Below are 72,089 nucleotides of genomic sequence, written 5' to 3' on the forward strand. Positions count from 1 at the left end.
ATGAATTTGGCAAATGGCTTCTTTCTAACTAAATTCCCTACCAGTAAATGCAAATGCAAGTTCATTGCCAAAATTCCATACCTGGCAAATGGAAGCAAGGTCCACATTAGGCACTAGTGCCCAAATTTTGATCCTTGGAAATGCAAGGTTAGCAAAAGTTTTGTCGGGATACATTTATACAACCTCTCGACAAAATAGTGGTCAAAAGAGACTCGTAGAAACTAATAATAGTCTAGGATCCTTTGTAATGACCAAAGAAATTGAGGAACATAGCTTTTGGGGGGATGTATGCTCGAATTTGTATTAGTCTCAAGGAAGAAATTTCAATCCCAAAAGACATTGATATCCAGATGGAAGGGAACAATTGGATGAAATTTGTGGAATGAGAAGATTCCTTAACTTTATGTCAAGGGTACAGATCCAAATGTTAGGCGAACTCGGATTGTAAAAAAATAGCACTATGTTCCAACCTATCAATAGATTGGAGATATTATTAGTTAAGGCAACACCACAGGTGGAGGGTAAAACGCAGATGCAAATAACAATTTGGAGAATCACTTGAATGGAGAATTGGAAACTAATGAATACAAAACTTGGATTTGAATCTAATATTCAGGCTTTTCGGGCAGATCAACAATATCTCAATTAAGAGGAAAAATATTTTGTATGATTCGGTCAACAAGGAAGAAAAAAAAAAGTAGAATATTGTTATAGACAAAACAACAAAAACTTTAGTAGCAGTGGTGCAAATCTCAAATTTGAATCAGGCATTTGATACCTTTACCACCCCCCTGAAGAAGTTGTCTAAAGAAGCGGTAGGTGAGGAGGTAGGGATACTGGACTCAGATTCTGATCAAGAGGAGAGTTTTGAGAAAGCTCAAATAGATATTTAGTTAGAATGTGTTATAGAGAAAATACAGTCCAAATTGAAGAAACCAAACCTAAAACACAAACAAAAGAGGGGTGCTAAAACAAACAAAGAAAAGCTAGAAATGGCTACTAGCGCCAAAGGGCAAATGAAGTATAAAAGCAGGAAGGGGATCCCCCTTCCTGTGGAGAAATAAGGATCCTAACATGGAATGCTAGGGGCATTAAAGCCCCTAGAAAGTGGCTCCTTGTGAGGCATCAAATAGACCAAAGCAAAGCAGATTTAGTATTATTGCAAGAAACAAAATGGAGCAAAGAAGAGTATCAAGTTAGAATGAGAGGTTGGAGGTAGTGGGATGGTTTTTTTGTGGAATTGGTAGGTGTGTCTGGTGGCATACGTATGGTTTGGAATCCATTAACCACTGCATGTACATTAATATCGGACAATCAAAATTGGTTAGTTATTAATTGTAAATGTTTCTATAAAAATTTTAATTTCTTGGTCATCAACGTCTATGGACCAACATTTACAATAGCAAAAAGGAATTTATAGGAAGATATTACTCAATGGTTGTCCCATAGGAATTGTGAGTTTGGGGTGAATGGGGGAGATTTCAATGCAACTCTAGACAATTCACAAAAGCAAGGGGGTTTGCATAATATCTCTAAAATTCAACAAGATTTCCATGCCTTTGTTAATACTGTGATGGTGAAAAATGGGATCGGGTGGTTTAGGACCTAACCCCACTTTCCTTCACATATTGGAATACGGAAGATCCTAAGGAAGTGATTCACTTTGACTACTTGTGAAAGAGAGTCGAAGAATACTTTAGGGTTCCTATTCCTTCGCTACTCTGAAAGGGAAGTGAACTAAATGTGCAATAATGATGAACTAAGCTAGGGAGATGAATGAAAATGATTCAATATAAACTGAAATAACAGTTTAATACAAAACTGAAACTGCAGTACAAACTGTAAGGAAAGCAGAGTGCAGAAACGCCTTCTTGAATGTTAATTTCTTAGAGGAGATAAGCATGGATAACTTTTAATTCAAATTATAGTCAATAAGATGCACAATGAAGTAACGGAGTAAACAACAAAGATACACAAGCACACGGAACATGAATTTTTCACGTGGGAAAATCCTTACGGGTGAAAAACCCACACACCAAGTAGTGCCTTCTTTCCTTACAGTTTGTACCCTAGTTTTAGTTCTGTATTAAGCTGTTATTTCAGTTTATATTGAATCATTTTCATTCATCTCCTTAGCTTAGTTCATCATTATTGCACATTTAGCTCACTTCCGTTTCAAAGCAGCGAAGGAATAGAAACCCTAAAAGTATTCCTCGACTCTGTTTCACAAGAAGTAGTCAAAGTGAATCACTTCCTTAGGATCTTTTGTATTCCAATGTGTGGAGGAAAGTGGGGTTAGGTCCTAAAATTCAATAAGATTTCCATGCCTTTGTTGATACTGTGATGGCAAAAAATGGGATCAGGTGGTTTAGGACCTGTTGGTGTACTTTTTATCATATACTAAACATCAGAATAAAATACCACAAGGATACTCTATCCTCTCCTGAACAAAACCACTACTTGTGCCAAGATTGTGAGAAAGACCACAAGGTAACTCCAAGGTCTATATGTACGAACAAGTGACTTTAATGGGATAGCTTCTTGTGTAGTGTATGCTGAAAATATCAAGGGGGACTTACGCTTATCAACTGGTATCATTCACAAGATGGACTTAGGCGAATTTATCAATTAATGCTCTTTGTTTTTGGATTTTCTGGTTTAGAACTTCAAAAAAAAAGATAAAGAAGATAAGGGTTTAGGAATTATAACTACTTCTAAGCTATTCCTATGAACTCAAGAGACAATAAAGATTGGGTGAAACTGGTAACTATACTCCATTTCACCACACTCGGGACAACTACACAAAGTATGTGCAATCTTCTAGTATTGTGCTTATAATTTTCATACTTATGAATAATACCAAAAATTGAACAATATTACTCAAAATAGAAACTAAGCATCCACATCAAAAGCTCAGGCTAAATTTACACATTGAATGAAAATCATCCATCCAACAAAAGTATGAGCAAAATTTCACTAATCTAAACTTATCAATCCTTCATTCATCTAACAACATCAAAGCAAATAACTTAAAGCAAATCTATTTTAAGTGTTGAAGGGAATATGCAACCATGTAACCATTTAGCAATAAAAAGATTTCAAGACAATACTGATAATGAACTTTTATTACTCAAATATCTCTAAGCAACAATTTTATAAATCTCTCCACACTGAAATGAGATGATAGAATGAGTTTATATAGAGTTTCTAAAAACAAATGAATGGCCAAGATCAATCTAAGATCAACGGTCCAGATCAAGACAACCTAACCCTAATCAAAGTTTCCCAAAATAAGATCTAAGATCAATTGCAAATGAGACAAGTGGCACAAGATGCTATCTTTTAGGATTGCAGCCCCTTCTTCTGATATTCAATGAACTTGGACACAATCTGGTCAACTTCCTCCATTGTGACATGTGGCAGCATGTTGATCCTGAATTCTAATCCTTCCAAGTCATCTACACTTAGAGCAAAAGTGATTTCCCAATCCAATTCCTGTTTTTGTAAAGCATCTCTGATGGACAGGAGGTTTGATGCCTTAGCCAAATTATTCTTCGAGACTGGTCCTATGATGGCAAAGAAGATGTCTTGTGTTCTAATCTTTAGATTCTCCAACTTCATATCCCATTCTCAGATAGTTTCTTTCCCAAGTATCTCTGCAACTCTAAGGAAAATATTGTCCTAAATTGCCTTTATTTGTCCTTCTATCCTATCAGCATCAACCTTTCCTTTTTCCAAGACTTCATTTCGTGCAACCAACGTCCAATGCCAACTGTTGAAGTCATAGGCAACCCCTGCTTCAATTATTTTTCTATTAACCAATTCTTGTGGTGGGATTCCTTTAGCTCTCTAAGGCATGGGACAACTCTATCTTGGATGTCCTAGAAGTCAGCCCACACTTCTTCCATGTTCTCAATCCTAGAAAGTAGAGAAGAGGTTTGTTCATATGCTAATGATATTCCTTCCATAAACGTGGCTTCTTCTTTCCTTATACTTTCCATCCAATCTTTAGTCTCTCTGGTCGTTATCTTTTCTTCCTTAATATTTTCAATGACTTCTTGTGGATTCAAGTGTAGAAGAGCTTCTTGATCAAGTGGCTTAGTAGTCAAATGCTAAATATGTTCTTTTAAGCGCTCAACTTCTCTCTTATATTCTTTTTTCTTTTTTGTCTCTTCATCCAACTTTGCCTTCATCGAAGCAACTAAATTGTCTAAGTCCTCTTTTACTTGGGTCTTTGTGCTTGGCCCTAAGTCAAAAGTAGTAATCTCATATTCATGTGGACCAATATCTCCTTTTGCCTTGTCTACCTTTGGCATTACAATCTGTAATGTCCTGATGCAGGAGTATCCCCAGTTCATAGCAATTTTGCATCAACCAAAAATATTTTCCTTTTTGTTTTTCTTTTTGTTTGTAGTTTCAGCATTTCTTTCTGTGTGTCTTGGTTTTGGCTCATCAGATCTTGTGGAGTTAGATTCTACTTGAAGACTTGATCATCTTTCTTATTTCCAAATCGCATCGCATTTGGATCATTTTCTGGTAAGATATCGCTCTCGGTTTCCTTGACAATTTTGTGTTACCGATTGCTTGAACCTATTTTGGTGATCTATCGGAACCCCTTCCGAAGCTTGTGAAGCCTTGGGCGTTGATTTTGATGTTCCTTGGCATGTGGCTGACCTTTTCCCGCGATCTATACTTCATGCTTTGGATTTTTTGAAGGAATCTCTTGGCAGAGGCCGACCTTGTTGGTTTTACACGTTTGGTCTTTTTCTTCGGGTTTTGATCCCTTTTTGGGTCGACCGGATCGCCTTGGATCATATATATAATTATAATTGTGTATTATAATAGATCAATAGAATAATCAAGTAGCTAGACTGAGCGTAGAAGATAGATCTTAAGATTGAAGGTCCCGGTTGTGACCTATTTTGTACTTTGAACATAATTTAGCAGGCCTGTGAGCCGGTTTCTGTAACCCGATTGTTACTGGTTGGTTGTAATCAGTTTTCATGAAATAAAACAATCTATTCTACATTGCCTCCATCATATCTTTGTGTTTCCATTGTGTTTACTCTTGCTGACCAGTCCGGATTGATCTGTCTGAGGTCCCTCCTCACTTATGACTGCTTCAAGTGGTAGCAAAGCAAGTTTTCATTCCAGAGGTTGCATATCCTGAGATTTTTGTTGTAGGATGGTGGACTATAGATCCGAATTGCACCTGTAGAGGACTAGTGTAAACGATGCCGCAAAGAGGAAGCTAGGAATGGTGGAGCGCGTGGAAATGCAAACCCTGGTGTGATGGAAATGTTGTGAGGGATAGCAGCCCAGTTGGAAGCCGTGGAGACAGCCCAAAGAAGAGGTCGACATATTGAAGATGTAAGTGAAGATGAAGGAGAAGAAGCCCTGACAGAACAAGTAAGCCCACCGGCAGTTGATCCGTATGAAGAAAGGTTTTTGAGGGTTTTGAGTAGTGCGAATACTAAACCTCATTTTACCCCACTGAAATATGATGCAAAATTGGCTTCGGATGAATTGATAGATTGGATCTCGGAGATGGAGAAATATTTTGATTTTGAAAACACTGCAAAAGAGATGAAGGTGAAATATGTCTGTACTCGGTTGAAAGGTCATGCATCTCTTTGGTGGGAGCATTTGCAAATTGATAGACAAAGAAGAGGTAAAAAGAAAATCAAGACATGGGATCGGATGATTGCTAAGTTGAAGTCAAAATTTATGCCAGTTGATTATCAATGGAAGTTCTCTTGTTCTGATCTGTACAGGTTCCTCTATTCCGAAAGTTAAAAAATTTGACACATAAGGAATCTAGTGTAATGGAATACACCAAAGTATTTTACAAGTTGAATATCAGATCCGGACATGTTGATGATGAAGTTGAACAAGTTGCAAGACATTTGAATGGATTGCAAGTGTCTATACAAGATAAACTTAGTTTGATCAAATTAGAGAGTGTTGAAGAGGCTTACCAATATGCCCTAAAGGCAGAAGAGAAGCTAAACAAAAGACATAAGCTGAGGCAGAGAGGCAGAGGTGGAAGGTTTACCGCAGGAATCTTTCAAGGAGGAAGAGGATATACCGGAGGTAGAGGAACCTGTACAGATCAGAACAAGGAAAAGGAAGTGAACAAAGAAGGTAATTCATATCAGAACGATGATAGAAATTTCTACCGGAGGAGAGAACCGGATGCCTACCGGAATGAGAATTTTGGAAGACCAGACAAGAGAACATTTAGAGGAACTTGCTATAAGTGTGGAGAAGGACATCATGCTTTCGAGTGTAAGACAAAAAATACCAGAAGAGCAGTAGTGGTGGAAGAAAACCCCACTTGATCAGATAATAAACCATAAGATGGAGAACTGTTGATGACGAGATCTGTGCGTCATACCAAGAGAGATGAAGAGCTCTTGCAAAGGAAGAATTTGTTCAAGACCAGATATAAAGTATCCAATAAGTGTTGTAAAGTTATTATTGATAGTGGTAGTTCAGATAATCTTGTTTCAGAAGAGATGGCGAATAAATTGAATTTGGAGAGGTTGAAACATAATATGCCTTATCAGATAGCATGGATTCAGGATGAACATAAGTTGTTAGTAAGTAAGCAATGTTTGGTGAAATTGAAAATTGGGAATTATCATGATGAAGTCTTGTGTGATATTATGCCTATGGATATTTGTCATCTTTTGTTGGGTAGAACTTGACAATTTGATAGACAGGCAGTACATGATGGGAGGAAGAATACATACACTATTGTGGCTAATAGGATGAACCAAACCATGTTTCCTTTCGAGGAACCTTTGAAGAATGAAGTTTATACGAATGATAGAATCTATTTGGTAGATGGAAGGAATTTCCTAGATGGATTGAGACATGAGAATGTGTGTTTTGCCTTAATTCCTAGGAAAACAGAGAATCTGAAGCATGAAGAGGAACAACCAGAAGAGATAAAAGATTTGCTGACAGAATATGAAGACATCATTTCAGATAATGTACCTGATGGATTGCCATCTATGAGAAGTATCAGTTATTACATGGACCTAGTTCCTAGAGATAGTTTGCCTAACAAAGCTGCACACTGGATGACACCGGCAGAGAATGAAGAACTGAATAGACAAGTGAAGGAGTTGTTGAAGAAAGATTTGATCAGGGAAAGTCTGAAACTTGTGCAATACCAGCAGTATTAGCACCTAAGAAGAATGGAGAGTGGAGAATTTGTACTAATTCCAGAGTAATAAACAAGATCATAGTGAAATACCAGTTTCCTTTTCCTAGGATGGATGACATAATGGACTGTTTGAGTGGAGCCAAATACTTTACAAAGATAGTTTTGAAGAGTAGATATCATCATATCAAGATCAGAGAGGGAGATGAGTGGAAGACAACATTCAAGACAAATGAAGGACTGTATGAATGGTTGGTGATGCCTTTTGGGTTAACTAATACACCGAGTACTTTCATGAGGCTGATGAATGAGGTATTGAAGAAATTCTTAGGTAAGTTTGTTATTGTATATTTGGATGACATTCTGATTTTCAGTAAGACAAAAGAGGAGCATTTGTTGCATTTGAGACAAGTTTTGCAGAGGTTGAGAGAAGAAAAGTTGTTGATAAATATTAAGAAGTGTACCTTCATGAAGGATGAGTTAGTCTATTTGGGATTTGTGATATCTGAGGATGGTTTGAAGATGGACCTTGAAAAAGTAAAAGCAATTGTTGAGTGGCCTACACCAGAAAGCATTGGAGAGGTAAGATCATTTCATGGATTGGCTAGTTTTTACCGAAAGTTCATCAAAAATTTCAGTTCAGTTTGTAACCCTATCTCTGAGACCATGAGGGGAGATCGGAAGGAATTCAAATGGACCACCGGAGCAAACAAAAGTTTTGAACTATTAATGCAGAAAGTGACTAAGCAGCTTGTATTAGCTTTATCAGATTTCAATAGTATTTTAAGTGGATTATGATGCAAGTGGAACAATAATAGAAGCAGTCTTGAGTTAGGAAGGGAGAATAGTAGCTTATTTCAGTGAGAAATTGAATGATGCCCAGAGGAGATATTCAGTGTATGATCAGGAGTTTTATGCCATAGTTCAATCCTTGAAGAAGTGGAGACATTACCTATTACCTAAGGAATTTGTGTTGTATGTAGATCATCAAGCTTTGCAGTACTTGAACAATCAGAGTAAGTTGAATCAAAAACATATGAGATGGGTAGAATTCTTGCAGAGTTACGCCTTTGTATTGAAGCATAGAAGTGGAAAATATAACAAAGTTGTTGATGCATTGAGTATGACAAGGAATCTGCTGATAGAGATGACAGTGACAATATTAGGATTTGAAGAATTGAAGAGCTTGTATGATGATGACCCGGATTTTGCAGAACCTTGGAAAGCATTTAGAAAACTGATTATGGTAGATAGAAGCAAGTGGTTGGATTACTTCATTCGAGATGGGATGTTATTCAAAGGAGTTCAGTTGTGCATACCTAAGAGTTCTATGAGGGAGAATCTGATAAAGGAGAAACATAGTGGAGGATTAGCTGGACATTTTGGTATTGCTAAAACAGTAGCATTGGTGAGTGAGCAGTACTTTTGGCCCCAGATTCATAAGGATTTTAAGAAATATGTGCAAAGTTGTAGAGTTTATCAAGTTGCGAAGGGTGGTAGTAAGAATGTGGGATTGTATAAACCTTTGATAGTACCGGTAAGACTTTGGGAGGAAATAAGCATGGATTTCATACTTGGATTACCTAAAACACCGAGAGGGAAGGATTCTATATTTGTGGTAGTGGATATATTCTTGAAGATGGCTCATTTCATACCTTGTAAGAAGATATCAAATGCAATACATGTAGCAGGCCTATTTTTTCAAAGAAGTGGTGAGATTGCATGGATTACCTAAAAGCATAGTTTCAAACAGAGACACTAAGTTTGTTGGCTATTTTTTGAGAACACTTTGAAAGAAGATGAAGACAGATCTGAAGTTCAGTTCTACTTTTCACCCATAGACTGATGGACAGGCAAAAGTAGTAAACCAGAGCTTGGGAAATTTGTTGAGATGTTTAGTTGGAGATAAAACCGGAAGTTGGGATTTGATTCTTGCACAAGCAGAGTTTGCCTACAACAATTCAATAAATAGGAGTGCAAAAAGAACATCTTTTGGGATTGTTACTGGAGTGTATTCTAGAGGTATATCAGAATTAAGAGACATTAGCAGTGAAGACCGAAGAAGTTCAGAAGCAAAAGACTTTGCAGATCATATGGCAGCCTTGCATATTCAGGTTAAGCAGCATTTGGAGGACATGAACAACATGTATAAGGAGAAGGCAAATGAGAAGACGAGACATAAGGAATTTAAAGTTGGAAATGAAGTGATGGTATATCTGAGAAAAGAAAGATTCCCGATTGGAACTTATAACAAATTGCAGATGAAAAAGTTTGGACCTTGCAGGATTTTGAGGAAGTTCAGTTCTGGAAATGCATATGAAGTGGAGTTACCGGATAGTCTGAGTATTTCACCTGTATTTAATATTGCAGATCTTCATGAATATCATGAACCAGAATTCAATGAGGACAGTATTATAGACTTGGAGAAACAACTGCCCCGAAAGGAACCGAATTAGATTGAAGATATTTTGGACAGTAGGATTAGGCGAAGTACTCGGAGTAGTCAGTATAAGGAGTATCTTGTGAAGTGGAAGGACAGACCAGTTGAAGATTCATCTTAGATTTCTCAGGCAGAGGTAGACCGCCTTGGTTTCCCTCTGACCCAAGCAAAGTGAGAGGCTCACTTTTTCAATAACCCCGGATGTCTGATGCAAGAGCATCCCCAGTTCATAGCAATCTTGCATCAACCAAAAATATTTTCCTTTATGTTTTGCTTTCTATTTGCAGTTTCAACATTTCTTTCTATGTGTCCCAATTTTGGCTCACTGGATCCTATGGAGTTGGATTCTACTTGAAGACTTGATCATCTTTCTTATTTCCAGACTGCATCGCATTTGGATCATTTTCCGGCAAGATATCGCTCTCCGTTTCCTTGACAGTTTCTTCTTACCGGTTGATGGTTTCCTGTTACCGGTTGACAATACCTATTTTGGTGATCTACCGGAATGCCTTTCAAAGCTTGCAGAGCCTTGGGTGTTGATTCTGATGTTCTTTGGCATGTGGCCGACCTTTTCCCACCATCTACACTTCATCCTTTGGATTTTCTGGAGGAATCTCTTGGCGGAGGCCGACCTTGTTGGTTTTACACATTAGGTCTTATTCTTCAGGTTTTGATCCCTTTTTGGGTCGACCGGATCCCCTTGGATCATATATAATTATAATTACACATTAGAATAGATCAATGGATTAATCAAGTAGCTAGACTGAGCGTAGAAGATAGAGCTTAAGATTGAAGGCCCCGGTTGTGACCTATTTTCTACTTTGAGCATGTTTTAGCATGCCTGTGAGTCGGTTTCTGTAACCTGGTTGTTACTCGTTGGTTGTAATCAGTTTTCATAAAATTAAATAATCTATTTTGCATTGCCTTCATTATATCTTTGTGTTTCCGTTGTGTTTAGTCTTGTTGACCGGTTTGGATTGATCTCTCTGAGGTTCCTCCTCACCGGTGATTGCTTCACAATGGAAACCCACTGGAGACTAATCAAATACATGAAAGAAGATGGTGGGAGGTCGATCAGTTCATTTTCCTGGAGGCGCAAGAATCCCAGCGAAGAGAGCCTGTCTATGGTCAGCGGTATGTTGTCACTGAGGTGGTTTTCATTGAGGAACATGATGGACTGATTTGAGAGTTTCCCGATCAAGTCCAAAATCAGACCCATCAAATCATTATCTGACATGTCAACAATGTGTAACCACTTGAGGTTTCTGATGGCTCGAGGGATCGAACCGGCCAAAAAATTGTTGTGGAGATCAAGGCTTTGGAGCATGAAGAGATGGGAAATCATGGGAATCGAACCTGTCAACTTGTTGTTGTAGAGGTGCAATATGTGGAGATTTTGCAGGCCGACCCAACTAGCACAAGCACTGAGAGGCACCATTTCCAAAGATGCAAATCTCACACGGTCTTCCTTTTCAAATACTCAACCATGAGGCTACAAACAAAGGCACCCATTGTTGGCAAGAGACACTGCATAGATGAACCAATGTTATCATTGATGGCAACTAATGTTAATGCACCCATCCGCATAGCTCAGTTTGTTCACACCGGAAGAGTGATTGATTTTGGTTGTCCAACGGACTGGAAAACAGAGTATTTTGATACTCGGTAGTATTCAACATCAACTAATTGTGACACTTGAGGATCTTGATCAATCCCAAGCTTAGGTCCGGTACATGAAAACGAATCTTAAGGATGCTGAGAACTTCATCCAATCATTGAAAGATTTGTTGAACAAGTCTAGGGAAAAGATAAATGAACTTGTTGATAAGCTAAAGGAGAAAGAAAGCCAAATCATTGATGACCAAGCCTTAAAATAGAAGACAGAAGAATGTGAGAAACTTGCTAGAGATAATGCAGTTCAGAAGAATGAGATGGAATCTATTGTGATGAAATCGACAAAGGAGATTGAGGAAAGGAAAAAGAATTGAGGAGAATCTTGCTCAATTATTTAAAGACAAATCTGATGAATATTGCTGAGTCCCAAAGAAAACTTTAAGAAACCCCCTCTCAAAAAATTATATAAAATCTTGGCGAATGTTTAATATTTTTTTAAAGAAAATAATAACTTTTTATTGGCTAATCTTTCCTTTTTTTTAATGAAATATATTAATTTTATTGGCAAATTTTCTCTATCAATTTTTTTGGGTAGAAAATATTGGCGAATATTGGAAAATAATAAGAGTATGCATTACTATTACAAATCCTTTCATTTAAAAAATAGTTTTTTATAGGAAAGTAGAGGCCTAAAGGTGAAAATCATTAATGAGTTTAAGTGGTAAACTCTACGTTATTTAGTTTCTATCATTAATTTAAAATAATCTAATAGTCCTCTTTGTATTTTGTGAGATAAAATGAACCAAAAATTTATAGTACTCATGGGGCCAAAGATTTCTTTTAGACCATTGATTTTCGTTGAGGTCAACAATTCAAAAGCAATTTCAACCCCCACAAGTATTACAACTTGTAGGTAAAATTTACCTCATGGAATACAATGGAGGTCATTGGATTATATTTTAAATTTAAATCAATGGTGGCAACTAAATATTGTTGATATAACCCTAAAGTAACTAATAATTATGATATATTATTAGCGTATTAATTTAGATTTCTACAATAAATTATTAAATGTTGGCGAATCTGATCGAATCATGTATCGAATAATGTGGCGAATATTTGAGTTAAAAAACTTAATAAAATAAATTCTCTGGCAATTTAAATGAGACTAAAATAAAAATTTGTAAAAAATGTGGCGATTCAGGTCACCATAGAAGTTGAAATTATTAGCCAAATTTTGATTCCCAAATTTCAAAAAATAGCCAATTGGCGAATATTAGGCACTAATAGTAATTTTCACTATTGCAGACTTGATTGTGAGAATGGCCAACTAAAGCTTGACCTACAAGAATCCAGACAACATGAGGAAGAGTTTGGAAAACAGATCCTTCTTAAATATGACCTTGAATCTGCAAATGAGTATGAGGAGAAGTCTAGGATCAGCTCAGCCAAACTTAATAAGATGTTTGAAAGTTAGAAGAGTGAAGATGACAAGTGAGCACTTGGATTTGAGAAAGGTGAAAGCTTTGGATCTGGTCAAAGCAATCCTAAGTCTCAACATCAGAAGAACAAAGCTAAAAGGTCTCCGGTAAGGCAACCTAATGCTCATAAATTCAATGGTAATTGTTTTGTCTACAATAAATTTGGTCATATGGCTAGTCAATGCAGAAATAGAATGAATCATAATGGTCCATCTTTCTTCGGTCAATGTTTTAAATGCAACAAGTATGGTCATAAGTCAAATGAATGTAGAAGTATGATGAATAACTTTCCAAATAGAGGGAATATACGATGTTATGCATGTGGTAGGGTTGGACATGTTGCTAACCAATGCAGATCAAGAGAAAATCAAGGGAACTTCAAGCCTAAACAAGGAAGTGGTGTATGCTATAATTGCAACAAATCCGGTCACATTGCAAGATTCTGCAGAAGCAAAAATATGAATAGGAATGGTTCGGCAGACAAGAACAAGAATGTGAAGGCAGATGATAAGGGAACAACAAAAGTTGAATCAAATGAAGAAGACATAGGTGAAGAAGAGCGATAATGATGCAAGGAATGGGTCTGCACTTGATTCCGGTGCTGGAACTTCATATGGTAACTAAGCTAAGGCATCCGGCCTTGGGGGAATTTTCATGAAAATCTTATAAACCCCCTATTTGAGATTTGTTCCTGATTCTGACAGGTTGCAAAAGTTGTATTTGATGATTACTGATCTATTGAAAGGTTTCCTGAAGTGCTTGAGTAATGTTAAAGGTTCGCAGAAGATTTTTGTGGAGCAAGTCTATGATACACAGTATCCGGAGAACCTCAGGACATGTGCATTAATTACACTAAAAAGTTAGGTTTGTGAATGATATAAGGCAATTCTATTTAGTCATTTGTCACCTTGCATTCGAAGCGACATTGTTTGAGCAATCTTTGAGAGAAGATTTTGGCGAGTTCAAAGCGAGAAGGCGATTCGACAAGGAACCCTAGTCCGGTGAACAAGGTATTTATCTGAAAAGCTTGAAACCCTAAAATTTGTGAGCAACGGCTACACCTTTGGTTGTGGATTTTACAGAGAGATCCCACCCAAATTTCAAGAGGCACCCTTTTAAATCAATAGAAACAGATCCTCTTGGCTCTTTTTCATCTGTTTTGTACGATGTATTGCATGTAGAGGACATTAGAGCATACATCCACTCGAACATTGACGAAATCGGTGGATCATAGATCCTGAATCTATATAACAACCAATTGTTTGATGAGAATTTCAAATTGAAACATGAATTCACAGTGTTGAAGGAGAAGAAGTTCATTCAAGTGGTTAGGTTTCCAATATTTGATGAAAATGACTTGGTTCGGTACGCGCTAAGAAGAATCCATGATGAATTCATGTGGCTAAACCGCCCGCATAGGATTACCAAAGAAGCTATCCAAGCTATGACAAGATTCAACTTAATCGGTGGATTACTTGCATTAAAGGCGGTGAAGAACCAAATGGTGATAGATGCAACTAGTTCAAAGTTTAACAAAAGAGCCATGACTATTAGTGACATATTCGAGCGCGATGTAAGATTTGCATGAATGGTGATTGGATATTAAATATCACTCCTGCAGAGACAATTTTGTATCCAGAACGAGCATCTATGTTGCCTACTAGATGGTCCGGGAGAACAAGGAATTTGACCTATGCGAGTTACTCCGGTTACAGCTGATGGAGAACTTAGTGAAAGTTAAGGACAAGAAGAATTCCTTCAAATACGGTACACTCATTTTATGCCTATTTTTCTACTTCATGAATGAACATCCGGGGATTAGCAATGTACAATGGTCATCACACACTCCGGTAGCTGTCCAAATTTGGAACTATATTATGAGTCTGGGAGACTTGAAAATATGGAAGACAATATTATGGGGATATTTTAGGAACTTCCAAGGCATTATGCAATCAAGGGAAAGGATCCCTAAGGAGATTGTTGAGAAGTATAAGGATACCATATGCTTTATGGTTGACATTGACCAATGTCATATGGAAGCAGTGGAACCCAGAACTGTATGAATAATGTCGATGGGGTATGAGGTAGAAGGTGACATCCTTGAGCTATATGCTCAACATCTTCTGAGTGGGCTAGTAGATCCATCTGAAGAAAGGTTTGGAACCTTTGCAGAGAAAGACCTGCAACTCCACTCACAATTCAAGAAGCCATAGATTGTGAGAAAGGTCTAGAAAGAAGTTGAATCATATGCAAAAAGCATTGGACTTACTACTAAAGAGGTCCGGAAGGCAAGGGAAAGGACTGCACATGCTAAAGAAACGAAGAAAAGTGGTCTAGGAACTTCTTCCAAGCCAATGCAACCCAAAAGATCATCACCTCCATTTGGTCCAAAACTGGTGAGCACAAAGAAGCCAGTAGGGGAGCCATCCAACAGGTCAACCAAAAGGCAGAAAGTACAAGTGGCTAAGAAGCAAATCATTGTGGAGGACGATGAGGAGATAGAATCTAATGATGCAGTTAAGGAGGTAAAGGCCAAAGCAGCTAAGGCTACTAAAGTTGCTAAGGAGAAGCCATCCAATGGAGCCAAGCCAAGCAAGAAACCAAAATCCTCCACAATAGACAAGGTAATTAAGCAAGTAAGATTCACAGTTAAACCTCCTATGTCATTAGATGAAATTGTAGATGAGGTTGTTAAGCATGGAAATTTGAAGCTAATGTTTCAATGGTATGACAATTTTTATGATAATGGAAAAACGACTTTAGAGGAAGCTATTATTAAGCATTTGAATGTGTACAGTAGAGCTCTAGTGGAAATAATGTCTGAAACACCTAAGAGCTTGTATGCTGCTTTGGAGATGAGAAGGAAAACTGCAAATAAGGAAGATGAAAGGTTCAGAGAGTATGTAATTATGAATTTTTGTCCGGTAATAGCAGTTACAAAAATGAACAGAATACTTCAAGAAGCTAAGCCACACTTTAGAAGCAAAACTAGAGTCAGTAAGCTTATGATAGGTCTAACTGATGAAGTAATGAAGGATACAGAGAAAATCCTTAAACCAATTTTACAAAAAAAATTGTATGATGTTGTGTCATTAGTTTTGGAAGTGCAAAAAGATCAAGCACAAAATGCACAAGCTGATGTAAATGATTCCTCTGTTCCGAAAGAGAAAGGTTCAAATAAAAGGATGCAGGATGAGAAGGATGAGAAAGAAGATGAGGCAGTTAAAGAAAGAAAAGTTGAGGATACACAAAATCCTCCAGTACAACCTCCGGTGACCAGCATTCCAGCTAAGGGTGATGATGTTAAAGTGACTAAAGTCACTAAGGCAAGAGACATTGCCGACGCAGTAAAGGAGTTATTAGAGAAAGATAAAGAGATGTTGGATGATCCTGAACTCTCACAAGGTCCAGTAAATTTGGCCTCTCTCTCTCTGATCCAAAAGCTGAAGTTTGCATCTTTTGCACAGGCTAAGGCAAGAGAGGAGATTTTAAAATCTCACGTTGAGGACAGTGAACTATTGAGACAAGCATCTGGAAATTTGGAGAAACCGGTACCCTCTTTTATAAAGGACCCATCTATGTCCGCGTCAGCCCAATTGAAATCCTTGATTAGCATTGTAAATACACATTTTGAAACACTTGAAAAATCAGCAAAAGCCTTAGTCCAAAAGAGTTTGACATCAAAAGGTTTGATATGCTGAAAAATGTGATTGTAAATGATAGAAAGTTGTTGATTACATGTATTAAGACTATTGAGTAAATTTTGACTGAAGCTGGAAATGTATATAAGTCATGCTTGTCATTATCTAAGTTTGTTGGCAATTTTTATAAGGAGATCGAGGACAATGAAGATAAATTGGCAGCCATATCACAGTCCTTTGATCCTCTGTCAACAACATCAGTGAACTTAGGTGTCATATTGCACCTAAAATGGAGACAATGATGAGTGCCTTGAGTGAAGCTAATGATGCAACAGTCACATCTGATCCGACAGATCTGCAAACAGCGAAGATACAAGCTTTGTTATTCAGTGGTCACGTATCCATTTTGGAATGCATAAAGAAGAATTGGGACAGCGACTATGCCTTGTTGAAGAATCTTTTTTCTGATTTGTTTAAGCTCATATAAATATGCATAGTCTATGTGTATATATCTGGGATTGTACATAAACTTTTGATGAGACCCTTAGTTTCCAGAACCCCATCTTTGCCATCGATGTCAAAGGGGGAGTGTAGGACAGTGAAAAATATTGATCTTAGGGGGAGTTTTTGACTTTTGGAGTCCGGTTGTTAGATTTTTGGTTGTAATGTATAGTGTTTTGGTTTTGGTTCCAACATAGTCATTTTTCACTAAGTGTTGCCATCAATGCCAAGTGGGGGGATTGTTGGCAAGAGACACTGCATAGATGAACCAATGTTGTCATTGATGGCAACTAATGCTAATGCACCCATCCGCATAGCTCAATTTGTTCATACCAGAAGAGTGATTGATTTTGGTTAAGTTCAGCAAACTGGAAAATAGAGTATTTGACAGAGAACAGGTTGATCGATCCGTGCTTCAATATAGGTTTATATCCTATGTTACCCCAAGTTTACGGGACAGGGGGACGAGTTTCCGGAACGACAAATTTTTTTGCCAAATTTGGGGATGGGGGGGGACGGCAAAGGGGACAGCTATATAAAATATAAGGAAAATTTAAAATATATAGGAAAATTCTAAATATTCATATGAAAACATGGATAAAGCATGCATCTATACATTATATTCATATAAAAACATGGATATAGCATGTGTATGATACTATGAAAACATTTTAGAATACAAACATCAAACATACAACATTATCAATAGACTCAATACTCAATATGCACTCATAATTCAGAATTTCAATTCATTCACATTGTCAATATGCATATCATAATAGATATTAAAGAAATAACATACAAAATGCCCAAAGGCTACACTATTGCCAAATTGTTTCATTGTCAATTGCGATATGGAAATCAAAATAGTACTAAGTAAATACTAAAAAGCAAAGTGTAATATTTATTATTTAATATTTTATTATTTAATTTATTTTCTATTTATAAATTTTTTAATTTATAATATGAATTAATGAAAAATTATAAATATTTGATATGAATTAATAAATTTAATGTTGCCTTTTCATTTTTGATAGAGGGCCCACGTTAGAAAAATATAGATAGTCGTATTTTGATTTCATAACTATTCCAATTCAATAATAAAAAATTCATAGTCGTTTTTTAAATTTTTTCAATATAGAGGGCCCATGTTAGAAAAATATAGATAGTCGTATTTTCAATAATTTTTTATAACTATTTTGAAAAATTTGAATTGATAGAGGGCCGATGTTAGAAAAAATTTTAAAAATTGAAAATACCACTTTTTTTTTGTTTTTTTAATATTTTTTCCTAGCTCTAGATGTGGGGGACGTCTAGTCATCCCTGAGACGGCCTAGCCGTCCCCAATCCGTCTCCAGCCATCCTCGGGACATACAGACGTCCCCTGGTCGTCCCCAAGTCCCTGAAACGTCCCCGAGACTGGGATGGGCGTTTTCAGGTAGGGGACGCGTCCCCGGGTTTCGTAGTTTATATCTTGTATTGCGGATCTCAAGGAAGTATTATGGATGTGTTATCTACCATATTCCAGGTTTGTGGCATCTGGTGTTGACTCATGGTTGAGTTAGATAATCCGGTGTGTTGGTTCTCAGTTTGACAGAGCAGTTTAGCAATATTATGTAAATAATCATTGTGCGGATTATGTGGATTGATTTTTATGCTCAATTATGTGATCGTGGCATGTTGTTAGACAATTTTGGTAGCGTGTGGACAATTCTTTTTTGGTCTGCATATCCATTGGAGTTCGAATTGAGCCGACTTGGTATACACGTTTCATTATTTAAAAACTATTCTTGAAGAGGACATGTAGAAGATCTAATTTCATGTTGTAGATATAAAAGATCGATGGATATGATCATTTTTTATATCAGTGTGTGTGTGAAACGTATTTGTGATCGATTGTGCGCAGTTTCATGTGTGCAAGTGAAGGATTTCTGCTCTAAAATATTGAAGAACAACTGAACAGAGCAGTATAGCAAAGCAGTGTGAGATCAAGTATTTTGTGCTAAACCGGAACTATATTTTGGCATTTGTAGATGTTTTTCAGTTCAAACATTCCAATTATCTTTTGTAAAAGATTTTGTAAGGCAGTGAGCCTTCCAAGGTTGTAGCCTTTATTGTTTTGAGCAATGAACTCTAGGCAGTGTGCCTGAATGCATGTGCATTCCCCTATGTAATATTTCTATACTTATGTAGAATATATTTATATTGTGGGTTCATCCCCACCATGGTTTTTCCCTTAACCGGGTTTCCACGTAAAAATCTTGGTGTTATGGTGTTGTTGTTGATTGCTTTGTGTTTCTGCATTTTCCTTTTATTCATTTGTATCAAGTGGTTGAAAGATCAAGTTAACAAAGTTAAAAATTACAGAACACTGATTCACCCCCCCCCCCCCCTCTCTTGGTGTTCCTTGATTCCAACACTCACTATTATAAAAAAAGCTAAGCCACTGAAAGAGGGCAAGGAAACCCCATTTGGCTCGCTTATATTCATCCGGAAGATCGCAATCCTTAAAGGGGCTGTCTTCTTCGTCTTCGTTTAGCTTCTTCAACATACCGTGATTTTATCTGATGATGCCCAATTTGAGCTGACTCGACTTTAGCTAATCTCTAGTCACCAGGCACCCCAAATCCTCCTCCATTAGCTCATGTTGTTCCTTCTCCAGCAAGATATCCGGCACAAATACAAGGTTCTTTGACCTCTTCTTCTGCTCCCAATCTACAATGGCCTTCTGTGGTTTCTTTCCACCAAGGAGAAACTTCTCTATAAACAAGAGATGCATTTCTGAGAGGAAAGAGTCATCGGTCAAGTTCTAATGGACCTTCCCATCACTTTCCTCTTCCTGAATCAAGGTCTCTTCAAAAAACTCCCATTGTTTCTCAAAGTTGTCTTTTTCAACATTCATCATATGACACAAAACCTCCAACTTTTGTTGCATACAAATCAATTGGTTTGTGAGTAAGAAATTCTCTTCCTTTAGCATCACAATTTTGTTATTCTGGTAATCCTCCCAGCTCTTCGCCTCATTTCAGCTTCCGCTTGTAAACCATCACTCTCTACCGAGTCTAAATTGCCAAGAAATTCATCGATGACTAATTCGGCTTCATCATCTGAAACTCCCACTTCTGCCTCTCTATTCACTATATAAAAGCACCTAGCTCCAGGATCAAACACCAAATCGATTTCCATCTTTGCTCAAAACTTCTCCATGGCTCTAATACCAATTGTTAATTCAAAACGAACAGAGAAACATAATAAAAACAACTAAACTAAAACATAAACGAACCAGAAAAATAAACAAGGACACGAGACACAATATTTATAGTGGTTCACCATAAAGGCTACATCTACTCTCAAGCAGGGAAATCTCATATATTAATTGATCTACAATACAACAGTGCATAGACTGCACACGTCTATTTATACATTCATATTCAGCTAAAAGACAAAGAGATGAGGAATGCAAAAGGTCATGTGACCATTGGGCTTCACATTCCTAACACAATTGCCTCCATTAGAATGTAATCCTTGTCGACGAGTAAGACAACTTTATTGATGTATTTCTGCATCATATGATTCTCTATTTCACCCCCCCTCTCAGTGATCCCTGATTCCAACATAGGGTTTTGAAAAAACACCAATACATTATAGTGAAGGAGGTGGCATCCCTAAAATGCTTCAAATGCTCATTTTTTTTAACAACCACATGTCTCTTATGCTCATTTATAGAAACAGTTGAACTGCCACAAATAATTGAAAAAGGAATACTAAGACTTATAAAATTGAATGCTATCTTAACCCCCAAAAGTAACCCATAAGATTAATGTTAAAAGTATTTGTTCATACAATTATATGATCTATTGTTCAGTTGTAAAATGGTATAAGTTTAAGAAGTCCAGCCCAGGTGGGAAACTCGATGTTCTTTACACCATCTGAAAATAAAATGATTCTCATTCTCTGTCTCTTAAAGAAAATTGAATATGTTCGTTCCTCTTAGAATGTAGTGATCTGTCTCCATCCTCAATTAATGGGAGCTGACCTGCATCTGGTTAAGGGGAACTGTGAGTCCATGAGATCAGTCGTTTGAAAGATAATTCAGAAGGATAATTTTTCCATCACAAATTTACAGATATGTAGATGGATAATGATTCAAATTGGAATTAAATGGTCTAGGGATTGAAATCTAAATATGTTGGATGTCGGTCTTTCAGATGTCCTCTTAAATGAATTTGTGACTCTCTTTGTAAACACTCTTATATTGGGGGCCCTCTAATAAAATATGCACGGTGGAAGATTATCAACGTAAATACAATAGCTTGTAGAAGATAACTAACACTTAACCAACTTTTCCTGTGTTTGAAGAGTTTTAAAGAGGATGATTATAATAGGATTAATCAGACTACCCTTCAGACTATCTGAAAAATCCTATAGTCTGTGCAAACAATGAACAACCTTTAAAATAGTATCCAACTTGAGAGGCTAGCATCAAATTCAGCTTGTACAATACACTCAGGAAATATGTGTTTACATCAGATAATTTTTTAAGGAAAAAAGATTGTAATTGTTTTAAGTGAGCTCACTCAATCTCATTAAAGAAGGTCCCAAAGCTCAATTCCAGAAAGAATAGTTATCCAAATAAGAGTGTAAAAAAACTATTTTGACATGTATCCTTGAATTGAAGTTGAAAAACTATTTTGACATGTATCCTTGAATTGAAGTTGTAAACAACTTTTTCTAATTGAATCTGAGGAATATAGCCATTAAAAAGCCTTGCCTCGAGTAAACTTGAAAGAAAACTTACGCCCTTTGAGAATGATCTTAAGATATGTGAAACAAGCATTCCATGGAAAAATCTTACCTCAAAAGGTGAAAAAATGAGATTAGCGCCTTCTATGAGAATAATGACAGATGAATTTTTTCTTAACATGCAGCTTTTATTGTTCAAAAAAATTGAGCTTGCGATCTAGAGATACCATAATAAGGACAAATATATCATAGAATGACCTCACAATTCTAAAAGTTCTTCTAAAAGAAACCTTTCAACTCATCCATGTACATACAAAAAAAGAAAGGAAGAGTAGACAACCTTACTTAACTGCAGTGGTATTATAATTGCCAGAATATGGTAAACAGAGACAAATCTCAAAGGAGTGAACTAAAAGTGATAGCTCTCATGGTAAAGAGGTTGAAGAGAGTAGTAGCGATGGATTTGAAAAAGAGGACACCCAGCATGGGATAAGTAAATTAATGAAAGCAGCGATAAAGTTCCAAGTAGTCGATACCAGAGCAAAAGAGAGAGATGCACATATGTGACCTAAAGTACAGGATGATTTATATTTAAAAAGAGAATGTGAAGCGGGACCATTCAATAGTTACAAAGATCTTCATTTGAAACAGTTTTAATGAGAAGTTGGCAGTTACAGAGGTAATGGTAGCAGGGATAGTGAATGAGCCGGAGAAAATGGAAGTTCATTCAAATCCTAGCGGTTACTTTCCTATATTTTGGTGGATACTAGTTTCTAATGTTACCGTTACAAATGCAACTCCACCTTTACTGTTGGCGGCAGTTACTTCTACCCAAAATAGTATTAGCTTAAAATAAGACAGCTGGTCAGTATTATATACATAGCACTTAGAAAATTAGAGAGAGAAAACATCGAGATAACTTGTTGGATGGTTTCCTTATCTAGGAACTGTACATTAAAAAAAATGTAAGAGAAGGCTGTAGTAGACAGATACAAACATATTTATTTGGTTGACTAACATAAAAGCCCGTTGCTTAGTGTAATATTTCCACTTATTTTTTCGGTTTTCAAGCACAACAAATAGTACAATGCATCCGTTAAAGTTAGGAAATATAATCTCAATGCTACTGAAAAGTAACCCTTTCACTTTTTGATCACCAAGTGCCCAATGTGGGAAGGTAAGAGCATACAATGATAAGGGGTTCGTTAACTCACTAATCCGCTGGAAATTACAATGCAAATACAATACTGAGCGGCAAGCCAGCCCCTTCCACTTTTCAACGGGATGAAGAACAAGAACTTGGCGGTAAAACAACCAAGGCAACAAGAGTATAACAGGACAAAATCACTCTACCGCTTATGCAACGAAAGGACTTTTACATAAAACTATAACTCTACATCTTATGCAGCGGGAGGACTTTTACATAAAACTATCACTCAACCGCATATCTCAGCAGGAGGACAATATCACTCAACCACTTGCTTAGTGGGAGGACAAAACTGAATTACAAAACATACAGGCGGCTAAGCCATCCTCTTCCACTTGTTCAGCGGGAAATGCAACATAGAATGAATTGGTCAATACTATTGAAGCAATTCTTACAAAGATAGACATGTGAAAGAAGATAGAATGAAGTACATATCTCAAGAATTCACTAACACACTCTCACCATAAATACTACTTGTTGTTCTAAAATCAGATACAAGGAAAATGCAAAACCAGCCATCCCGAAACCCACTAAAATGCTTGTAACTCTCTCAAAACCGGATAGAATCATGCCAAAACAAAAGCAAATGAAGCGTATGACATAAGCCAAAAAATCAATACCTTGAAACTGCAACTAGAGAGCAACAACAACAATGCACACAACCCAAGGCAATTCTGGAAATGGCGTTTTGGCTGAATAGTTCGATCTACAAATGTAAATTGGAGAGTTCTCCAAATGCCACACCAATGTAGGAGAATTATTGTCTCTCCGATACGCTTCCAACAAGCCCTCACCCAGAATGATGCACTCAACACACAGGTAGCTACGAGTAAAATACACTTCTAGCCGGCACACACCAGCAACACCAAAAGAAACCAGCAGCACACAACTCTTCACCAACACACCCAAAAGTCACCAAATAGCTCGCAACTACGAACCACAGCTAGGAGTGATATCTCACACTCGAAACCAGAAGGAAAGATCTAGGAGGTCTTCACCCTCGAAGAAGTTTGGACTCATTCCGACAGCATAATGATATATTTTCTCTAGATGAACAAATGAGGAGCCAAACACCTGTTTATATAGCTTTTCAACTCTGAAATTCAAATGAAACTGCCTCCAAATTCACCTCATTCCAACTACGTTTCATTTCATGTAGTGGACCCAATGTGGCGCCCATTTCCCAAGTCCAAAAATCGCGCCTAGGAAGAAGACCACGATTTTGGCATGATATAACTTTGGAGTATTTTGAAAATAAAGTCTCCTTATATCCATTAAATAATTCGCCTAGGCAAGACTTAGGAAAAATATCAATTTCTGCATAATTCCCCATAACATCAAGCAGTAATAAAATAATTAAATAATAACGTTTGGATAAGGAAGAATATTTAATTAAATCGCTTATAACTCCAGTACTGATTATCAACAGGATCCGGATGAGGCTGAACAAAGAGGATCACTAAACTATGTTGGAACAGGACCAAATCCAGGACTGCCAAAAATAGAATGCCCCAAACTGCCACTTACTAAACATAGTAAGTCATGAAATAATGCTCCGAAAATCGTTATCTTCGCAACCAGAGAAAGAGCTTGGCGACCTTAGCAACTATGTACCATCCCGATGACTAAACCCTAACTTAATACAAATAGTAAGTTCACATTCCACCCCTAACAAGTCTGGTCGGAACTCCAAGGAACATGGGAATCCTTAATTCATCTTTCCACATAGCCTACGGGTCTCCGAAATAGGCCAATGGACAACTAAATGCAACATTACAAGGAAGGGGACATTACAATCCATCCTTCCCAAAATTGCTTGTCCTCAAGCAATTGTAAGCCAGGATGCTATAAAACCTCCTCATTCTCCCATGTAGCATCCTCCACAGGTAAGTCCTTCCACTTAACCAAATACTCTTGGATGGTCCTCCTCCTCAACAATCGTTCCCTGACATCAAGGATGGCCTCAGGAACTAACACCAATTCTCCCTCTTCATGCAAAGGAGGCAAATTAAAAGAGACTATCACATTGTGCCCAAGCGCCTTTTTGAGGCATGACACGTGGAAAACATTATGTACTCGACTACTTGCTGATAGCTCCAACTTGTAAGCCACAACTCCCACTCTTCTGATGACCCTGAATGGTCCGTAAAAACGTGGCTTGAGTTTTTCCACTCCACTCTTCTTGAGAGTAGACTGTCTGAAGGGTTGAAGTCTTAGGTAGACCATATCATCAATCTCAAATGAGCGCTCAATATGCTGCTGATCAGCATACAACTAATGCTGATTCTATGCAATCTGGAGGTTGTCCTTCAATGCCTTCAGAATATCCTGACACTATTCAACCATATCCCTAGCCTGAGGTGCTCTACTATCTCCAAACACCAAATTAGTGAAGCTAGGGGCCTCATAACTGTAAAGTGCCATGAAAGGTGACATCCTAATGGACATGTGATAAGTGGAATTGTAGTAGTATTCACCAAGATGTAGCCATCTTACCCAGGCCTTCTGCTGCTCTGAAACGTAGTTCCTCAAGTCACCCTCCAACCACTTATTTACTATCTTTGTTTGTCCATCTGTCTGGGGATGGTAACTCGTGCTTGGGGTGAGCACAGTACCACATAATCTGAAAACCTCTTGCCAGAATGAACTTAGGAACTTGCTGTCCCTATCACTCACAATATTTTTAGGCAGCCCATGTAGCCTAAACACCTCACGGAAGAACAAATCAGCAACCTGAGCTGCTGTAAATGAGCTAGTGATGACAAAAAAATGACCAAATTTTATCAATCTATCCACCACCACATAGATACAATCCTTCCCACTGGCCTTTGGCAACCCAATGATGAAATCCATAGAGACACTTTCCCATTTTTGAATGGGAATTGGCAATGGTTGCAATAAACCAACGGGTGTTGTGTGTTCATCCTTGTTCTTCTGACAAGTATGGCATTCCCTAACGTACTTCAAGACATCTGTCTTCAACCCTTTTCAAGAGAATCTCTCTCGGATCTGCTTGTAAGTCTTGAAAAAACCTTGGTGGCCAGCAAGGGGAATGTCATGAAAAGTCTGCAATACCTTCTCCTTCAACTTTGATTCAGGTAGAAGAAGGATCCTTCCCTTATACAAAATCAATCCATCAACCAAACTGTACTTTTCACCATGAAAAGTGCCTTCAACAATGCTGGTTGCAAACTGATTTTTGGCATAATCAGCAAGCAATAGGTCTCTCCAATCAGGAGTAAGCTCACATATAGAGCTTAGATGGGATCTCCGTGAAAGGGCATCAACCACTATGTTGTTCTTCCCCTTCACATACTCAATGTCGAAGTCATAAGCCTGAAGCTTACTAGCCCACTTCTGCTGCCTTTCATTCAAATCTTTCTGGTGCATGAAATGCTTAAGACTATTATGATCAATCTTAACAATGAACCTACTTCCCACCAGATACTGCCTAAATTTCATAAGGGCATGCATTATGGAAAGCATCTCCTTGTCATAGATTGAATATAGCCTTTCGAGCCCTCTCAACTTTCTACTTTCAAAGATAATAGGATGCTTGTCTCGCATAAGAATTACACCAACGCCTTCTCCTGACGCATCACATTGCAACTCAAAAGGCTTGGTGAAATATGGTAAGGCCAAAACCGGGCATGAGCTCATGATTTCCTTAAACTAATCAAACATTGTTTGTGCCTTTGCAGACCACTCAAAGGCTCCTTTCTTAGTAAGATCTGTGAGGGGGGCAGCCAACTGAGAATAACCCTTCACAGACCTTTTGTAAAAACTGCATAGACCCAAGAATCCTTTCAAATGAGTTATATTCTTAGGTGGTGGCCAATCAAGGATATCTCTAATCTTTTCGGGATCCACCTTCACACCCTTTGCACTGACGATGTGCCCCAAGTAGAGTAACTCCCTCATTCCAAACTCACACTTAGATTCTTTGGCAAACAATAATTCAGACTCTAGAATGCTAAGAATTTCATCTAAGTGTTGTAAGTGCTCCTTCCAAGACTTGTTGAAGATGAGAATGTCATCGAAGAATATGAGCGCAAACTTCCTCAATTTCTTCTGAAAGATCCTGTTCATGCAGGACTGAAATGTGGCTGAAGCATTAGTCAAACCAAAAGGCATGAATAAAAATTCGAAATGCCCAAATTGGCATCTAAAAGAAGTCTTTTCAACATCAGAAGCCCTCATTCAGATTTGATGGTAGCCCGATCTGAGATCTATCTTGGAGAAGTACACGGCACCATGCAGCTCATCAATGAGCTCATCAATCCGAGGAACGGGGTACCGATTCTTGATGGTTTTCTGATTCAAGGCTCGATAATCCACGCACATATGCATGGTCCCATCCTTCTTCTTTACCAATACAACAGCCGAAGTAAAGGGGCTTTTGCTTGGCCTAATGTAAGCCATGTCTAGAAGCTCCTTAATGGCTTTCTCAATCTCGTCCTTTTGCTTCTTTGGGTAACGGTAAGGAGTAATCGTGATAGGCTTAGTACCCTCTTCCAACTCAATGATGTGTTCAGTACCACGCTCAGGCAGCCTACACGGGGGTGGAGTCTCAAACACCTTGCTCCTCTTTGAAATCAAAGCCTGAATGCCTTTAGGATAGCTTAAAGAGTGGGATGGCATGACTATACAATCAAGGAGATCTTCTAAGTGGCGGATTTCCAAAGACCTTGCTCTTGATGTGATTAGAGCTTGAATATCAGTAGTGTAGCTGCCCTTGTCTTCTAATGGGTTTGATGGCATTAACACACATTCTACTGCCCACTCTACTTGGTTATGACGGATCAGCCTCTCCATCCTCTTCAAGGATACAATCTGAGGACCCCCATTAGACATCCCTCGCAAAACTACCTTCTTCCCTTCAGTCATGAACTTTAACTCCATGGTTTGCAAGTTAAGAGTGATCTCATCAAGAGATCGCAGCCACTGAATGCCTAGGACCACATCATCGGTCCCTCCAATATTGACAACATAGAAGTCATCCTTGACTTCATAATTACCAAGCTTCATTGACATGTTCGACACCATCCGTTTATAACAAATTGTTGATCCATCAGCCACCATGACCTTGAAGTTTTCAACATCATTAGTGATAAGACCTCTCTTGGCAACAATCCTAGCATCAATGAAGTTGTGAGTTGCTCCTTTATCAATTAGAGCAACAAGTCAGTGCTCTCCCAATGCTCCATGAACTCTGAATGATTCATTCTTGTGGAAGCTAGAGAGTTGGGTAACTATACCCTTATCATCTTGATCACTTTCAAGCCCTTCTCGAGCCTCTTCATACTCACTTTCCTCCAAATCAAGCTGCTGTTCTGAATTTTCAGAATCTGATCCATCAGCTGAATATGCTTCCATTTGCCGAGCATTACCCTTTCCATGGCATCTATGACCCAGAACCCAAGATTCCTTGCATGAATAACACAAATTCTTCCTCCGAAGTTCTTGACGGACCTCATCATCCATCCGGGGAGGGAACTTCTTAGGCTGATTAGAAAATTTCTTCTTGTCTTTACAAAATGGGAAACACTTTGACTGAAATTTAGACTTAGGGGCAGCCAACTCCATGCTTCTAGCCTTCTTGATTGCATCAGCCAAGGTGGGTGGGTAAAAGGATTTTACCCAACCTCTCAATGGTTCTTCAAGTCCTTCAGTGAATAGGACAACCAGTCTTTTCTCCGAGATACTACTAACCATAACTGAAAGACTCTGAAATTCAGTTATGAAGGTGTCCACAAAACCCTGTTGTTTGAGTTGTGCTAGCTCTCTAAACTTCACCTTCGGATCCTTGGTATCAAATCTTTCTATCAACTTGTTGGTGAATTCAGCATAAGTATGGATCAAGTTGTGACCAAGGGTGATCAACCCATGGTACCACCTTTCATGAGCAGCTCCATCTAGGTGCAAGGTGGCGAACTTGATGGCCTCTTCTTCGGGCATAGGTCTCAAGGACAAGTAGTTGTCCAACTTCTGCATCCAAGCTCTAGCTGTGCTCACACTGCTTCCATCGAAGTGTACTAGAGTGACCTTCCCAAGGGCCTGTTGAAAATCTCTGGGAGTGGAGTAACTATTATCATATCTCCCTTCCCTTCTCTTTTTTTGATTCATGTATTGGTCAAGAGACATAGCATTTCGAATCTCTTGGGGAAATGCTGCATACTGCACAAAGCTAGCTCGAATCTCCTCAACTACAGGAACTTCCACTTCAGGAGGCGGTGTTTCCCTTGGAAGGAAAACAGATTGCAATGGCCTAGTCACCGATCCAACAGGCATTCTATTACCATGGCTGCCATTGTTGCTGCCATTTCCATTACCATCAGAGTTGTTGGAAGTACTGCCATTATTACCACTCATATTCCGATTTGGATCTTGATTATTCCCTCCTCTAGCACTCTGCCTAAAGTTGGCTATCATCTGGGACATCATGTCCATCATAGTGTCAAATTTCTTCTCTACTTTCTCTATAGCCATAGCTATTTCATTCTATCCAAATAGTCATTCCCCCATTGAATTTGCTAAGTCCATTGAATCAACTTCCTTATCTCTGTTTCTCAAGACTTCAAATAAAGTCTCTTCAAAAAGCACTGCAGGAATCTAATACTACTGGCGTCTCTATTCTCTGTTGTAGTAGCGGACATCTTTTTCACTCATGGAGAACTCTGTTTACCCTGACTTCATACGCTAGCAGGAAAAACCAGCTCTGATACCACTGTAATATTCCCACTTATTTTTTCGGTTTTCAAGCACAACAAATAGTACAATGCACCCGTTAAAGTTAGGAAATATAATCCCAATGCTACTAAAAAGTAACCCTTCCACTTTCTGATCACCAAGTGCCCAATGTGGGAAGGTGAGAGAATACAGTGATAAGGGGTTCGTTAGCTCACTAACCCGCTAGAAATTACAATGCAAATACAATACCGAGCGGCAAGCCAACCCCTTCCACTTTTCGACGGGATGAAGAACAAGAACTTGGCATTAAACCAGCCAAGGCAACAAGAGCATAACAGGACCAAATCACTCTACCGCTTATGCAGCGGGAGGACTTTTACATAAAACTATCACTCAACCACATATCTCAATGGGAGGACAATATGACTCGACCACTTGCTCAATGGGAGGACAAAAATGAATTACAAAACATACAGGCGGCTAAGCCATCCTCTTCCACTTGTTCAACGGGAAATGCAACATAGAATAAATTGGTCAGTACTACTGAAGCAATTCTTACAAAGATAGAGATGTAAAAGAAGATAGAATGAAGTACATATCTCAAGAATTCACTAACACACTCTCACCATAAACACTACTTGCTGTTCTGAAATCAGATACAAGGAAAACGCAAAACCAGCCATCCTGAAACCCACTAAAATGCTTGTAACTCTCTCAAAACCGGATAGAATCATGCCAAACCAAAAGAAAATGAAGCATATGACATAAGAAAACAAATCAATACCTTGAAACTGCAACTGGAGAGCAACAACAACAATGCACGCAACCCAAGGCAATTCTAGAAATGGTGTTTTGGCTGAATAGTTCGATCTGCAACTGTAAATTGGAGAGTTCTCCAAATGCCACACCAATGTAGAGGAATTATTGTCTCTCTGATATGCTTCCAACAAGCCCTCACCCAGAATGATGCACTCAACACACAAGTAGCTACGGGCAAAATACACTTCCAGCCGACACACACCAACAACACCAAAAAAAACCAGTAGCACACAACTCTTCACCAACATACCCAAAAGTCACCAAATAGCTCGCAACTACAAACCACATCTAGAAGTGATATCTCACACTCGAAACTGGAAGGAAAGATCTAAGAGGTCTTCACCCTCGAAGAAGTCTGGAATCATTCCGACAGCATAACGATATATTTTCTCTGGATGAACAAATGAGGAGCCAAACAATTGTTTATATAGCTTTTCAACTCTGAAATTCAAATGAAACTGCCTCCAAATTCACCTCATTCCAACTGCGTTTCATTTCATGTAGTGGACCCAAAGTGGCACCCACTTCCCAAGTCCAAAAATCGCGCCTAGGAAGAAGACCACGATTTTGGCATGATATAACTTTGGAGTATTTCCAAAATAAAGTCTCCTTATATCCATTAAATATTTTGCCTAGGCTCTTAGGAAAAATATCAATTTCTGCACAATTCCCCATAACATCAATCAGTAATAAAATAATTAAATAATAACCTTAGGATAAGGAATAATATTTAATTAAATCGCTTATAACTTGGGTATTGATTATCAGCAGGATCCGGTTGAGGCTGAGCAATGAGGATCACTCAATTATGCTGGAACAAGACCAAATCCAGGACTGCCAAAAATAGAATGCCCCAAACTGCCACTTACTAAAAATAGTAAGTCATGAAATAATGCTCCAAAAATCGTTATCTTCGCAACCAGAGAAAGAGCTTGGCGAGCTTAGCAACTCTGTACCATCCCGACGGCCAAACCCTAACTTACTAAAAATAGTAAGTTCACATTCCACCCCTAACAAGTCTGGTCGAAACTCCAAGGAACATGGGAACCCTTAATTCATCTTTCCACATAGCCTACGGGTCTCCGGAATAGGCCAATGGACCATTAAATACAACATCACAAGGAAGGGGACATTACACTCAGTGCCTAAGGGCGGGAGATATCATTTCCCATGGCTATGTTGAAAGTTGGTTAATATCTATATTTAAGTTAAACAAAAAGTTTGTAAGTTTTGTTGTTGGAGTGTTGACTATTGTTACTTTTATAATGTGTATTTGAACTGGGTATAATTATTTGTACGTCTGAAATGACTAAATGCTCTAAGTGAAAATATAAGTATTTTGGATTGGCTTCCCTGCAATGGGTTCCCCATCCTTGACAATATGAATTGGTATAAGAGAAAATGTCAACGTGATTGAGGAATTAATATCAATGTAATTGAGGAAATGGAGATAAAATAAATGACTAACATGTTGGCTATCCTCTAATAAGAGAATTGTTGGATAGAAGATGTGCTAGTATTCTCCACTATGTGGAAGTGAATAGAGGATGTATAAAATGTGTACATCTTCCAACAATCGAAGATAGTTGTTGAATGTGAATGAATTTGTTGCAAATAGTTGAGAGTGAAGATTCCTTTGAAAAAATAGGATGAAGATTGTCTTAGAGACGCCAGATGAGTGGGCATCTATGGAGTAGCATCAAAGGAAGAAAACCCTCCAGATGATGATGGATATACATTTGAGATTGGATCTAGGTTGGAGGTTACTTAATTCTATTTTTTCATAGTCATTGGATGCATACCCCTAAATAATATAGAGTTTCACAAACCTAGATTTTTTTTGGAGAAACAAGAATGTAGATAAAATATTGCTCTATTACGACTCCATTGCTACCTACAAAATGAAGATATTTTCAAGATGTCATGTAGAAGAAAGGAATATCTTTGATACTCCCCTCCTTGTTGGGGACGTTGGAGGGATGACCTAAAGACTTGTTTGAAAAAATTACAAATTCAAGATTTCCTAATTAGATCACTCTCAATAGCTGTTGTGCAAAGTATCCTAAGCATTGCATGTTGGTTACATCCCTTAAATTTCATTTTCTATGTCTTCATGTTCGTACACAATCTATATGGTGCCTCAATGAAAACCGATTAGAAGTTTAATTAATAGACCCTAAAAAATCCTTTTAATGGTCCCACATCTTCTTCCCCTTATGTTAAATATTCAATTTTGTATGTGATGGCACTTATCATGATCCAACGTTACAATCATAGTGGCCTAATATTTGATGTTTTGATCTTATGAGCTTAGGAGAAGTGTTATAATGGTGATATTAAGTGCCAACAGTTGAGCTTTAAACCTAAGATATAATGGTCTATAGAGGTATGGAGGTATGGAGTTGTGTTCGTGTGTGCTATATAATTGGCAACCATGTGTAGTGCCCATTGTAGGCTACCAATATCATTGTTCATGTGATGGAGTTACTATGTAAAAATTATTTTGGGTCCACTGATTCCTTTTGATTAGAAAACCTTCACATTTTTCATTTGTTGTTAAAATTTCCAGGTTCCTTCAATTGCACCATTAATAGATTTGTGGCCACGTCACATCTTTGTGGGCCCATCATCCATTATCTTTTATATGTGTGTGGTTCAAACTAAAAATGAGTTGTGTTGATGAATAGTGTGGTGACATTATCATAGATTGTGTGAGAGCTCTTGATCTTGATGTTGAGTTGGAGGATCACGTAGTTGGCAAAACCCTACATGGTGTCAAAACCGACCATTGCATATTTGCGTAGGATGTCATTTATAGTCCACACAAGTCCCTATGCTTGGTGTATACGGTAAGATTTTTGGGTTGTGCCATTGATTCATACACAGTGATGTTAACATATGTGGTCGACGCTCTCTCTTTATTTTATCATGCATGACCTATTCCACTAGATATGCATTCTAATTGGCACATAGGTTTAATTGTGGTCCCTATAAATTATCCTTAATTTATGGCTCTTGATTTCTTGGCTAATGTAAAAAGAATTGAGTGATCCATGCATCTCTCGGAGGTCATCATAGTGTTGAGCTCCACCATCTGCACTTTCCTCCCAAAGATATGAATGTTGAGTATTTTATTGGTACAAGAGTGTGTATGATAATATGTGGCTGGGATGCATTCTTAGCTAAAACAAACTTTATTAATCCTTCACAAACAAATCAATAATATCATGATCTTAAGTGTATGTGCTTAGCTACGAAATGAAGCTAAGGTGCGAAAAACGCTTCCTAACACTAATCTAGTGAGGGGAAATGGGCAAATTTTTTTTTTGCAAATCTTCTATTATAGAAACAGAAACACATTTACAAGTAGATAACAAATATGTATAAAGATAAACACAATGAACACAAGATATATCGTGGGGAAAACCTTTTTGGATAAAAAACCCCACACTCCAAAAGCACAGTACTTTTTATTTCAGTAATCAAATTCTTACAATACAATACCAACACTTAGCTTCTTCAACAAGAGTCTACAACTACAACCCACAACTTGGATTAATTCCGGCAGCATAACACTTCACCGACAAACATTAAATTACTACAACTCTCCAAGGCTACCTTTTATAGAGAAGTACAACTCAAGAGGAGGCTTCTAGGTGAAGTAACAAGATGGGGTCGTGCAAAGCATTTGGCCCTAATTTTCAGCCACCAAAAAGCATGCAAATGACATGTGTACATCTCCAAATGACTCCACATTCAAACCTCCTAAGTTGGGCACCCAAAATTTATTATTTGCAGGTATGACAGATGCTCTTATGCATCTTACAACCGTCATAACTTACAACATTTACAGTTGTAAGAGAGTCTGTTAGAAATGACTAATTTTAGTTTATTCTCTTACAACTCATCATAACCCAACTTGGGCACCCACCTTCTCCATGCAAAAGCTATCTCCTGCCACTTGTCCAATATGTCATAGAATCTGTCATAGGCTGACACTTGTCAAGATCCTCAAAGTGGGAAGCCTACCTCCACATGTACAACATATGTGTCATACAGTCATCATCAAGTAGGATGCCTCCAAGCATGTGGCTCCCACTAGATGACTAGACATTTGTAGGCAAATAATAAATATATAAATACAAAATCAATATTAGGATTTGCAAAGGTTGAGACACCCTAATCCCAACAAGCTAATGATAAAGCACCATGTGGATGCAATGTGGTCATATGTGAGTTTAGTATGTGAATTTGGTAGGAAAGGTTATGTTCTATTACAAAGTCTCATTTTCATCAATTACAAGGGTATTTTCTTATTTCACATAGTTGTTAAAATCTAGGAGGTTGGAAAACCCACAAGTGGGATGGAGGTTTATTCCTATCACTAGTTTTCGTCTCGCTTAGAGATCAAATGTACTATTTAAGAAATGATTTTTATAAGAGTAGATAGTTTTAAATGTTCATTTGAATGAGTATTTTAGTTTTGTTTATCGTGTTCAATTTCAATTTTCCCTTGTGTGAGGAGTTATGAGGAATAATGGTTTAGTGGGATTGTGATGTTATGTTTCATATCTCTTAATTGATAGAGAGAAGGTGTGCCTTGACAAAAAATCGATAAGTTATTTTCTACCTCTAATGGGTATTGTCAATGCTAGAGAAGTAGCTCAGCTCAGTTTGGTTATCTGATTTGTGTGTGTTGTTAGGTAACTAGTTAACAATTGAAGATACACTTGAGGGTTATAGGCATAGTTGAAAAACTCTACGAGTACTTGCAGGACTCGCGAGTACTTGTGGGTCATTTGCTCAGTCGAGTCACTCGTGGAAAGACTCACAGAAATAAAAACTCAGCGTATTTAAATGTAAAATTAAAATTATGAGACATGAAATTTCAATACTATGATGTTAAATTAATACTATTATGACTTAAATAGTTTTCTATTAATATATGTTTATTCTAATATAATTAAAAAATAAATTTAATGACATTAAATTTATATAAATGTGTGTTTTTTAAGAATATTTAAAAAAATATACTTTCAAATGTTCAATAAAGTTGTCGAGTTTTTGCAAGTCCTAAGTTTTTTAAATATTTTGTGCTTGTCGAATCATTGTCGAGTCCAAGTTTTTCAACTATTGTTATAGGTATAAGGAATTACCAAGATAATGGTAATTGGAGTTGGACAATGATGAATCTTTCTCATACTACATGTGGCACAAAGCGTGAGAGGCACACAAATAAATGAATTTTACCATGATCATGTCAAGTAGGGTCAAGAAGAAACAATGCATATTTAAGCTATACGAGGCAGAATTGGAGGTATAGGACTAGTAAGTGTTGCTTACAAAAGATTGTTAAGGTTACAAGTAGAAAGGTGAGTGAAATTTATAAATACACCAAAGTATTTGTTTGTATCCCTTTAGATCAAGGAAGGTTTGTTAGCATTTGTGATACAAAATATTTTTTGTGTTAGTATAAAGTGTTACATAATGCTACTAATATGTTCACAGTTAACTACAATTGAATAGGTGATTGTTAGAAAGACATTTACAATTATTTGTTGGTCAACAAGGTTGTTAATGAATCATTCCTTTCAGAACAAGAAAAGTTTGTTAAATAATATAATCTAAAGTTTAGTTGGATAATTTTATAATTAAATTTTATTAATTAGATTTGCAAGTTGAAAGAATAGATAATTTGAATAATTACCATCAACAATTTACAAACTAATAAATAATTTAAGTACTTATCTAGATGGAAAGAATAACTTTCTAATAACCAACTATTATATTAAACCACCATAATATCTACTCAAATTATCTATTTCATAATTGATCACCAAAATTATTAATATATATTCTCTTTTTCACTAAAAAAAGCTATAAATATTATTATTCAAATATTTTTTAAATAATTATTACTAATTAAATTTTTAAATATAAAAATAGTTTAAACAATTAGACTTTACAAAACTATTATAATTGAACAATAAATATTTTTTAGTATATTTATACATATTAATTTTGATAAAAATTGCTTGTACAATTTGAGATTTGTGTGATCTTGCATCTAACAAATAAGGAGTTTTATCAATTAATCCACCAATATTGTCTTCCATCTCTAAATGTTTGAAGTTAAATAATATTTTCCCTTTCTTGAAAATAGAGGCTGTCCTAAAGACTTAAGTTTCCATGGAAACTCCCTTTTAAATTTGTTCATTATCTTAACCACTAACGCGTCATATAATTTATTCAGCGAGGAACATATCTAAAAGCCACCAACTGCAGGCTGTCCCATAAATTATCTTTAGCCTCGTGAATGTTAAAATTGATTTCTTTCTTTTTTCTTTATGAGCACAAGTGAAATAGTTGCAAGTTTTGTATGCTACCAAACAGAACTCCTCTCTACATTGATCCAATGATGACAATGCATGTTTTAAATATGAATAAAATATTTTTAATAATGTCTATAAAACCAAACAGTCTATAAGACCATCGATAATCAGCAAATAAACACTAAAAAATTCACCAAAAAAAATTTCACAGTCCATGAAACCCGGGATAATTAGCAAAACAGATAAAAAAAAAATTCGACGACACCCGACTAAGAAAAAAATCCACAAAGTAAAGCACGACAATTTCGCGGCTTGTGAATGGCAGTACAAATTTGGCTTCGGTAATTACTCCATCTAAACGCAACTTGCACTTCCTCAATCTCGTGCCCTCCTCAATTCAATATTGTATATATCGTGCCCTCCACGCTACACACAGGTTAGTAAAGTATGGCTTCGCAAACGCGCCGATTTTCTTCGTTTCGTCATTCTACTCATTAATACTAAGCGAGAGAGAAAAAAATAAGGTTAAGGAGCAAGGAATGTCTGCTCCTCTAATGTTGCAGAATTCATCACGCATTATAAATAAATTTCTTCTGGTCCTTTGTACTCAAATCATATTTGGCATATGCTATACCTATCTATTTGTTTGTAAAATCAATTATTTCGAAAAAAAAAAAAAAACTGCAACTTTGGATATAAATAGTAACTAATTTTACTTTGCCTGAAGCGTATAATAGAGAGGGAAAATGAAGATTCCGTACCAGGGGCTGGCAAACTCGAAGAGCTTCCCCGTAGGCGACAAAATGATGAGGCCAATTTCAGCTTAGCAGAGAACAGATATCTCCTTAGCATTCTTCAACAATCCCGCCTTGCGTTTGTATAATGTAACCCGACGATTTACAGGGTCTTGTATTTTTTGCAGATTCACCTTTCCCTTCACCATTCTATTCTGTAAATGCAAATCTTCACCACTCAAACAACTATCTGAATGGGGATATTTCTGTACTTTCTTAAATCTAATTAAATAGCTGATACTCGCAGGCTGTCACAAATGACCAAACACGGAGAGAATTTGCTGTGTAGTCAACTAAAACGTCAGTTAGGCCTATACAAGAAGAAGAAAGTTCATTAGAAAAAGGTTCATTGGAATATGTGCCTCTGAAAGAACAGACATTTTAGTTAGTTGTCAGATTATGCGTTCAGGAAATTATGTATAACACCTAATTCTCCTGATTTAGGTATGCATATAATTAAATTAGATCTAATATTACTGGTTTAAAAGATACCCAAAGAAATTCGGGAAAAAAGCTATGTTAACTGGAGTCTCCGGGATGGAGGGATGGGGATAGGGAAACCGGTTTTTAGGATTTTTTTTCCCGAGGAGGGAGGGGACCACTATGGTAATTACGAATTCAGGGAAACATCAAAGTAATAAACATTAGTTAATTACAAAGCTAAATTACAATTAAAAAAATGTCCTGATACATTCAATAGAGCTATGAAAACAAGATAATCAAATCAAATGCAAAACATTACAAACGCGGATATCTCTTCAATAATTATCCATTGGTTTTCTTTCTCCTTCAAATGGAACTTGTGTGGATATCACCTACAAGGTTGCAAGTGTGATGGAAGCAAGATTGCAAAGTGAAAACAACAGCGTAAGAATACTCAAAAAATGTAGTTGAAAATCAATGACGAGAGAGACCAATTTATAGACAAATTGATGAAAGGATGAAATTAGCATGAAAGAGGATGAGAGAAAAAAATTATTTGAAATTGGCACAATGATTGGAAAAGGGAAGGGTTATGACACCTTCTATGTCATGACTATGACGAATTTCCCATGCAAGGTGTGAGGACAAGTTGCTATGTCAAGAGCTATGACATGTTGCTATGTCAACACTTATGACGAATGAGAGAATCGTGATTCTATCTTATGACGAAACAAAAAAATAGGGGAAACTAGAGAGGGATAATTAGATGGAAATTAGATTTGAAAGTAATTAGTAATAGGTTGAAAAGAGAAATTAGAAATGAGAAAATTAGGAAATTAGGTGACATTAATTAATAAATTCTCATTTATTAATTAATTCACAAAGGGGACATAATTAGCTAATTAAATGAAATATTTAATTGTTACAAGAGAAACCTAGGATAAATAAATTGATTTATTTAACCTAGAGGGGAATGCTAATTAGGATTAAATGATTAAATCACAAAACCCTAGGAGATAGATTAGAAATGAAAGGATATCAATTAGGTCATGACAAGACTAAATCAATTGATATAGGGTCGATCATGATTAAATGATGAAGACTTGATGATTGATAAAGAGTCGATATTGATTGGCAAAGATCAATGAAAAAGTGATCAATAATTGACAAGGGGAAATAAATTGATAAGGGTCAATGACTAATCGATGCAAAATTAACGAGAAATGACGATTGATTGAGACAGATGACAAATCGATCCAAGATTGATAAAAGGTCAAATGACAAAAGACCAATGACAAACCGGTTGCAAATTGATAAGGGATCGACAATTGACAATTGACAAGGGATCCAAAATGATGATAATTGATCAAAGATGATTGAAAATGATAAAGATCAAGGATAAAACCCTAATTCGACATCAATTGGGATTGAAGATGTCCAATTGACATGATAAGATGATCAGGACCGAAGATTGTAATTTGAAAATGATATTGACAAGACCTAATTGCAAATGCGAAAAATGCAATCAAGGGGAAAGAAGTGCAGAAGAATGACAAGATATCGACAAATGATAAAGATCAAGTGTGCAACATAGAAGAAATGTTAATAAGATGCAAAAACACTAAAATAAGGTCACGCGGACATATAAAAGTATGATGCCATAAGAATTAACCATTTTTAGATGCCTATAGTTTGCCCCTCTTTGAGACAATGCGATCATGAGCGTTGTTTCAAAGAACAATCAAGAAATATGCCCCAGACGATAATTAGGATATATGTATGCCCCCCTCGAGGAATTGGTCGGAAAAATCTAGAAAAAAGAGGCCAATTTATCAAAAATAATGCCAGGACTAGACCAAGATGACTTCAAGGATTGATAGAAGAAATATTAGGAAGAAGAAATTAGATGAACAGTTAGTGGTAAAGAAAACTTACTTTCACAAATGTACAAATGTAGGTGAGAGCCTTTATTTAATATGGAAAAACAGATGTAGTGTACCATGGCAATGAAGGTCGGGGTGATAATGCAATCCCTTTGCGTAAAACAAACACATTGTAGACAGGGAATGAGACAAGACATCCTAAGACATTACGTGTGTCAAGGGTCAAGGTATGTGTGGCGTTCACAAAGCGAGTGTACTTAACACAGACACCCAAGACAAACTTGCCCCAGAATGGTAGAAACACTCCACAAAGAGAAGACAAAAATAAAAAAGCACCATGAGCCATCCTAGCCACTCTAAATCACTTGGTGACATCATCGAGCAACATAGGAACATGGTCGGAGCCAAAGATAAATCAACGAAAGATAAGACTCAGAAATTCAAACAAGTCAAACAACCATTCTAATCTTCATTGTCAAAAGATGATAATGTTGTGACGAAAGGATGATCATGTTGTCTAGTTTCAGGGAATGCAGTACCTCGTCTAAGATAGGATACAGTCTGGTTTCGAGTATACCACACCCTATATAAGACCCATGATAATGGTTGACAAAGGACTGATAATGTTGATGTCATTTTGATTGATGTGACAATTGAATCAATTTGAAAGCTTTATTGATTGAACAATTCATCTATTAATGCGTGATTCATTAAGCACAATGTTTATTGTGTTTCTGTTTGATCCCTACTAAAATGTTTGTCTATGTACAAAAGAGCCAATTTATGGATGAAAATGATTGTTTTGGGATTTTTATGTTTTGAAATTTTTAATTTTTGAGCTTTTCATGAGGACATTTTACGATGTCTTTGGATTATTTCAGGAGAATTTCCAAAAAAATTATTTTTTGGGATTTTTTCAGGACTTTATTTGCTTTTTAGTGATTTTTATGATTTTTCCCCAAATGTCTAGGAAGGAAAGGAATATGAAAAATGGATAAATAATCTTGCTAAAATGTTGGTGGATAGAAGAAAGACATTTGCCATTTATTATGGAGACAAAGCAAATTCAATTTCCAAGGGCTATCGCCCGATGGGATAAGAGATTGGATATGACAATGTAAAGCAATGACATGACACGAGGGACATGTCAAAAGGTGTTTGAAACCATGTTTTACATTTTATGTCCTTATGTCGAATCAAGATCAAGAGACGAAAAAGATTGTATGGATGGGTGATTGGGGTATGGATAGGAAAAGCAAGATAAAAAATGGATAAGGGATACGAATAGGATAAGGATGTGATAGGCTAAAGGATAGTGATAGAAGGTTGTAAAGAGCCAAGGAATATGGACGAAAGGTTGTTATAAGCCAATGGATAAAGACCAAAAGTTGCGATAGACTAAAATTTGTAAACAAGTGTTGGCATTATGTGAACCGGCATGGCATTACGTGAACCGGCATGAACACATAATGATATTGTATGTTGTCATTGATGTCAATATGAGAAATGGTGTGAACTGGCACATGTGATAGGTGAAGAGAGAGGAACCGGCATATGTATGAACTGGTTTATATGCCAAAGTGAAGCGGCATATTTGTTCAAGGTGAACCGGCATATAGTTATGGGAACCAACACATGGAAGCATTGTATAACTACTGGTTGGTAGGTAGCTTCCACTTCAGGGTTTCTGGTTGGAGTACCTCAAGTCTGTGTGACTCAATCGATGATCTTTGTGTGATGAGTTAGCAGTATGATGGAGGACAGATTGTGTTGCCACGTAAGCTCTGTGCGCGTGAAGGATCTTGCATGAAGAAGACTATTCCTATCTACCTTGGGAATGAGCGAAGTCTGTCAAATGGTGATAATGCGTAAAGGGTTATCAGCCGCCATGAAAACGATGGATAATGGACGATGGAGAATGTCTTGAGATCGATTCAAGATTGTTGCATTTAATGCAGTATGATTCAACGGTCAGGATCAAACCGTTTGAATTGCTTAACCTAACAGGTTTAGGGTTTAGGGTTTTTGCTACTGACCTATATGTTTCCTATAGGGTCAATGTTGTGTTTCTTTCTGAAGTTGTTGGCAAAAGTTGTGAGTGTGTATCCAAGAGAAGTGATACGTGATTCTTGCTAGACCAAAGGAGAGAAGAGATATCTGCAAAGTGAATGTGCAAAAGGTGAAGAGGAGCCTAAACGGATCTGCATTAGCATTTAGTGTTGTTAACAGATCATTGTAATTCCTGTTGATCTCTAACCACTTCAAAAATTGTAAAATCCCCTAATAGGGTAGCCTTAACTGGCTTGATTCAAAATCCCTTAAATCGGTTGGTCTTAACCAGCTTGATTAAAATCCCTTAACCGGGTAACCCGAGGCTAATGAGTTTTGAGAAGCTAGAGAGCTTAGGAGATCCTTTCAGCTATTGAGTTCTTGAAATCCTTTAACAAGGTGACCCTGTCGGGTTTAACCCTTAACCAGGTGATCCCTAACAGGATCGGTTCCTACCAGACCTATTGTAATGTCCTTAACTAGACAAGGCTCCTAATAGAGTGGACTTCTAAAGAGTTCAAAAAGCAGCTTGTGGGTATTCATCCCCACCATGGTTTTTCCCAGTTGGGTTTCCATGTGAAAAATATGTGTGTCATGTGAAATGATTTTGTCTTGTGATGCTTTGTTTTACCTGTTAAGCATATGAAGGTTCTATGCTTTATGCCTGTCTATAAAACATATTGAACTCACTGTTGTGAAGATCTGATGGTTAAGTTTACCTATTTAAGCATGAGAATATAATGATACAGTAGTATTGAGCTAAGAGGGTAGCTTATTGAGTGACCGGTTCATAACTGAGTGAGCTGTACTGGATGTTATCGGTTGCACTCTATTTTATCGGTATCCCTGCTTGTCAGTCATTTGGGGTATTTGTTGTCAAACCGGTTTTGGACTGTATTTGTGTTTGTACTGATTCACCACCCCCCCCCCCTCTCTCAGTATCGGTTTGGTACTCATGGTTCATCATTGAGTTATCAACAAGATGCATGACTTTCATAAAGATCCTCAGCCTTGTCCAAATCAATGGTGAAAAAGGGATTAGGAATATGAGGGACGATAGGATAATGGAGGGCGATAGGATATGATAGGATAACGTAAATTAAACCCACCCCCAAGCATGGAATGCAAGAAGTTCATTGATAATGCATGATGCCTGTTTGCAAGGTTTTCGTCAATGGATGAATTATTTTTCTATACTATTTTTCCCTTTTCTTTTTTTTTCACTTTTTTTCATTTTTTTTCTTTTTTTCATTTTTTTTAAATTTTTCACTTGTAGCAAAAAATGCACACCTGATAGGGGATGGAAGAAGGACTCAAACATCTTTTTGTTTGGATATCAACCTTTAAAATTTGCACTACAATGGACCGTGACTATTAAAAGTATGCTCAAAGATGTTGGTAGGATCATGAAATGGAAATGATATGGGACTAAGGCCAAGATTTATGCAAAAGATGAGATCATAGGGACAAAAGGATGGAAAAGAGGTGTTGGATAATAGAGGGGGTGGAATATTTGGGCTCGAGAAGATGGAAATGTTTGCAAGATCAACATTGGCACACACCTTGAGGGGTGGTGGACTAATGGAGGAAAAATGGATTTGGGATATAGGGATTTTGATGGAGGAAAGGCTAGCGATTTTGGGACATAAGGACCCGACATCTTTATCATGTTGTGCCAACAATGCTGCGAGAGCATGAGAGGAAGCAGCTGTATACAGAAGGAAGAGTTTAGAAGGTTCGGCAGGTTGAAGAATAGGAGGACTAGCCAAATACACTTTTAAATCTTCAAATGCTTGCTGACAATCCTCATTCCATTGAAAAGTGATATCCTTTTTAAGAAATTGAGTAAAAGGAAAGGTACGATCCGCAAGCTGAGACACGAACCTACGAATAGCTTGAATCTTTCCTTGTAGGCTTTTAAGTTGAGACACATTTCGAGGAGGTGGCATGTTAACAATAGCATCTATTTTCTTAGTATCCACCTCAATCCCATGATGCGAAACTATGAACCCTAATAGTTTTCCACTATCCACACCAAAAACACATTTTCGGGGATTCAAGCGCATGTGATATTTACGAATTCTTTCAAAGATTTGACGAAGGACTTTAACATGATCCATGCGAAGAAAGGATTTGGCCAAAATATCATCAACATAATCCTCTAAAATCTTATGCATATAATCATGAAAGATAAGGGTCATCGCTCGTTGATAAGTTGCACCAGCGTTTTTAAGTCCAAAAGGCATCATTATCCAACAAAACGTACCCCAAGGAGTGGTGAAAGCGGTTTTGAATTGATCTTGAGGGTTAATAAAAATTTGATTGTAACCTGAAAAACCATCCATGAAGGATAACAAGGCATGTCCTGCCGTAGAATCAACTATCATGTCAATGTTTGGAAGAGGGAAATCGTCTTTCAAAGAAGCCTTATTTAGATCCCGAAAGTCGGTACACATCCTTATTTTGTTATCTGGTTTAGCCACAGTGACAATATTTGAAATCCATGGGGAATAGTCAATAGGGCGGATAAATCCAGCCTCCAATAGTTTTTCAATCTCAGCTTTAACAAGCAGAGCCACCTTAGGATTCATTTTTCGAATCTTTTGTTTCACGGGCTTAGCGTCAGGAACTAAGACAATATTATGAGTAACGATCTTAGGATCTATACCAGGCATGTCAAAATATGCCCAAGCAAAGATCTCAGGGAATTCATGCAATAGTTCTTCATATTGTTTCTGTTCCTCTTCATCCAAACATTTCCCAATTTTAATAACTTTCTCTTTGTTGCAAGGATCCATCTTAACATCAGTGGTGTCACTTATGAGAAGATTACTTTGTTGAGGAGTGTCCTTTAACTGAGGGAATTCTTTCACAATCTCATCATTATCAATCTCTTTTCCAAAATAGGCTTCGGTGTTCAAACAATAAGGGAGTCCCCTATTGTGATGATAACGAGGAAGAGTGTCATAGGCTCCCAAGAACTCAGCTAAAGCATCGTCGGTAGGGAAGACATCCAAAGCACAGGCACACGAAGGATCCTCATCAATATACTCAGGGTGTTGTATTGATAGAGATGTAGAAATAGCATTAACACTAATGCATGGTCTTTTAGAAGCTTTAGTACGTCTGTAGGGATTATAGCCAAGTCCAAAGGCATAATTGTGAAAATTAGTCTCTAGAGGAACTCTTATCCCTTGTTCATTAGCACCACAACCTTTTCCATGATACCCATGCTTAGCGAAAATGCGAAAACCACGACCATAACGATCAGCCATTTCAGGAAGAGAAGGTGGTTTTTCATAAGACAAAGAATCAAACTCTTCATAATTATAGATGTGAGGAGAAGAAGTTTGAGAAGCAGCGACAAAATTATTAGTCATAGATTCAGGTAAGGTTGATTGATTTTTAGTTTCTTCTTTCTTTTCAACTTTATGATTTTCAGCTTCTTCCTTCTTTTCAATTTTAATTTCTCTAGAAGGAACCTTATATTCACCCACAAAGGTAGGGTTAAAATCAAGAGATCCCCAATCATCTTCTGCGAGGACCTTCTCAGGATCAGAATCCTTTTTATGTGTCTTTTCAAGTCGAGAAGGATCTTCTTCAGGAGTTCCAGACTCATCCGAAGGATTTGGATCATCAGAGAGCGAAGACTCAGCGATAGGTTTCTTGTTTAAAGAGTCATCGCTAGACGAGGATGGCTTAGAAGACTCTCCTTTGGAATTAGATGTTTGCAGACAAGCTTGAAAATTAGTATCACCCATCAAAGTGTATGTCTTATTGTTATAAACGAATTTAACTTGTCTATGCAATGTAGAGGGGACAGCTTGCATGCTGTGAATCCAAGGCCTCCCTAATAACAAGTTGTATGTTAAATTTCCCGGCATAACATGGATAGGAGTAGGCAAAGTAACAGGTCCCACTGTGAGAGGTAAGGTGATGATACCTAATGAAGTCTTAGCCACATTGTCAAAGCCACGAATGGGATGAGAGTCAGGCTCAATAAATTAATGCTACACACATTAAGGCCAGAGCCATTATCTACTAGTGTTCGTCTTATAGCCGTGTCTTTCATGATAACCACAATCATCAAGGGATCATATTGATGTTGAATTTCACTAGTAGGCAACTCATCTTGGGTAAACACAATTTGAGCTTTAGGATTCATCACAGAGTTAACAAAAGATGCTATATTACTAGATGTATTTGGTGGAGGAACATTCAAATCTTTCAAGGCATCTTGTAACATTCCATGGTGAGCGGAAGAAGTTTGAATCAAATCCCAAAGGGATATCTTAGCAGGGGTAGCTTTAAGTTGTTCTATGAGATCATATTCCTTACTAAGAACTTGTGAAATACGGGGAGCTTGTGGAAGAATCGGTTGAGGATTCGGAAGAGAAACTGGGATAACAGGAGGAGGACTAGGCTGCCTATTATTTCTGGTATGATAAGTATGGGCAACCGCATGATAACTCTCTCTAGTTATTTGCTTGGCATAATTATAAGGACTTATAGGTTTTCTTCCTTGCACAATGATGATTGGTTTATTCGGAGTACGAAAGGAATCATGATCATACCCTCCTTGGACAGTAAGGAGAGGTGTCTTAGGAACTTGAAAGGTGGGAGAAGGATAAGCTCCTTGGACTTCAAAGAGAGGCTTTTTATGTTCATTCAAGTTTATCATGTTAACCAATTTAGAGGTCTTGTTTTTGTTTATAGGTTTCGACAAAGCCACAAAGTCATCAAGAGCATCATCCAACAAAGCATGATCATATCGGTTAAAAGGTTTGTCTTTTGATTCAAAAGGAGACATCTCCTCATAGAGGGGATTATTGAAAACAACCATGTTACTAGATTCAGGGGAAGAGTTGATAGGAATGTATCCTTGAGAGGAATCATTCGACTTATCCTTCTCCTCACACCTAAATGGCATAGTAACAAGGTTTATGAGTTTTTGGTAAAATGAAGGTTTGGCATCTTTAGGGTTTAAAAACTCATCTAAAGCTTCATCTAATTCATCTTGGCTATACTCATGATAATCATCGAAAGCATGAACATTTTGCAAATAAAAATCTGACATTTTGAAAAGATTACACAAAACTTAAACACCCAATGCAAAGAAACACACTTTTTTATTTTTTTTCTTTTTCTTTTTAATGAAAATGAAATGAAAACACACTAAATCTAGATCTAGATCTAACAAATGCAATGCAAGAGGAAGCAATGATAGATTCACGTCGGGTTCACCAAAATGTGTGGGGAAAAAAAAAGCGAGACTAGGTTATCATGCCCTAATCCTACCTTTTGACACACATTACGGAATACGAAAGAGCCTAGAGATATCGCACAATTGGCTACTTCTTTTTGTGAAAGAGAGAGCCACGGGATATCTATTAGGATTCCTATTCCCTTGTTGAAATTGTAAGATCAAGTAATGCAAGTTCAAACCCTAATCTCAAAATGCAAGTATGAGCTAATAACAAGATTGCAGAATTGAGATTAAATAATGAATAGCTGTAAGTACAAGGATGAAATAAGAATGCAGATATGTACCCGGAGTCAAAATCAGACTGAAAATGTTCGGGACGGGGGCGCAGGCGCCACTGTCCTGAAAACTGCACCGGAAACCACTGTTCTGCACTCTGAAACACTGTCTGGAAACTGTCTGCAAACTGTCTGTCCTGAGGACCAGGGCGCCCAGCGCCTCTGTCCCAGGGACCAGGGCACCCAGCGCCCCTGTCCTGGCAGGACCAGGGCGCCCAGCGCCCCTGTCCCGGTCTCCTGCTCTGCAATTTCACACAGAGTGCTGTTCCAACTTTCTCTCTCCGGATCTGTATCCTGCGGCGTCGTCCGAATCCCGAAACCTGCAATAATATCTGAAAAGGGAGAGGGGCGGCTATATAGGGTTTTGCCTTAGTCAAACCCCCGCTTCGGTGATTTCCACCTCCACGAATAGCCAAGTTGTTTTGTAAAATGTATAGTGTGTGCAGACCTAGTGTGTGTGCAAGGTCCAAAATGCAAGAAAGCAAACTAGAGCAACCTAGAAAGTAAACCCTAATTGCTTGCAAATGATAATGTAAATGCTCTAAATCAAGATGCAATGTGATCTAAAGCATGAATAAATGATGTATCAAAGCTTATGCAAAGACATGAAAACAATACGAAATCATACCCAACCCTCAAGGGAGGAGTCCAAGCCAATCTTCAGTCGGTAATCTCCTATTGTTCTTCAATGTCTTCCAAGCCCTAAGTGGATGAATGAATTTGATAGATGCTTAATAGAAAGATGTTATAAGATGTTGAAGTCCTCAAAGATCTGCTCTTTCGCTGCATATGAAGTTCCTGGAAACCAAAAATCGAATCCCTCCAAATGAGGAAAGAGAGCTTTTATGTATGAAACCCTAGATCGTAAATTCGTATTTTGGCCGACCTAGAGATTGAATATCCCGCCAATTTCTTGGGGTTAAGCTTTATTTTATGATTGGATCGCGCTCCTAAAATTTCGGGAAAAATGTCCGGGACCATGTGCACCGGGCGCCACGGTCCCGACAACTTTTCACCAAATTTTCAAGGCCGTCGGATATGATGATTTTAGAGAGAATCCCGAAGTTACAGGTGATTTCGAGATGTTTTGACCCCGAAACCAAGCCCCCAAGTTCGGAATAGGACTTAATTAGGGTTTTTGATTAAGTGATGTATTGAAGGAATAAAATGCGAAGGGCGCGCTTTAGTGAAAGGGCCCAACTTTGTGATGTAGAGAATGATGAAATAGGACCTTAGGCCTAATTAATTTGATTAATTAAGTGCTTAAGGAGAAATGCAATGCAGAATGCAAAATGCACTAAGGCGGGTGCTAAACTAGGTGTGAAATTGTACCACCCTAGCGAGTGCGTACAATTTACGACGCTACAAAAATTATCTAAGGACATGAAATGGACCAAAGATTTGAAATTACCTAAGGATAAAAATGCAACCTTATGTTGTGATATGCACCAAAGCTATGATTGTGACACAAAGATATGACCTAGGGTTATATAATATGACCTAAGGTTTTATGATATGATATGATTTGAACCAATGATATGATATGACCTAATGTTATGAGATTAGGGGGGTAAATGCAAATTTATGACAATGTGAAGTTAACACAAACCTAGGGTTTGGACTATGCAATGATATTGACCTAATGGAAGAAGGAAATATGTAAGGAAAAGATTTATGAGATATAGTTAATATGACCTAAGTGAGGACCTAATTTTGGGATGACAATGATAATGCAAGATGAAACCTAAGCCAAGACCTAGTTTGGGTATGACAAAGATAATTCAAGATATCACCTAAGTGAAAACCTAGCTTAGGTATGACAATGAAATGAAGACAATGATTTTAAACCGAAGTACAAAATGAGGACACTAAAATGAAAGGTAATGTCTGTATGACCTAAAACCTAGAGTTTGAACTATGCCACACCTAACCTCAGTGACATGAATTTTGAAATAAGGATTTCCAATGTTTTGACAAGCCATGTTCAAATGTTGGATGAATACTTGGACAAAAATGTGAACTCTTTGTTTGAACTTTGTTTTGATTCGGAACTTGTGTTTGACTTGTTGGGAACTTGTTCGAACTTTGAAAAATCAAGGTTGTTTATGATCACTTGTGAGAATTTTTTTTCATTCACCTTTTGACAAGCACGAAGGACAAAATGTTCATTTGACTTTGACACAAGACAATCATGCACCTTCAATGAAAAATCCTAAGGTTGCCAAGGACAATATTTTTTGAATCCCCTTACATTAAAATACCACATTCAACCAGATAGTTATAAGCTTGGTAGCACTGGCTCCCCTCCATGACACTCATTTCTATGAGCATACCAAGCTTTGAATTCTTAGGTCATCACTTCCCAAGAATTTACTATCTCGAATTGAGGAGCATATGAGGGGTTTCTTCGGCATGCGTGTATCACAATGCCCGAGTCAATAAATAGAAGGTTTTTGGTCTCTAAGAACAAAGGTTTTTAGTCAAGGCATTCGTTCAGGTGCCCATACATGCTACATTTTGCTCCATTAATGAGGCCTCCTAGCCCATAGAGGTTACGCTCTACAACTTTTCACGTGCCACATGGACATTGAGGGAGACTTACGTCGATATGACACATCAACATTATCGCCTATGAGTTTCCTTATAAATGCATTTATTTATAGTGGCTCAGAAGAGCTTGGCCTAAGCCTGTAACCACTTGGGTCATTCCCTCTCACCAATACCCTCTAAAGGTGGTGGTATCCTCATAAAATAGTTTACAAAATTTCAGACTCAGGGTTTGTATCCTCATGTGGTGTATCCACATTCTCAGTAGTCGGTGCACTATCAATCTGTATCAGTGGAGTAATCGAAGGTAGTGGTAGGTTATCAGTTACTTTAATGTTTGGTAGTCCACCTACCTTGCCTTTCCCCTTGTCTCTGTCCTTTTGATAGACTTTGAAAGTTTTAGGTCTTTTCAATTCTTCTTGTTTTTTTCTTCTCAACAAAGAAAATATCCCATCTGTCAGTTGTTTCTTCTGAAATTTCATTAACCCTGCTAGCCATTAGGCTCACATGTCGATGTCCACTTGCAAAAACTAACCTATTTGCTTCACTGATCAATTCATCAATTTCTTCAACATATTTGACCGGATGTACATCTAGAAGATTCTCAATTTTAATTTTCTTATCTAGCTCCATAATTGCTAACCTCTTAGCATCTAACCGCCTATACAATTCACTGGGTAAATCATCTACAACTTCTATTAACACTTTCTTATATATGTCAAGATGTAGGATGATGCTATTCTCTCTACTTTCTTTCTCTTCATTAGTGAATGTATCATATAATTTGCTCACATTGGATAAGTTGTCGTCATCAGTTATTTCATTCAGTAAGTTGTCCAATGGTGGTATAACCTACTGCTACTTTTTCTTCTTTGGTGTCAACTTCTTTGTCGTTGGTGTCACTGCCTATTGTTTCTTCCTTGTTGTTCTTGTTTTCTTCGGGGGAGGAGAGGGTACCGGTGAGGGTTTTCTCTTCCTATCTACTCTTTTGAATTCAGCAGGAATTTCACTATCTGACGATGTACCAACCGGTGAGAGATGAGCCTCTGAATATAATCCTTCTAAGTCACTTTCCTTTATTCCAGTGATATTCATGAAATTTTCTTTTATTTCCTTAACTTGTTTGGATGCACTCCTTATGTATTTTTCTCTTCTCTTTCTCTATTTCAATGTTTGTACATCACTTTCTATTGATTGTGCATTTCCAAAAACTTTTTCTTCTAGTTCTCTAGGGGCTTCTAATAGGGCTCTGGCATAAGTTTCGATGATGTTTACATCTACCTCATATCCCATTTCTATTACCCATACAGTTCTAGGAAGAACTGCCTCCATCCATATCTCATCCTTCTTGATTACAAAACATATTTCCTTTTCATAATTATCTACAATACTTTGTGGTAATCTTTCTCTTATTTTCATTTTTTCTTTGAATGTTTTGAAGTACTCAGTGATATTGTTATCCTTGTTTGTGCCCATACCTGTGAAGATATCTAACGGTTTTTTGCCTACCAATATATCAAAACCAAAGTATTTCTTACCAATACTGGGAACCTCTTTTGTAAGATACAACATCAGACATACCAAGAGATTTTCAAAATGAAAAGTACCTTTCTTGTCTCCTTTGATCTTTTTCAGATTATCTATTAACTCATCCTTTAACCACTCACATAAATCTATCTTTGCATCACTGTTGACCATATCATATGCACTTTTAATACAAAGACTGGAAACAGAGTTGAGTCGGTTTGCATGGGTGGCCTTATAACCTAAAATCATACTTATGAATCTAGCATTCACATCTTTTACATCATTCACTCTCAAGGATCTGCTATCATAGGTTGCTCCTGTTAATGTCATCACTGTGTTATTAGGAACCTTTTTAGTTTTATCTGGCCTGCTATCGGTGGAGGGTAAGCCAGTCACTGCCCTAACTACTTCCTTAGTGATTTAACAAACAGAGTCTAGCCAAAAGAATTCACCATGAACTCTGCTAAGCACAATCCTTACTACCTGCTTAGGAAATTTCGGCATGTCAAGGATTTCCATAAAACCTAAAATTTCAATAACCTTATGTTTGGGTTTCACAATTCCACTTTCATCGCAAATAACATTTTTATACATTTTCAATATTTCTTCTGAACCTAATTCCTCAATATGGCAATGAATATAGATTTTAGGATCTTTTGCATATGCAACACCTTTTGAAATTTTTGAAAAAGCTTCTAGGGAATCATCTTGTTTTTCTATCTCGGGGATAATCTTAAAAACGGGTCTAGGGCGTTTAACTAATTCCACAATAGTAGGGTTTGCAATAAATTCTGGGGCAGAGGAGGAAGCCATTGATAAATACCTTAATCTGCCTGATAGGTTTGAATGCTTGGAAGAACTTGCTTCACTTCTCGCTAAGGATGCCTTCGCTTAGAGTTTCACACTCTCTGAAAGTTTGAATGCTCGATGAATGAAAAAGAGGGAAAATCAAAGATTTATAATGTCTTTTCCTTCAGCAACCGCAATAAATGCTTGCCGGTTAAGTGAAACTTAACACATATGCCGGTAGAGAAGAAGTCCATCTTCTCACCATCAACCGAGGGTAAACTTGCATGATTTTCAACTTGTTGCAATACCCCCAAGGGTGACTTTTCAGTTGGATGAAAAGTCTCTTGTCAATGGAGTAATACTATGTTCTATCGGTGAAGGAATAGTCTCATCAACATTCTGATCTATCTTTCTAATCCATTCTCTTAAAAATTCTTGCTTTGTCTCATCAACCTTCTCTTTGCCTTTCAAACTGGATCCTTTATTATTTGTCGGTGAAGTATTGCTTCTACAAAATTTTGCAATATGTCCAATCTTGTTACAAGCATAACAAGTCACATTGTTTTTCTAAATAGCCTTTCCATATCCTATGTCGGTTTGTGTTCTGCATTGATTAGATAAGTACCCAAATATTCCACAAACGTAACATCTTACATTCATTCTGCAGTATTCTGAATTGTGACCAATTTTGTTGCATTTGGAACATTGACCAGTGGGTGCATTAATGTTCTAATTATTTTTAGATCTACACTAATTTGCTCTATGACCATACTTGTTATAGTTAAAGCATTTCCCATTAAATTTGTAGGCACTGGGCTGTCTTACCATTTTATTATGATCATGATTGTTTGCAATACCAGAACTTTCACCAACTTCAAATCCAAGTCCATTAGTGTCTCCATTAAGTTTCTGACTTTTCAGCATACCATCAAGTTCTTCTGAACTTTTCTTGAATTTCTCTTTATGTTGATTTGCAATAGCCAACTCATTTTCCAAAAATTCCTTTTGTCTCATAAGTTCAGTTTTATCATGTTCCATGTGAATCAAATCTATCTTTAACATATCATTTTCATGACTGAGTCTTATATTTTCATTTCCAGCATCATTGAGTCTTCTAGTCAAGTCATCTTCATTCTTCTTTATGTCTTTAATGTCTTTACAAAATCTCATAGTCATGTCTTGCATTTTGTTCCTCATAGTAATGTTTTCTTGCCTGATCTTGCTTACAAGCTCATTAAGAGTTTCCTTTTAATCATCATTACTCTGCATCTTCTCATGAAGTTTTTTTTTCTTATTTCTAGCAATAGTGAGATTCTCCTGAAGTCCCCGAATGAATTCTTGTGCAGTCCTCAGATCATCTTCAAGTTTTATATTCTTCAACTTCTCTGCATCATAGTCCACAAGAGCTCCTTCTAATTGCTTTCTTAAATTCTCCATCTGTACCGGTGTCAGAATCTTCCTCGAGCTATTAGACTTTTGAAAATAGAGGACCAAGCTATGATACCAATTGTTAGGATTGATGATAGTCCACAGATACTAAGAGGGGGGGGGAGTGAATCAATATCTAACCGATGTACATAATCTTTAACCTTATTAAGTATTTTACATTCCAAAAGAGTGTACCGGTAAACAAGAATTAATGAAGTAAATATGAATAGTAAAGACAAAATAGAAAGCACACCATAAGACAAGATGTTTAACGAGGAAACCCAGTGTGGGAAAAACCTCGGTGGGATTTGTGACCCACAATATTCACTCACTGGCCAATGAATGAATATTACTTAAAAGAGGGGCCTGCACATGCAAGAAGGCCAAATTCCTAGAGCTCACTTCTCAATCACAAAAAGGAAGTCTCGCTGACTTACAAAATAGATTATGAAAATCTAATATAATGTGCTGCTATAATTTAGCATCTACTATGCCAGGTTCAGTACCGGTTTAAGCTCGTACAATAACCATAAACCCTTATACAAAATCTACCTTAATATTCGCTTATCACTTCTACCATCGTATGTCCATCCATCACTATTACAAATGATTTACAAGATCTCATACATATATGAGTCTTATTACAATATGCCTTGTCAGCTTTACAAAAAGATATTTACAATTCAATACAATAAACAAAACTTTATTCTTGTCGGCAGGGATGTAGGTGAACATTGTTGTCGCTATCGGTGAAGTGTCTGCCGATGTCGGTGCCGGTGCCTGAAGATATCCACAAGGTTGCCTGTAAGTTGCCATCAATGACGACACCTTCAATCACCTTCAATTCTCATTGGAGTGTGCAATGCCAACAACTTCAAATTTCAATTTCATACATTCATAGATATAATTCATTGAAACAATAAAAAATATCACTATCAAGTATCATATCAAACATAAAAATATTTAAATAAGCAAAGGCTGCAAGTTTCAACAAAATGAAAAGTTGAAGACTTAAAGTATCCTATCATATATCAAGATTCAATTATCATATAATATCTATCATATAATGTTAGAAGACTCAAAGTCTTAAACTTCAAAGTCAAAATGAAAACAAAAATAGTATGTTGTTGCACCTAATCTTATATTGCAATGATATTTATTATTAAATTTATCACTATCACTTTCATTAAAATAAAAAATTTAATAATAAATATCACTGCAAGAAAAAAAAATATTTATAAAAAAATTATTTTTTAAATGCCTTTGCAACAATCCATCCCAGAGATGATGGGGGGACTATTTGGTCGTCCCCAGTCGTCTCGAGATGGTCGACGGTCTCTGACAAAATCGTTGACCGTAAATTCGAGTTTTTGAGACAATTTCTAATAATTTTACTAGATCAGAGATGACTTGGAAATGTTTTTAGCCATCCCCCGTCCCCGAAAACCATTTTTGTTCCCACAATGTGTGCCTTTAGGGTGGAAACATGTTTCTGGATAACACTAGAAGAAAGAGCTTGTATTGTTACTTTTATTTTCTGGATTTCAACTTGTTAGGATTCCCATAGATACTGAGAGGGGGGGTGAATCAGTATCTAACCAGTGATTTGAATTTCTTAACTTAAAACATGTAGAGCATATTAATACTATGTACCGGTAAATAGAAAGTAATGCAATAAATAGAGATAAAAACAACCACATGAAAAACACACCATAACACAAAGATTTAACGAGGAAACCCAGTGTAGGAATAACCTCAGTGGGATTTGTGACCCACAATATTCACTTACTGGCCAATAAGAGAATATTATTGCTACAAGAGGGGCCTGCACGTGCAGGAAGGCCAAGTGTCTAGAGCTCAGTGCTCAAATACAAATAGGAAGTCTCACTGACTTACAAAATGGATTATATAAATCCAGTGTCTTGTACTGCTTCAAAGTAGCATCTATAATGCCAGATCTAGTACCGGTTTCTGCTCTACTTCTTACATAAACCCTTAACCTATATTTCGCATAATAGGTCTGCCTTATTTTGCCTAATTATATTCCTCTTTCTTTTACACAAAATGTTCTACAATGATCTCTCTTATATAAGAGTCATTTTACAACTTGCCAAGTCGGCTTACAATGATTTTACAATAATAAACAAAATATATAAACAACAAAATTCTTGTCGGCCTCTGTGCCGGTATGCTTCCTTTCATTGTCGATGCTGGTGGTCTGAGTGCCAGTGTAGAATCTGAGCTTGCTAGTGCCGGTGGAATTCTTTGTCGGTGTCATAGGATTGTAAGGTTGCCATCAATGACAAAACCTTCAATCACCTACAATGTCTCATTGGAGTGTGAATATGCCGACACAACTATGTAAAAAAATTTGCATCAAGGTTTCAGATCATACTCAATGATCCATCATTCTCACAACTCTCTCATCCTAATGATGCATCATTGAGGAAGATCCTAAACATGGATGCAAAAAAATTACACAGTTGAAATCCAAAAAACAAAAGCAAGAATTGTGATGGATTGTGGAAGAGCTTGTATATTCTGAAATAGGTGGTTGAAACATAATGGCACTTATGAAGATATCCTTAATTAGTAAAAATATAGTTTGAAGGTTGACAATATGATTAACCAATGACCACCTTTCTAACTAAAATTAATGATAGCACATCCTACTTGGAAAAGCACATCAAGATAAACCAAATATGTTCGTTTTCATACCATAAACTATTTGATCTCATAAAAGTTATTAAAATCTTTGATTGTTTATTTTATTCATTCACTGGTTTAGGTACGTGTATACCTAAAATTAGGTACTGGTATAGGTACTTATATACATGAAATTAGGTTTAACACACTGCTTCTCATGCATCTTTAGATTTGTCGTATAATATTGTGTAGAAAAGAGGTATGAGCTGCAGGTTTTTATTAACTTGGTATGTGCGGCTCTCCCTATATGGAATGTTTGGAATTGTTGAAGCTTAAGCTTGAGAGCTACAAAATTTAAATTAATTCGGCGCTTATTTCAATACACCCATTAAAATTTATACATGTGTACAATTTCAAAGCATAATATGAAAGAAATGAGCCTAAAGATATTGGGTAAGATTGATAGTTATAATTTTTACCTAATTTACAAATTAAATTTATCTTTATAAAAATATTATTAGTTCCTACCAAGGCAGGATATTATTGCATTCATTAAATTTAATTTTTTAATTAGCTTAACCAATTAGTATACATAATTAAAAATTTAAATATTTTTTTATAGTTTATAAGTAATTTTATTTAATAATTTTAAAAAAAAACATTTATCTCTTTTTTTATTGGCTTATGCAATGTAAAAAATTAAACATGACAAGATTAATAAAAAAATTAAGACAATACAAATCAAATCAAAAAGTACAGAAGTAAAGGCAAAAAAATTATTAGGTAGTACAAAGAACAAAGATTTATAATATTTACAGCGAAGGTGTTTCTTCATTTGAGATGAGCAAGCTGAATTTGCAAATCAAGGGTTCATAACATCCCATAGACATGCAAGACGATCCAAGCCTTTGTCACAATTAGATTCTGTATTTTTTTCTTTCATTCTGACGCTATGTTTTGAACAATAATCCACTTGCGACCTTGACAGTACTATCAATAGTAGTCCACCCAACATTTTACCATTCAAAAGCAATCAGGAGCATACCAATTTTGGAATTTGAGAAATAAATGAATTAAGTGGCCAATTTGTTGTTTGTCCAGCAAACACTTTCATCATCAAATGGACAAATGGTCATCGTTATTAAATTTGTACATCTAAGAAAAATAGAAAGAAAAACATGAATACTGATAAAACAAGAAAACTGTGACATGTATATTAATCATCCACTATGCGTAATAATTGCAACCATCTCAAAAAATGGCACATACACGTTAATTATGACTACCTACAACTATTGTTTAAATCGTGAAACTGCCATACTGATCAAATTATTCATAGAGAAATGATTATATTCATGTAAATTGGTCATGAAGAGTTTCTCCATCATAAGAATGATAAGTAGATAGTTTCTCCTTCTGAAGAGTCATATGATATGAGAAATACAAGTTATTAAATAAATACCTATATCTTTTTAACATCTCTCTCTATTTATCTCTCCATCTCCCTCTCCTCCTCTCCCTATCCATCTACATCCCCATATCTATCTCTGTATCTATATTCCTCACTATCTCTGTCCTCTATCTCAATCTCCTTACCTCTCCCTACATCTCTCTCCCTATCATCTCCCTATCACTCAATATTTCTCTCTCTAATCACCCTCTCTCTCTCTCTCTCTCTCTCTCTCTCTCTCTCTCTCTCTCTGTGTGTGTGTGTGTGTGTGTGTGTGTGTGTGTGTGTGTGTGATAAACACAATGTACCATTGAGAGGGGGGTGAATCAGTGATTCTCAAACTTTTCCCTTTAACTATCCTATGTGAGTATACCGGTTAATAGATCCAACTGAATGCATACTTACCGGTTAGATGGGAGACTAACACAAATGCACTCACACATAAAGGGGACATCACATAACACTAGCATATACGAGGAAAACCCAAGATGGGAAAAATGTCGGTGAGAAATGTTGCTAGAGTCTACAGCTCCAATCCAACCTCACAATGAGTCTATGATTATGATGTTTAGGGCACCAACCCAAGGAGCACCAACCCCTGATTTAGGGCACCAACCCAAGGAGCTACAACCCCTACACCGAGCTCCAACTCAGTGATTATAAAAACCTATTTTGATACAAAAGTAATATTCTTGTTACAAAAGAACTTTGTAACTCTCAAGTATGTCACTCCACCAATTCTCCTCTCTATAGATCTCGGTCGGTTCTTTGTTCACATTTTCTCAGCAGCAACCTTATCTCCTGTTGCAATCCACTCTTTGTTGCACCTTGCTCTCTGCTGCACCCTTGTCGGTTCAACTTCTTCTCCTTATCTATCAGTTTCACTCTTTGTTGGTTTTGCACTCTATCGGTTCTCTCTTCTCTTTTGCTACATTGTTTCTCTCCACCGGTACTACACTCTATCCGTTCTATGCTTGCCTTCTCTGTAGTCTTCTGCACTTCTTCTCTACTGGTTTGACTTATGCCGCAACACTCCTCTGTTAGACTCAACGGCTGACTGTCAATAGCCTCAATGATGTCGGTTGAGCACTTCAACCCTATTCTTCCTCACACTTAGTCTCTTCTTCTTCTTCTTCTTGATGAGCACTTGACTGATTTCACCCCTTCAGCAACAATACTCTCTCATCCAGCAACAACCTCCATCGATTTTGGCTTGTGTATTTATAAATTGGTTTTCTTGCCAAAAGCCAATTCAAATTTTGGGCAGTTAGGGTTTCCTCATCGACCTCCAGGAAAACCAAATTCAATCAACTATCATCGTATCTGATCACCTTGATTGATGAACTACAATACATCAATCAACCCCACCATTATCGTGCCTTCTAGAATATGCCTTCTATTTTTAGCATCCTGCTCTTAACCTGTCAGTGGATTTCTTGGTTGATCACAAAAAATAGTTTTGTGGTTTCTTTCACCTTCCTCGATCTTCTCAACCAGTCTGTGTTGGATCTCTATTGTTTGTTTGACCTTGAGCTGCAAACCTCTATTGTGGATCCCATGAATCACGCAGTCAATATAAATGTCGACCTGTCACCATCTACCTCACCACTTGGCACTTCACCGACTCAACATGTTGCCCTATGTATGCACGTGACATCACCTCCATGTGGCCCCTGTGTCGGCATCTACCTCTGCTAGGTCATCTATTCTAGTATGGATGAGATCACCTACCAACTCCATTACCAAGTTCATCAATCGGTTTACTAACCCTGCCGGTTAAACCCTTAACCGGTCTATCATCAACCTTATACTCTGCTTCTCTTTCGGTGGAACACTCAACTCGTCATTACTCTTGTTAACCTTCCTTATGCAAATCCTTATCAGATGGAAGCCTTTTGCATTTGCACTTTGTTAGCATTACCGGTGGACATAAATATCAATAAACACCTTGATGAAACCATGTCATCAACCTTCAATTGTTTCCATCTGAGGCATGTGCATACCGGTTGCACTCTCTATTTGCAGTTGCTCACCCTTGTCTTTTTCATCAATCAGAGCAGACATCATCTCAAATGGTTTGTCAAAGTGACAAACCCATCACACATTATCTGTCCCCACAACTCATCATGCCTTCTCTGTTGGCCCAGTGCATATTCCTAATTTAATGCACTTCAGGCATCTTTTTGATTCACTAGTAGATTTGGTGTGAGCCTTTGATTACCTACCTTTAACTCTTTTGTCTTCTCTCATAGAAATATGATGCACACTTTGCATAATAGGAGATAAGCTCCACTTACCGGTTGTAGTGGATCCTTGTCATCTGCATCCTGCAATGGACTCATGTGGTTTCCCTATTTCTGCAACATATCTTCAAACAACCACATGTGATTTGGTGTGGGGCACACTCACTATCAGTCATCTCTTCACATGGTGACTGCATCTTTATCCGATGGGAGTCCTGACGTTCAGCATCCACACAACATACCGGTGACCTGTACATCCCTCTCCTTCAGTGTTGATGTGATTTAGATAACATTTCACCTCTCCATTACAAGCAATAACTCAACATATTGCTCATCATGCTTGTACACTGGTCATAAGCTTGCCAGTTGGCAGCTACTCACTGTCAACAAAATACTCACCAATTGACGTCCTTTCCTTACTGGTGATAGATGTATCGATAATGTATCCATTTTGTATATGGTGAAAATGGATAACAATAATAACAATATTGAAAGGCTAAATGAATTCAACCACAAAACCCTAGCCTAACAATCAACAAAGATCCACCATAACATATGAAGATTACCTAAGACAATGCAAATCAAACAAAATCACAAAGATTATACCATCACATGTCCAATAGGGTTTTGATCTCCATTCTTCCTATCTCCATTGATCTTGCTTGATATATTTGCTCTCAGATTTTATGTGTACAAGAGCTCAACAAAGAACGGAATGTGGTTGCAAGTAGGATCGTAGTGTAGTCAAAATGATCATTAGCATGAGTGATTAGGCATTAGGGTTTGACAATGAAGAAGGCATCTCCTTAAATAGAAGACACAATATGAAATGGAGGAATAAGATTGAGAGGTGTAAAAAGAGAGGTCGGCTAGGATTAGAGGGTAGGTAAAAGAAATACCAAAATAATGAAAGAGGTAGGCAGTGTAGGAATTAAGAGATGAATGACATGTGTCATGTGTAGAAAAGGTTAATAAATTAATTAAATAAATAAAGATTTATTTAATTAATAGAAGAAATAGGATAATTAAATAAATAAAATATTTATTTAATTTAGAAAAGGATAATTTAAATAAATAAATGTATTTATTTAAATGAGAAATAAGGCTAGAAGAGGATAAATGAATTAATTAAATAAATAAAGATTTATTTAATTAATAGAAGAATTAGGCTTAGATAATTAAATAAATAAAATATTTATTTAATTAGACTGGACAATTTTAGGTGTCTACATTTTGCCCCTCTTTGAGACAATGCGGCTTGTCGCGTTGTTTCAAAGAAGATAAGATGAACTGATACAGAGTTGCCCTAGAATGGGAATGATATGCCCCCTCGAGAGATTGGATGAAAATGTCTGAAAAGATTGCAGACAATCTCTCGATAAGAAAGACAAGATAGAATGGATTGACTGGATAAAGTGACAGAGTCACGGGATAACGAAGACTGACTCAGAAAATGAAGGCGAGGGCTAGGGTAGGCTATAAGATAGACCACGGGAAAAAGACATCCTCATTGTCATCTACACCCTCACAAGATCACAGTGCAGAGCAAGAAAAAGAGCAGCAGCAGTCAGTAGCGATGGCTTTTGTACATAGATTTGATCGTGTTTGCCGATTTCAGAGACCAGCAGAGGCAGGAGAGCTGGTAAGTACCACCAAACCTCCTCGTAATTTGACACATTTGCTTTTGTCATAAATGCATGTCGAATAGAGCAATAAATATGCTTAGAAGTAGGGTGCAAAAAATGCAAAAATTGAGAAACCGCGTCTGTGTCGATGTCAGGCGCGTCTGTGTCCGACAGGTGCGTCTGTGTCGGTGTCAGGCACGTCTGTGTCTAGAACCGCGTTTGTGCCAAATGCGAGCGCGTCTACGTCCTTCAGGGGCGTTTATGTTGCAAAGTCGCGTTTGTGAACAATGTAGGCACGTTTATGTCAAATAGGCGCATCTATGTTGTTTAGGCATGCTTGTGCAGTCAATAGGCGCGTTTGTGAGTTAGAAACACGTTTATGTCTGAAAAATGCAAGGTTTTGGTCTTCTAGATCAAATCGGCAGTTCTGTGATGAACATACGCTGTTGATTGGATAAGCTGCTGAGAGGATACACTCAAGCAGGTCCTCTAGGAAGACTAGGATAGATCAAGGCACTTTGTGATGAACAGGGAGCACCAAGATAGAGTACTTTGTGATGAACAGGGAGTACCCAAAGTATGAGCAGCACTTTGTGATGAACAGGGAGTGCAAGATGTGAGTAACACTTTGTGATGAACAGGGAGTGCAAGATGTGAGTAACACTTTGTGATGAACAGGGAGTGCAAGATGTGAGTAACACTTTGTGATAAACAGGGAGTGTCACACACGTAGTACTTTGTGATGAACAGGGAGTACTACTAGGATAGAAGCAACACTTTGTGATGAACAGTGAGTGTCACTAAGATAGATAACCATATGCATTTAGAGAAAAGGTAGCATTTTGTGATGAACAGTGAATGCCACAATGACTAACATGATTGATTTGTTTGACTGCAGGAGTATTTGCCTATGTTAGAGTCACGGGAGAGATTCCTGTCGACACAGAGGTTGCGACCAGAGTTGTCATTTCAGGATAGAGCTGCCATCAAGGAGATGGGATTGAGACACATGCTATATGTGCCTGAGTTTCGGGCAAACATGGGTTTGCTGACTGTGTTGGCCAAGAGATGGCATTCAGAGACTTGCACATTCCATTTGCTGATGGGTGAGATGACAGTCACCCTTGAGGATGTTTACAGGATTCTGCATATACCGATTGATGGAGATCTGATTCCATACGATCGCGACGGAGACAGAGAGGCTTTGAGATGGGTGTTTCAGGATCCCGGCCTAAAGATGAGAGCAGGACATGTGGCATGGGACACCATGACCGCGATAGGGTTTGCCTTGCCAGCTGTGATTGGAGGAGATATCAGTGGGTTCCTATGTCCGGACAGGGCGACACGGGGGTTGGCAGTGGGCTGGGGAGGAGCACTGGAGACACTGGTGACGCAACACACCAGATATACGTGGGGTCCATGTGTGTTGGCCCACCTATATTATGAGCTTCACTAGTTTGTATACCATGGATCAGTGGGATTGGGCTGTGGTGTGACACTACTGCAGGTTTGGGTGTACAAGCATCTGCCTATCACACGACCGATACATTTCAGAGGGAGAGGTCATGGATGGAGTTTTGTTCATCTGTATGACATGACCACTTCACAGCCTCGGATTGGCAGGTTAGAGCATTGGTGGCGAGTGATAGATGACATTGACGTAGTCATCTGGAGGCCGTATCTGGGATGTGAGGAGTGGGAGGATGATGTAGTGGAGCTGCCTTACACCTTCCGGAGTAGGTATCTGATTGGGCGGACGCCCTATATACTGGAGAGACAGCTGGTGGATAGAGTATGCAGGCAGTATGGCAGGATCTAGAGGATGTCACGAGGCTCAGGTATGTATGCCCGTACAGTTAGGGATCAGGTGCAGTTCGGGCTTTTATTGTCATATGATCAGGCGCTGACACAGCTGGCAAAGATGGTGCCCCTACCCTGGGATATGTGGCCAGAGATCGAGGACGCCGGGATGGATGCAGAGTATTCAGCATATTGGGCCGAGCATCCATTCCCTCTATTGATAGATCCAGGAGAGCTACTGGAGGGAGATGGAGGAGGAGATGATGATGATGATGGTGGGGGTGATGGTGGCCGAGGCCAATGAAGGTGGAGGGGAGTAGTTGGGGAGAGGAGGGTGGCACCTCGGAGGGAGGGTGGATAGGAGGGACAGGCCCAGGTGGTGAGGGGTCGCGGTGGATTGCCCCTGCAGGTACCAGCAGCACAGGGTCCTAGAGCACAGGGACAGAGACAGGGACAGGTACAGAGACAGGTGCCAGTACAGGCACAGGAGTAGAGACAGAGATAGGTACAGGGACCTAGACATGTACCGAGACAGGTACCCGTTCAGGCACCAGTACAGGTACAGGGACAGGCACAGGGGCAGGCACCCGCAGAGGGAGAGCCACAAGCAGAGGCAGAGGGTGGGGATCCAGAGGAGGATGAGCTGATTGAGCTCAAGGAGATCTGCTAGGGCCAAGCAGATGAGATCCAGGATCTGGAGAGGGAGAGGGACCGACTCAGGATCAGGCTCAGGGATACTGAGCGGGAGAGGGATCAGGCGATTCAGCGCTACACGGACGCTGAGACAGCGCTGAGGGCAGGGAGGCAGGTGGCGGAGGACACAGGAGCAGGCTACGCATATGTCCTATGAGCCGGAGAGGAGATTGCCTACTGGAGGGACCTGTATTATGGTGTCATGCTAGCAGATCAGTGGGCGAGGAGCTTCCATAGACCATCGCGGACAACGATAGCTACGGGAGGGAGCCGGAGGAGACAGGCATCGAGTGGTGGGGTCATGGGTCCTCCACCACCACCAGATAGGGGGGACAGGCAGGGTGATCCTGGAGCGGGTCCTTCTAGGGCTCAGATTCCATTGAGGCCAAGCGACTCCGAGGGAGGGAGTTCATCATAGCCATAGAGGGCTCCCTTGTATCAGTATTTGTACCATTTTTTGTATTGTAGACACCTGCGGGTGATTGTAGCCATATGATTTTTGACATCATTGTATCATGACACTTTATATATATATGAGATGATTCATTTTTGCGGTAGCTATATGCATGTGTACCTATGTGATGAGATGTTCTTATGTGATTCTTATGATATGAATGCAAATATGTATATGATGCAATGCAATATATATTTTTGTTCTTTTATGTTTTATATGTGTATGCATGATGCAACTGTGAATGTATGTGATGCAAATGAATATGATAATGCAAATGTAAATTGCGCTAACAGGTGTTGTGTGCAGGATGTGATGCAATTGTGATATCTATATGTATGTATGAAATGCTTATATGTGGTAATGTAGGTGCAACTACATGAAATGCAAATGTTTTTGGTGTGTCATTATACTCAGTCATGTGATAGCAGGCTATAAGGACTCAAGAAGGATGATGGAAGTCAATCAAGAAAGGGGGATGAAAGATAGAAGATATGAAAGTGAAAGAGCTTCTTATGCGTTATCATCATTGAGCTTTATTATGGCAAAATAGGTTATGACAATCGAGGTATTTGTTTGACCCAGAAAGTCATTGTACCTGTTTGCATGGAGATAAGACAGTCACAAACAAGGAATGCCCCAGTTCACACTAGACTCACAGTGTCCTCATATCCTTGGACAAGTCATAGCATTACTAAGAGACAATCCACAGACAACAAATGCAAATAGGTGACAATACCCCATCCTCGCCTTTCTAGTCAAAGACATCCTGGAGATAGAATCTCTAGTCAAAGACATCCTGGAAAAGCTAAAAGACATGTCACCAAAAAGATAAAATCAACAGAAAACCAAGACTCGACACCAACATCCACTGTAGTCCTCAAGTTTAGTGTCTCTTGTCACTTGTATAAGTCTTATTTGATTGTGGTCACAATGTTTACTTTCACAAAAAGGATAGATAGCACTGAACCATATGTTGTCTGAGTCTGTTGAAAGATTTGATTTATTGAAACTCATTGTTGCTGCTGTGTCTCATCTGAAACTGACTGAATCCATGAAGCTGATACTTTATTGCAGAGAAGACGAAACTTTATTGCGGATCTGTGATGCAAATGTTGCTTTATTGCGGATTGTGCGCAGATAGACTTGAAGGAAGCTGGAAGAAACTGTACTCATCGAAACATGTGATGTTCTTAGTTCCACACCCATCACTAGACGTAGGAATTGCCTTAGCCACAGATAGGATCTGACTTATTATGGATGGAAAGGGAGTGAAAAGGGGGGTTTATTATGAATGGCTAACCAATCTTGGGTAGATCAATAACAAGCCATGATGGGAATGGGTAAGTTTATTATGAGTGAATAGGTTGTGAGTGTGTGCAATGTGAAAGGATGAAAGTGAATCCTGAAGGAGGGAGGAGCAATGTCTCTACGCATGGCGCTAGTGACCCAGTTTTCACCATGGTACTTGCCCAGGGCACCACTGAAGTGGTTTTCACCGTTGGACGAAATTATTTCTCTTTACTTTTTTGGATTTTTCAATTTTTTTTATGTCACAAGGCGCCTATTTGCCAGGTTTTCACCAAGTAACGATTTTTTTTGTTTTTATAATTTTTTTGTATTTTTGAAAATTTTTAATTTTTTTGTATTTTTGAATTAGGATATTTCGGATAACTATGTGTAGAACCTGCGAAGATGCAGGCTGTTAATAGGATCCTCCAAAGGTTCACCTTTTATAGTTGAGAGCTGATATGCCCCAGATCCATAGGCTGCTGTAACGATGTAAGGACCAAGCCAGTTTGGTTCGAACTTGCCCTTCTTCTCTCTGTCTTGCTGATTCTTGGAATTTTCTCTGAGAACCAAGTCACCTACTTCAAATGTGCGAGGCTTGACTTTGTGATTGTAACTGTGACTCATTCGTTGTTGGTAAGCCTTGAGATGATTAAAAGCAGTTTGTCTCCGTTCATCCAACAGTTCTAGTTCTTGTAAGCGAGAGACCCTGTAATCTTCATCAATGATAATGTTTTGCAAAGAGACCCGTAAAGAAGGTAACTCAACCTCAATAGGTAAGATGGCTTCAATGCCGTAGACAAGTGAGTAGGGTGTAGCTCCTGTAGGTGTGCGGACACTTGTGCGATAGGCCCAAAGTGCTGGATTGAGTTGGATATGCCAGTTACGACCAGCGTTGTCGACTGTCTTTTTGAGGATTTTAAGAATCGTTTTATTAGACGCCTCAGCTTGGCCATTACCCTGGGGGTAATATGGTGTGGAGAAACAATGAGAGATATGGAAGCGCTCACAGAGTTCACAAACATCCTGATTTTTGAAGGGACGCCCATTATCAGTGATAATGGAAGTGGGAATACCGTATCGGTAAATGATGTAGTTCAGGATGAAGGTAGCAATTTGTTTCCCAGTGACTTGTGTGAGAGGCACAGCTTCAATCCACTTTGTGAAATACTCTGTGGCTATGATAATGAATTTATGACCATTGGAAGAAGGAGGGTGAATCTTGCCTATGAGATCGAGTCCCCACTGACAAAAGGGCCAAGGAGATGCAAGTGGTTGTAGTTCTTGTGCTGGTGCATGTATGAGGTCTCCATGAATTTGACATTGCTTACATTTCTTGACAAACTAATATGAGTCTTTTTCCATATTGGGCCAGTAATATCCAGTCCTGATGAGTTTCTTGGCCAAGGTAGGACCACTAGCATGCGGACCACATGTCCCTTCATGCACTTCACATAACACAATCTGAGCTTCGTCACTTTCTAAACATCTAAGAAGAGTGCCATCTAGACCTCGTTGGTAAAAGATATCAGCTAGAATGACATATCGAGAGGATTGGCGAATGAAAGTGCGACGTTGGTTATTTGATAGATCAGGAGGTAAGGTATTGTTGCGAAGGTATGTGAATATGGAACCATATAACTGGGATTCGGGACCAACAACGCATATCATTTCAGTAGGAGTGATCTCATATGAAGGAACCAACAGGTTGTCTACCAGGAACTCATAGCAGGTTTCATTTTGAGGTAGATCAATTAGTGAAGCAATTGTAGCCATGGCATCTGCAGCACGATTCTGCTCTCTTGGTATCTACTCAAAATCTATCTTTGTGAAGTGATGTTTCAAATCATCTACCATTTGTTTGTAAGGCATTAATTTTTCATCTTTTGTTTGGTAATCATCAGTTGCTTGATGGATGAAAAGTTGGGAATCCCTAAAAACATGAAGTTCCTGGATCTTCCACTGAACTGCAATTCGTAATCCAGTTGTTAATGCCTCATATTCCGCTATATTGTTAGTGCAAGGAAATGATAAGCGGTATGATTTTGGTATAGAATCGCCTTGAGGAGTTATAAAGAGAATACCAGCTCCTGCCCCATGTTGTGTGTATGAACCGTCAAAGTACAGTTGCCATGGCTTTTCCTGTGATATTGTTAAAATGGATTCATCTGAAAATTCTAAATTTAGAGGAACATCATCAATCATGGGGGCATCTACTAATTGGTCCGTGATTGCTTGTCCTTTTATTGCTTTTCTGTCTACATACTCGATGTCGAATTCACTCAGGATCATTACCCATTTGGCCAGTCGCCCAGTAAGTGTAGCTTTGTTGAGAAGGTATTTTAATGGATCAATTCTTGCAATCAACTTAGTCTTATGAGTGAGCATATAATGTCGTAATTTCTATGAAGCAAAGACCACAACAAGACATGCACGCTCGATTGGTGTGTAGTTTAGCTCATATCCCACCAATGTGAGACTGATATAGTATACTACTTTTTCCTTGCCATCAGCAATTTGTTGTGCCAGGAGTGCCCCCAGTGTTGTTGGAGTAGCTGATATGTATAGCAACAAAGGCTGATCTGGAATTGGTGGCATCAAAACTAGCGGATTCAAAAGATAATCTTTGAGCGTCTGAAAAGCTTGTTGATAGTTATCATCCCATTTGAACTTGATATTTTTATGTAGCAGGTGCTGGAAAGGATTACACTTATCTACAAGTTGTGCTATGAATCTTCGTATAGACTGGAGTCTCCCTTGTAAGGATCGAAGTTGACTGATATTTCTGGGTGGCGGCATGTCCAAGATAGCCTTGACTTTTGCTGGATCGGATTCGATTCCTCTTTTAGACACAATGAATCCTAGGAGCTTCCCGAAGGTTACTCCAAAGACACATTTCTTGGGGTTTAATCTTACTTTGTATTTTTCCAACTGATCAAAGATGACTGAAAGTATGTCCAAATGTGTATCTCTATCTATTGATTTACCCAAGAGATCATCAACATAATCTTCCACGGTTATGTGCATGAGATCATGAAAGATAGTGGTCATTACTCTTTGATATGTAGCACCTGCATTTTTCAGCCCAAAGGGCATGACATTCCAACAGAAAGTTCCCCACGGACAAGTGAATGATGTTTTGTGTTGATCCTCGGGTGCAATCCTGATTTGATTATAACCAGAAAATCCATCCATTAAAGATAACATTTCATGACCTGTTGTGATATCAACGATCAAGTCGATATTTGGTAATGGGAAGTCATCTTTCGAACAAGCTTTGTTGATGTCTCTGAAATCTGTACATATTCTGATGCTGCGATCTGGTTTACTGACAGGTACTAAATTGGAGATCCATTCGGGATAATCAATTGGGCGTATGAATCCAACATCCAATAACTTCTCCAACTTTGTTTTGACTAGTAATGCCACTTGTGGATGCATTTTCCTTAATTTCTATTTCACTGGCTTTGCCCCTGATTTGACTGTCAAATGATGCATTACCAAATCCGGATCTAGTCCAGGCATATCAGCGTATGACCATGCAAAGTTGATTTGTCGTTCTTTGAAGAAACTTATGAATTTTGACCTTTCGAACTCTGTCAATGATTGAGCCAGGAATATATTGTGTGGAACCTCTTCTGTACCAATGTTTGTTTTGATAGTATCCTCTACCAACATGGATGACTTTTCCTCATATGATGCTAGGAGAATGTCGAGCCTTCCATCTTCAGGTGCCTCAGAGAGGTTTTCACCCTCAGATACGTCCTTTCTTTTTACTTTTTTGGAATCAGATAGCGCCACAGTGTGGTTTTCGCCATAAGACCCTTGATTTGTTCTTATTTTCACATTTTTGCGACTGGAAGGTCCGACACCCTCACCGAAATATGCCATGTTGTTGAGTTCTATGGTATATCCTGCTTTGTGGTCCCCAGGGGGAAGATCATCTCGTATGCCAAGATAGTCAATAATAGCTTCATCATTTTGAAATGTGTCAAATTGTGCTGGTCCTTCATAATCCCAGTCAATGAGTTGGTGGTGAACAAGGGGAAGGCCTTTAATGTTTTCAGAGTTTGCAGGGCTAAGAGTGAAGATGTGGTTATATTCGGGTATATCAAGGCAATCATCAAGGTCATCGATGGCACTCTCCTCATCAGTTTCGATCGCAAGTGAATCCAAATTGTCATCACTAGTAGCGCCTTCCGGGATAGGTGTCCTCATCCTATGTGATTTCGACCTAAGACCTTGAGACGAAGACTGTGCGGAATCCTTATGGGTTGTTTCTTGACCAACTTTGAACTTTTTTTAAAATTCCTCTTCTTCTGTGGGTTCATCTGGCTCTCTGAATGTCTCGGTGAGCTCATAGTCACTGGAGGATTTGTCTGAACCCCATTCCCATTCATTGGAATCAGTGGAATAGCGATCCTCTTGTTGAATTTTGGCAACTTTGATTTGTGATGCCTCTTCTTTCCTTTTAGTATGGCTCTTGGAAGCCAGAAAACCAAGTCCCTTTGAGCGTTCCCTTTTTACAGTCAATTCAGGTTGTAAGGGCTCCATAACACCTTCTTTGCATAACCCAAGAGGGCTTTTTCCATCATACCCGAATTTTTGTAGAATCTTGAAGCCTTTGCCATATTTCTCACAAGGTATATTGATCTGATCTTGTGTGTCATCTTCAATGTCTTTATAGAGCATTTTGTATAAATCTTCTTCTTCTAGTTCGCCCCATCTTTGAAAGGTAGTAGGATCCCACCGGGCGTGCCAAAATGTATATGGTGAAAATGGATAACAATAATAACAATATTGAAAGGCTAAATGAATTCAACCACAAATCCCTAGCCTAACAATCAACAAAGATCCACCATAACATATGAAGATTATCTAAGACAATGCAAATCAAACAAAATCACAAAGATTATACCATCACATGTCCAATAGGGTTTTTATCTCCATTCTTCCTATCTCCATTGATCTTGCTTGATATATTTGCTCTCAGATTTTATGTGCACAAGAGCTCAACAAAGAATGGAGTGTGGTTGCAAGTAGGATCGTAGTGTAGTCAAAATGATCATTAGCATGAGTGATTAGGCATTAGGGTTTGACAATGAAGAAGGCATCTCCTTAAATAGAAGACACAATATGAAATGGAGGAATAAGATTGAGAGGTGTAAAAAGAGAGGTCGGCTAGGATTAGAGGGTAGGTAAAAGAAATACCAAAATAATGAAAGAGGTAGGTAGTGTAGGAATTAAGAGATGAATGACATGTGTCATGTGTAGAAAAGGTTAATGAATTAATTAAATAAATAAAGATCTATTTAATTAATAGAAGAAATAGGATAATTAAATAAATAAAATATTTATTTAATTTAGGAAAAGGATAATTTAAATAAATAAATGTATTTATTTAAATGAGAAATAAGGCTAGAAGAGGATAAATGAATTAATTAAATAAATAAAGATTTATTTAATTAATAGAAGAATTAGGCTTAGATAATTAAATAAATAAAATATTTATTTAATTAGACTGGACAATTTTAGGTGTCTACACATTTCATCCACATAAGTCAAACGCTAACTTGTGTATCAGTGAATCCAATGGTCATTGTACTGAATGACATTCTCTCTAGTATGCAATAATGATAGTGTTGCACATACATCTCTTATACTGGTAGCCATCCTATACCGGTTGACATCAATGACAACACAATGCCAACAATCTCCCCCTTTGGCATTGATGTCAATACATGTAGTATCCGGTATACTACATAGTCTCTCTCCCCCTATCTATAATCCATTGATTCTCTCACATGTAGTATGCGGTATACTACAAAATATTTCTCCCCCTTTGACAATTATGGCAAAGGGCATTGTCAGGGTATCACTCCTCCTTGTATCTACTGGACATTGACAAAAATCTTTCTCCTATTTATCTTTACCAGATGTATCTCCTCCTTTGATACCAATTGTTACATCTTCTCAAGTCACAACACTTGAGATGGAGGACTCAACCATCAATTGACACCAATTGAGCATGCAAATATGATACTAATTGTTAAAGCACTCAATTACGGAAGGATGTGTCAGTGAATACTACTTACCTATTGGTCAAACTGCATCTTCCCCTATCTGATCCCAAATTTCTTTAGAATCAAGTATGATTGTACTATGAATACAACCAACCAAACAAAAAATAGATACCCTTAACAATGGAATTCTCTTGGGTATTCCTACAGTAATTTTCATCATCTGAAGCTTAGGTAGTCACTACACCCAC

This window comes from Cryptomeria japonica, chromosome 5 (genome assembly GCF_030272615.1).
Source record: "Cryptomeria japonica chromosome 5, Sugi_1.0, whole genome shotgun sequence".
Lineage (NCBI taxonomy): Eukaryota > Viridiplantae > Streptophyta > Pinopsida > Cupressales > Cupressaceae > Cryptomeria > Cryptomeria japonica.